The 72,089-nt window shown below is 44.6% G+C and overlaps 1 pseudogene; it reads right to left on the bottom strand.

Annotated features, from left to right (window-relative positions):
• Window positions 1–39,811: 39,811 nt before the first annotated feature.
• LOC127339467 (cytokinin dehydrogenase 2-like) lies at window positions 39,812–58,044 on the bottom strand (annotated as a pseudogene).
• Window positions 58,045–72,089: the final 14,045 nt, after the last annotated feature.

The raw sequence follows: 72,089 nt of genomic DNA on the forward strand, positions 1-72,089 counted from the left end.
CTACATCCTCGGACATAGCATCAATGTTTTATCCCTAGTGGCAACAGCACATCCATAACCTTAGGGGTTCTTGTCACTCCCCTAGATTCACGGAGACATGAACCTATTATCGAGCATAAATACCCCCTCTTGGAGTTACAAGCATCAACTTGGCCAGAGCATCTACTAGTAACGGAGAGCATGCAAGATCATAAACAACACATAGATATAAATTGATAATCAACATAACATGGTATTCTCTATTCATCGGATCCCAACAAACACAACATATAGCATTACAGATAGATGATCTTGATCATGTTCGGCAGCTCACAAGATCCGACAATTAAGCACAATGAGGAGAAGACAACCATCTAGCTACTGCTATGGACCCATAGTCCAGGGGTGAACTACTCACTCATCACTCTGGAGGCGACCATGGCGGTGTAGAGTCCTCCGGGAGATGAATCCCCTCTCCGGCAGGGTGCCGGAGGCGATCTCCTGAATCCCCCGAGATGGGATTGGCGGCGGCGGCGTCTCTGGAAGGTTTTCCATATCGTGGCTCTCGGTACTGGGGGTTTCGCGACGAAGGCTATTTGTAGGCGGAAGGGCAGGTCAAGGGGCGTCGCGAGGGGCCCAGGAGACAGGTCGGCGCGGCCAAGACCTGGGCCGCGCCGCCCTACCACCTGGCCGCCTCGTGGCCCCACTTCGTTGACTCTTCGGTCTTCTGGAAGCGTTGGCCGCGCCGACCTGTCTCCTGGGCCCCTCGCGGCCCCACTTCGTTGACTCTTCGGTCTTCTGGAAGCTTCGTGTGAAAATAGGCCCCTGGGCGTTGATTTCGTCCAATTCCGAGAATATTTCCTTACTAGGATTTCTGAAACCAAAAACAGCAGAAAACAAAGAATCGGCTCTTCGGCATCTTGTTAATAGGTTAGTTCCAGAAAATGCATAAATATGACATAAAGTATGCATAAAACATGTAGATATCATCAATAATGTGGCATGGAACATAAGAAATTATCGATACGTCGGAGACGTATCAGCATCCCCAAGCTTAGTTTCTGCTCGTCCCGAGCAGGTAAACGATAACAAAGATAATTTCTGGAGTGACATGCCATCATAACCTTGATCATACTATTGTAAACATATGTAATGAATGCAGTGATCAAAACAATGTAAATGACATGAGTAAACAAATGAATCATATAGCAAAGACTTTTCATGAATAGTACTTCAAGACAAGCATCAATAAGTCTTGCATAAAAGTTAACTCATAAAGCAATAATTCAAAGTAGAGGTATTGAAGCAACACAAAGGAAGATGAAGTTTCAGCGGTTGCTTTCAACTTATAACATTTATATCTCATGGATATTGTCAACATAGAGTAATATAACAAGTGCAATATGCAAGTATGTAGGAATCAATGCACAGTTCACACAAGTGTTTGCTTCTTGAGGTGGAGAGAGATAGGTGAACTGACTCAACAATAAAAGTAAAAGAATGGTCCTTCAAAGAGGAAAGCATCGATTGCTATATTTGTGCTAGAGCTTTGATTTTGAAAACATATAGAGAGCATAAAAGTAAAATTTTGAGAGGTGTTTGTTGTTGTCAATGAATGGTAGTGGGCACTCTAACCCCCTTGCCAGACAAACCTTCAAAGAGCGGCTCCCATTTTATTTTATTTTTGTGTGGCACTCCTTCCAACCTTTCTTTCACAAACCATGGCTAACCGAATCCTTCGGGTGCCTGCCAACAATCTCATACCATGAAGGAGTGCCTTTTTTATTTTAGTTTTATTATGATGACACTCCTCCCCACCTTTGCTTTCTCAAGCCATGGCTAACCGAATCCTTCGGGTGCCGTCCAACAATCACATACCATGGACGAGTGTCTATTTTTGTTAATTAATTTGGGACTGGGAATCCCATTGCCAGCTCTTTTTGCAAAATTATTGGATAAGCGGATGAAGCCACTAGTCCATTGGTGAAAGTTGCCCAACAAGATTGAAAGATAAACACCACATACTTCCTCATGAGCTATAAAACATTGACACAAATCAGAGGTGATAAATTTTGAATTGTTTAAAGGTAGCACTCAAGCAATTTACTTTGGAATGGCGGAGAAATACCATGTAGTAGGTAGGTATGGTGGACACAAATGGCATAGTGGTTGGCTCAAGTATTTTGGATGCATGAGAAGTATTCCCTCTCGATACAAGGCTTAGGCTAGCAAGGCTATTTGAAACAAACACAAGGATGAAGCGGTGCAGCAAAACTCACATAAAAGACATATTGTAAACATTATAAGACTCTACACCGTCTTCCTTGTTGTTCAAACTCAATACTAGAAATTATCTAGACCTTAGAGAGACCAAATATGCAAACCAAATTTTAGCATGCTCTATGTATTTCTTCATTAATAGGTACAAAGTATATGATGCAAGAGCTTAAACATGAGCACAACAATTGCCAAGTATCACATTATCCAAGACATTATAGCAAATTACTACATGTATCATTTTCCAATTCCAACCATATAACAATTTAACGAAGAAGAAACTTCGCCATGAATATTATGAGTAAAGCCTAAGGACATATTTGTCCATATGCAACAGCGGAGCGTGTCTCTCTCCCACACAAAGAATGCTAGAATCCATTTTATTCAAACAAAACAAAAACAAAAACAAACCGACGCTCCAAGCAAAGCACATAAGATGTGATGGAATAAAAATATAGTTTCAGGGGAGGAACCTGATATTGTTGTCGATGAAGAAGGGGATGCCTTGGGCATCCCCAAGCTTAGACGCTTGAGTATTCTTGATATATGCAGGGGTGAACCACCGGGGCATCCCCAAGCTTAGAGCTTTCACTCTCCTTGATCATGTTGTATCATCTCCCTCTCTTGATCCTTGAAAACTTCCTCCACACCAAACTCAAAACAACTCATTAGAGAGTTAGTGCACAATCAAAATATACATGTTCAGAGGTGACATAATCATTCTTAACACTTCTGGACATTGCACAAAGCTACTGAAAGTCAATGGAATCGAAAAATCCATCAAGCATAGCAAAACAGGCAATGCGAAATAAAAGGCAGAATCTGTCAAAACAGAACAGTTCGTAAAGACGAATTTTATTGAGGCACCAGACTTGCTCAAATGAAAATGCTCAAATTGAATAAAAGTTGCGTACATATCTGAGGATCACTCACGTAAATTGGCATAATTTTCTGAGTTACCTACAGAGAATTTGGCCCAGATTCGTGACAGCAAAGAAATCTGTTTCTGCGCAGTAATCCAAATCTAGTATGAACCTTACTATCAACGACTTTACTTGGCACAACAATGCACAAAACTAAGATAAGGAGAGGTTGCTACAGTAGTAACAACTTCCAAGACTCAAATATAAAATAAAGTTGCTGTAGTAAAATAAACACATGGGTTATCTCCCAAGAAGTTCTTTCTTTATAGCCATTAAGATGGGCTCAGCAATTTTAATGATGCACTTGCAAGAAATAGTATTTGAAGCAAAAGAGAGCATCAAGAAGCAAATTCAAAACACATTTAAGTCTAACATGCTTCCTATGCATAGGAATCTTGTAAATAAACAAGTTCATGAAGAGCAAAGTGACAAGCATAGGAAGATAAAACAAGTGTAGCTTCAAAAATTTCAGCATATAGAGAGGCATTTTAGTAACATGAAAATTTCTACAACCATATTTTCCTCTCTCATAATAACTTTCAGTAGTATCATGAGAAAACTCAACAATATAACTATCACATAAAGCATTCTTATCATGAGTCTCATGCATAAAATTATTACTCTCCACATAAGCATAGTCAATTTTATTAGTTGTAGTGGGAGCAAATTCAACAAAGTGGCTATCATCAAATATAGGAGGCATATTGTAATCATAAAAGAAAATTTTCTCCTCAATGCTTGGGGGACTAAAAAGATCATGCTCATCAAAGCCAGCTTCCCCAAGCTTAGAATTTTCCATAGCATTAGCAACAATGGTGTTCAAAGCATTCATAGTAATAACATTCCCGTTAGCATGCATATAAAGTTCCATGGGTTTTTTAATTCTCTCTTCAAACACATCATGTCCTAATTCAAGATAAAGTTCATAAATATCTCTTATATTTTTGTTGTTTTCCATTATGCTTAACTAGTGAAATAAAAACATGCATGATATTAAGTAAAGTAAAACAAGTAACTAATTTTTTTTGTGTTTTTGATATAGAGTACAAGACAGTAAATAAAGTAAAACTAGCAACTAATTTTTTTGTATTTTGATTTAGTGCAGAAAACAAAGTAGTAAATAAAGTAAAGCAAGACAAAAACAAAGTAAAGAGATTGGGATGTGGAGACTCCCCTTGCAGCGTGTCTTGATCTCCCCGGCAACGGCGCCAGAAATTTACTTGCTGGCGTGTAGTTGACGTGGGAGTTAGAAATCTTTGTGGTGTAAATTTTCTTCAAGTCCCCGGCAACGGCGCCAGAAATTTAGCTTGACACGCGTACAGCACGCGACCGTTGGGAACCCCAAGGTTTATCGAACCAGTAGGAGTCAAGAAGCACGTTGAAGGTTGATGGCGGCGAGATGTAGTGCGGCGCAACACCAGGGATTCCGGCGCCAACGTGGAACCTGCACAACACAACCAAGATACTTTGCCCCAACGAAACAGTGAGGTTGTCAATCTCATCGGCTTGCTGTAACAAAGGATTAGATGTATAGTGTGGATGATGTTTGTTTGCAGAGAACAATAGAACAAGTATTGCAGTAGATTGTATTTCAGATGTAAAGAATTGGACCGGGGTCCACAGTTCACTAGCGGTGTCTCTCCCATAAGATAAATAGCATGTTGGGTGAACAAATTACAGTTGGGCAATTGACAAATAGAGAGGGCATGACCATGCACATACATATTATGATGAGTATAGTGAGATTTAATTGGGCATTACGACAAAGTACATAGACCGCTATCCAGCATGCATCTATGCCTAAAAAGTCCACCTTCAGGTTATCATCCGAACCCCTTCCAGTATTAAGTTGCTAACAACAGACAATTGCATTAAGTATTGCGCGTAATGTAATCAATAACTACATCCTCGGACATAGCATCAATGTTTTATCCCTAGTGGCAACAGCACATCCATAACCTTAGGGGTTCTTGTCACTCCCCCAGATTCACGGAGACATGAACCCACTATCGAGCATAAATACCCCCTCTTGGAGTTACAAGCATCAACTTGGCCAGAGCATCTACTAGTAACGGAGAGCATGCAAGATCATAAACAACACATAGATATAAATTGATAATCAACATAACATGGTATTCTCTATTCATCGGATCCCAACAAACACAACATATAGCATTACAGATAGATGATCTTGATCATGTTCGGCAGCTCACAAGATCCGACAATTAAGCACAATGAGGAGAAGACAACCATCTAGCTACTGCTATGGACCCATAGTCCAGGGGTTAACTACTCACTCATCACTCCGGAGGCGACCATGGCGGTGTAGAGTCCTCCGGGAGATGAATCCCCTCTCCGGCAGGGTGCCGGAGGCGATCTCCTGAATCCCCCGAGATGGGATTGGCGGCGGCGGCGTCTCTGGAAGGTTTTCCGTATCGTGGCTCTCGGTACTGGGGGTTTCGCGACGAAGGCTATTTGTAGGCGGAAGGGCAGGTCAAGGGGCGTCGCGAGGGGCCCAGGAGACAGGTCGGCGCGGCCAAGACCTGGGCCGCGCCGCCCTACCACCTGGCCACCTCGTGGCCCCACTTCGTTGACTCCTTCGGTCTTCTGGAAGCTTCGTGTGAAAATATTCCTGGGCGTTGATTTCGTCCAATTCCGAGAATATTTCCTTACCAGGATTTCTGAAACCAAAAACAGCAGAAAACAGCAACTGGCTCTTCGGCATCTTGTTAATAGGTTAGTTCCAGAAAATGCATAAATATGACATAAAGTATGCATAAAACATGTAGATATCATCAATAATGTGGCATGGAACATAAGAAATTATCGATACGTCGGAGACGTATCAATAGCACCCATGTATAATTGACAACTATAACAAGTAATCATCAACCCTACACTATAGGACTTAAAATTGACAACTATCTTCTACTTATTATACAACTACCATCCTTTAGTATGTATGATTGTTATTATGCATTCTACCACTTGTTTATGATTCTAAGACAACAAAACCTGAATAAGAACCTTGTTTGTGAATCACTCTAAAAGTGCAACACACCCTAAACAAATTATCTCAACTCACTAATCCTAAGTCATCGGGGTTAGGTCACGCTTAGAGCGATTTCATCTCATACTTATGCATTATTGCATCCTTGCCAATCTTTTAAACATCGTCCTTACCGGACGATGATGCTATTTCAGAATTTGGAGTTACTGCGTATCGAAGACCTTGTCTGCATAATCTTGCAGTCAAGAAAGGCAAGTTCATCACTTGCTCATGTCATTTGAGTATCTTTATCAAATTACTTGCAAAGTACTATGATTATCACTATTGCATAAAAACCAAAACCACTATTTTCATAACTATGAATATGACTATGTGGTGGGCAATGGAACCATGGATTGTGTTGATACGGTGGAGGTTCCATTGCAAGGGTTTATATCCATCTAGGATTAAACAACAAATGTCGTCCAGTGATTCTTGTGCCGTAATACCCGTGTTAACCATAAGATCTGGAGTGGGACGGAATAGTCAATTGTATTTCCACCTCTTGTACATCAACGGATGCGCTTTACCGTAGACCCTTGATCCAAGAGAGGACAAGTGGTACCCTTGATCCAAGAGAGGAAAAGTGGTAGGGTGGGGGTCCCGATGAAGTCCCCACGGTTATTGCGGTCTATGATGGGTTGCAGCTGCTGGCGAAGGAGTTCATGGTAGAGACCTGAACTGTTGTCGTGGTCGGGGCCGTCCTTAATTTGTATAAGAGCACCGGCGAGGACCCAGGGTCGGAGTTTGCATCAACGTGTGGGTGTATGAGGTAGCGGAGGAATATGATTGGCTATGACCTTATACCGGGCCTCACACCAAAGGAAGTGTGGACGAGAACTATAGACTCGGTTGGCACCAAGGTTAAGCTCTCTTATGGGTAAAGCAACACACCTCTGCAGAGTGTAATGAATCGTGACCTGTCACTCCCTGTTCCGGGTTTGGAACTGCGAACGCTGCCGGAAAGGAACTCCATGAAGTTCTAGTAAACCGGTGAAGGCTGACGGACATAGTTCTTCTGAATAAAAGCAACCTTTTGAAGAAATAATTATGAAAACCTGCATTGGTATTAGACTTTCTGGTCTAATGCCGTAGCTAGTGCATTAAACACCTCTTTCCTATAATGAACTTGTTGAGTACACTCGTACTCATCCCACTCTTAAATCCCCTGCTTAGATATGGAGGCATCGAGGGAGGATCTACCGTGCAACTCGAAGACCGAGTAGTCTACAAATACTTCAAGGGGACAGGAACCTGCCGAAAGAGTCAAACACCACAACTACCATGGAGAAAACCTAGATTAAGTAGTAGAAGGGAACTAGCTTCCTAAACCTAGCTCCTATTTAGCTAGAACCTAGTCATAGCCTCTTTAGCTAGTCAAATACTCTATAATTAGAGTCCGTGATAAGATTAGATCACGAGTCGTTCTTCTGGAGTTTATTTGCAGTTTTACCTCATTGTAAAGTAGGAGGCTGTGTGGATCTTTTGTAAAGAGTCTGTGTTGTAATTCTATAGACATGCCTTGGACCCGCATATGTTTCTGTTGTACCACTCTGAGCGATATAATACGAGTGGAACGGTGTTTCATTGGTGTTATATCAGACTTGCATACTACACCATGCAGTGGTATGCCGGGTCACCACATGGAGCAAAAAATTTGAGCTGCTCTTACCGCCGGCGCACCAACCACATATTGGTGCGCCGATGTAATTTTTTTGCTAGCCCGAACCTCATCGACCATTACCCCCAGCGCACTAAATTTTTGGTCCGTCAGTGGTATTTTAGCATCACCGGTGCCCCTATATAGTGGTGCGCCGGTGGTAAGTAGCACCGGCGTACCAAAAATTTAGTGCGTCGGCGGTAACCCGTGCGGCTATAAGCATTTTCCTAGTAGTGTATGTATTAAGCTGGTAATTTTATTAGGGTCATTTTCCTTGTATGTCACTCACTGACTCCCTGCTTTGTGAATTGTGACCGGCCATTCAGCCGTCTTATAACACACATTGAATTCTGATTTATCGTCGGTTGACTTGTAATCCGGTATAGATAGGATAAATCATTTGTAATGTTCACTAAAACATGATAAATATTTTGTGTACTTATACATGATAAAGATCAGTTAGCTAGGGATCTTCCCAATAATTAAAATAGTGCCATTATGCTTTATGTACCTTTGTCTGACATTTACCATGTTACTTGAGTTTGACCTGATGAACCTCATCCATTTCATAATATTATGTCTTATCTCTGCAGTCAAGTGATAAAACATTCAGAGATATCCCTAGGTTATTATACTACAGTTGGGCTGCTTGTCTTCTTTTGATTTATGATGTCACAAGGTACTGCAATGGTTTTGCAATATATCTCTTGACTTTCTATGCACAATGGTTCTGACACTTCACTAATCTTCAGGAGAGAGACTTTGACCCATGTAGCTACATGGCTAAAAGAAACAAGAGAGCATGCAAGCGCTCATGTGACGATTGTTCTAATTGGAAACAAATGTGATCTGCCTCATAGACACTGTTCAAAAACTAGGCCGATTCAACGATTACTAGGCCGATTAATCGCTACTAGGGGCTTGACCGTGTCAATTAACATTAATCTCTTGTGTTAATCCTTTAGCCCGATTAATCAGTCCGAAAGTCCGATTAATAGGTATTTTCCCGATTAACTACCACACTTGGTAAAAAAAGTTACAATATTTTCAATCATATCGCTAATATAGGCGCTACCCCTCCCCAATAAAGTAGATTTTGCGAAGCTCCCGCTTGATTGCAGCCTCGAGTAGCTTCATTTCCACTGTTGCCAAATAGTTTCTTGCCCTCCCAGACCAGTTACTCATAGTTTCCCAGACCTCAGATACATGAGCTTGATCACCATGACGAGCTCGTCCAGGAATTGGAGGATTCCTTCAATAGGTTAGGTGGTTGAGGTGTAAGAGGGGTTGTACCCTAGGTAGGTGGTGGGAGAATATAAACTTCAGAGGTGAGAGGAGAAGAAGTGGAAGGAAGGAACGCGGCTTCGGCTAGTGGATCCTGATTCGCTCCTGACCTTAAAGATTAGGTCATGGTTGATACGTCTCCGACGTATCGATAATTTCTTGTGTTCCATGCCACATTATTGATGATATCTACATGTTTTATGCACACTTTATGTCATATTCGTGCATTTTCTGGAACTAACCTATTAACAAGATGCCGAAGTGCCGATTCTTTGTTTTCTGCTGTTTTTGGTTTCAGAAATCCTAGTAACGAAATATTCTCGGAATTGGACGAAATCAACGCCCAGGGTCCTATTTTGCCACGAAGCTTCCAGAAGACCGAAGAGGAGACGAAGTGGGGCCACGAGGTGGCCAGACTACAGGGCGGCGCGGCCCAAGCCCTGGCCGCGCCGGCCTGTAGTGTGGGCCCCTCGTGCCGCCTCCTGACCTGCCCTTCCGCCTACTTAAAGCCTCCGTCACGAAACCCCCAGTACCGAGAGCCACGATACGGAAAACCTTCCAGAGACGCCGCCGCCGCCAATCCCATCTCGGGGGATTCAGGAGATCGCCTCCGGCACCCTGCCGGAGAGGGGAATCATCTCCCGGAGGACTCTACGCCGCCATGGTCGCCTCCGGAGTGATGAGTGAGTAGTCTACCCCTGGACTATGGGTCCATAGCAGTAGCTAGATGGTTGTCTTCTCCCCATTGTGCTTCATTGTTGGATCTTGTGAGCTGCCTAACATGATCAAGATCATCTATCTGTAATTCTATATGTTGCGTTTGTTGGGATCCGATGAATAGAGAATACTTGTTATGTTGATTATCAAAGTTATGTCTATGTGTTGTTTATGATCTTGCATGCTCTCCGTTATTAGTAGATGCTCTGGCCAAGTTGATGCTAGTAACTCCAAGAGGGAGTATTTATGCTCGATAGTGGGTTCATGTCTCCGTGAATCTGGAGGGGTGACAAGAACCTCTAAGGTTATGGATGTGCTGTTGCCACTAGGGATAAAACATTGGTGCTATGTTTGAGGATGTAGTCACTGATTACATTACGCGCAATACTTAATGCAATTGTCTGTTGTTAGCAACTTAATACTAGAGGGGGTTCGGATGATAACCTGAAGGTGGACTTTTTAGGCATAGATGCATGCTGGATAGCGGTCTATGTACTTTGTCGTAATGCCCAATTAAATCTCACAATACTCATCATAATATGTATGTGCATGGTCATGCCCTCTCTATTTGTCAATTGCCCAACTGTAATTTGTTCACCCAACATGCTGTTTATCTTATGGGAGAGACACCTCTAGTGAACTGTGGACCCCGGTCCAATTCTCTATACTGAAATACAATCTACTGCAATACTGTTCTACTGTTTTCTGCAAACAATCATCATCCACACTATACATCTAATCCTTTGTTACAGCAAGCCGGTGAGATTGACAACCTCGCTGTTTTGTTGGGGCAAAGTACTTTGGTTGTGTTGTGCAGGTTCCACGTTGGCGCCGGAATCCCTGGTGTTGCGCCGCACTACATCTCGCCGCCATCAACCTTCAATGTGCTTCTTGGCTCCTACTGGTTCGATAAACCTTGGTTTCATACTGAGGGAAAACTTGCCGCTGTACGCATCACACCTTCCTCTTGGGGTTCCCAACGGACGTGTGCTGTACACGCCATCAAGCAATTTTTCTGGCGCCGTTGCCGGGGAGATCAAGACACGCTGCAAGGGGAGTCTCCACTTCCCAATCTCTTTACTTTTTTTTTGTCTTGCTTAGTTTTATTTACTACTTTGTTTGCTGCACTAAATCAAAATACAAAAAAATTAGTTGCTAGTTTTACTTTATTTGCTATCTTGTTTGCTATATCAAAAACACACAAAAAAAATTAGTTACTCGCATTTACTTTATCTAGTTTGCTTTATTTACTACTGCTAAAATGAGTAATCCTGAAGTTGAAGTTCGTACGTTTAAGCAACGAGGGGGAGAATGTTTAAGAGATGCTTGGTATAGAATTATTGATGCCCATAATAGGTGCACTAAGAAACACTCCACCACTATCCTACTCAGGAATTTTTATGTTGGTATCTCTAGCTGGAATAGGTATGTTCTTGATAGTCTCGCGAAAGGTAACTTCCTAAGTACTCCTGCACTAGAAGCTAGTTGCATTATTGAGAGTCTATTTGGAATACCCCCTGTTGATGAAGTTAAAACTGAAATCTCTCTTGAAGATGTTATGAAAAAATTGGAAACCATAGAGAAATTTTTTCCAAGTATTGAAGCTAAATTGGAAATGTTACTTGATAAAACTGATGAACTTGATAAATCCTTAGGAGGAATTGATGAAAGAATTAGTGTCCTAGGAACTTGTGTTGTCCATGAAGATCAAAGCAAAAGGATTGACGAACTTGAAAAAGCTATGGGAACCTTGGGTTCAACATTTTCTTCTCTTAAATATAAGGAGAAAGCTTATGTGGGTAAGGAGCAAAAGTTTATGTATATCTCTAAAGTGCCTAAACCAAAGAAGTATTATTATAGGCCTAAAATTGACAAAGCCCTTAGTGCCACTACGGATGGGGGAGCTCATAATAACGATGCACCATCTCTTGATAATACTTGATACACACTTTCTGCGCCTAGCTGAAAGGCGTTAAAGAAAAGCGCTTATGGGAGACAACCCATGTTTTTACTACAGTACTTTGTTTTTATTTTGTGTCTTGGAAGTTGTTTACTACTGTAGCAACCTCTCCTTATCTTAGTTTAGTATTTTGTTGTGCCAAGTAAAGTCGTTGATAATAAAGTTCATACTAGATTTGGATTACTGCGCAGAAACAGATTTCTTTTCTGTCACGAATCTGGGCTGTTTTCTCTGTAGGTAACTCAGAAAATTATGCCAATTTACGTGAGTGATCCTCAGATATGTACGCAACTTTCATTCAATTTGAGCATTTTCATTTGAGCAAGTCTGGTGCCTCGATAAAATTCGTCAATACGAACTGTTCTGTTTTGACAGATTCTGCCTTTTATTTCGCATTGCCTCTTTTGCTATGTTGGATGAATTTCTTTGATCCATTAATGTCCAGTAGCTTTATGCAATGTCCAGAAGTGTTAAGGATGATTGTGTCACCTCTGAACATGTTAATTTTTATTGTCCACTAACCCTCTAATGAGTTGTTCTAAGTTTGGTGTGGAGGAAGTTTTCAAGGATCAAGAGAGGGAGATGATACAACATGATCAAGGAGAGTGAAAGCTCTAAGCTTGGGGATGCCCCGGTGGTTCACCCCTGCATATTCTAAGAAGACTCAAGCGTCTAAGCTTGGGGATGCCCAAGGCATCCCCTTCTTCATCGACAACATTATCAGGTTCCTCCCCTGAAACTATATTTTTATTCCATCACATCTTATGTGCTTTGCTTGGAGCGTCGGTTTGTTTTTGTTTTTTGTTTTGTTTGAATAAAATGGATCCTAGCATTCACTTTGTGGGAGAGAGACACGCTCCGCTGTAGCATATGGACAAGTATGTCCTTAGGCTCTACTCATAGTATTCATGGCGAAGTTTCTTCTTCGTTAAATTGTTATATGGTTGGAATTGGAAAATGATACATGTAGTAATTGCTATAAATGTCTTGGGTAATGTGATACTTTGCAATTGTTGTGCTCATGTTTAAGCTCTTGCATCATATACTTTGCACCCATTAATGAAGAAATACATAGAGCATGCTAAAATTTGGTTTGCATATTTGGTCTCTCTAAAGTCTAGATAATTTCTAGTATTGAGTTTGAACAACAAGGAAGACGGTGTAGAGTCTTATAATGTTTCAATATGTCTTTTATGTGAGTTTTGCTGCACCGGTTCATCCTTGTGTTTGTTTCAAATAACCTTGCTAGCCTAAACCTTGTATCGAGAGGGAATACTTCTCATGCATCCAAAATCCTTGAGCCAACCACTATGCCATTTGTGTCCACCATACCAACCTACTACATGGTATTTCTCCGCCATTCCAAATTAAATTTCTTGAGTGCTACCTTTAAAATTCCATCATTCACCTTTGCAATATATAGCTCATGGGACAAATAGCTTAAAAACTATTATGGTATTGAATATGTACTTATGCACTTTATCTCTTATTAAGTTGCTTGTTGTGCGATAACCATGTTCACTGGGGACGCCATCAACTATTCTTTGTTGAATTTCATGTGAGTTGCTATGCATGTCCGTCTTGTCTGAAGTAAGGGAGATCTACCACCTTATGGTTAAGCATGCATATTGTTAGAGAAGAACATTGGGCCGCTAACTAAAGCCATGATCCATGGTGGAAGTTTCAGTTTTGGACAATATCCTCAATCTCATATGAGAAAAATAATTGTTGCTATATGCTTATGCATAAAAGAGGAGTCCATTATCTGTTGTCTATGTTGTCCCGGTATGGATGTCTAAGTTGAGAATAATCAATAGCGAGAAATCCAATGCGAGCTTTCTCCTTAGACCTTTGTACAGGCGGCATAGAGGTACCCGTTTGTGATACTTGGTTAAAACATGTGCATTGCGATGATCCGGTAGTCCAAGCTAATTAGGACAAGGTGCGGGCACTATTAGTATACTATGCATGAGGCTTGCAACTTGTAAGATATAATTTACATGATACATATGCTTTATTACTACCGTTGACAAAATTGTTTCATATTTTCAAAATCAAAGCTCTAGCACAAATATAGCAATCGATGCTTTTCCTCTATGGAGGACCATTCTTTTACTTTCATTGTTGAGTCAGTTCACCTATTTCTCTCCACCTCAAGAAGCAAACACTTGTGTGAACTGTGCATTGATTCCTACATACTTGCATATTGCACTTATTATATTACTCTATGTTGACAATATCCATGAGATATACATGTTACAAGTTGAAAGCAACCGCTGAAACTTAATCTTCCTTTGTGTTGTTTCAATGCTTTTACTTTGATTTATTGCTTTATGAGTTAACTCTTATGCAAGACTTATTGATGCTTGTCTTGAAGTACTATTCATGAAAAGTCTTTGCTATATGATTCACTTGTTTACTCATGTCATATACATTGTTTTGATCGCTGCATTCACTACATATGCTTTACAAATAGTATGATCAAGGTTATGATGGCATGTCACTCCAGAAATTATCTTTGTTATCGTTTTACCTGCTCGGGACGAGCAGAACTAAGCTTGGGGATGCTGATACGTCTCCGACGTATCGATAATTTCTTGTGTTCCATGCCACATTATTGATGATATCTACATGTTTTATGCACACTTTATGTCATATTCGTGCATTTTCTGGAACTAACCTATTAACAAGATGCCGAAGTGCCGATTCTTTGTTTTCGCTGTTTTTGGTTTCAGAAATCCTAGTAACGAAATATTCTCGGAATTGGACGAAATCAACGCCCAGGGTCCTATTTTGCCACGAAGCTTCCAGAAGACCGAAGAGGAGACGAAGTGGGGCCACGAGGTGGCCAGACTACAGGGCGGCGCAGCCCAAGCCCTGGCCGCGCCGGCCTGTAGTGTGGGCCCCTCGTGCCGCCTCCTGACCTGCCCTTCCGCCTACTTAAAGCCTCCGTCGTGAAACCCCCAGTACCGAGAGCCACGATACGGAAAACCTTCCAGAGACGCCGCCGCCGCCAATCCCATCTCGGGGGATTCCGTAGAACGCCTCCGGCACCCTGCCGGAGAGGGGAATCATCTCCCGGAGGAATCTACGCCGCCATGGTCGCCTCCGGAGTGATGAGTGAGTAGTCTACCCCTGGACTATGGGTCCATAGCAGTAGCTAGATGGTTGTCTTCTCCCCATTGTGCTTCATTGTTGGATCTTGTGAGCTGCCTAACATGATCAAGATCATCTATCTGTAATTCTATATGTTGCGTTTGTTGGGATCCGATGAATAGAGAATACTTGTTATGTTGATTATCAAAGTTATGTCTATGTGTTGTTTATGATCTTGCATGCTCTCCGTTATTAGTAGATGCTCTGGCCAAGTTGATGCTAGTAACTCCAAGAGGGAGTATTTATGCTCGATAGTGGGTTCATGTCTCCGTGAATCTGGAGGGGTGACAAGAACCTCTAAGGTTATGGATGTGCTGTTGCCACTAGGGATAAAACATTGGTGCTATGTTTGAGGATGTAGTCACTGATTACATTACGCGCAATACTTAATGCAATTGTCTGTTGTTAGCAACTTAATACTGGAGGGGGTTCGGATGATAACCTGAAGGTGGACTTTTTAGGCATAGATGCATGCTGGATAGCGGTCTATGTACTTTGTCGTAATGCCCAATTAAATCTCACAATACTCATCATAATATGTATGTGCATGGTCATGCCCTCTCTATTTGTCAATTGCCCAACTGTAATTTGTTCACCCAACATGCTGTTTATCTTATGGGAGAGACACCTCTAGTGAACTGTGGACCCCGGTCCAATTCTCTATACTGAAATACAATCTACTGCAATACTGTTCTACTGTTTTCTGCAAACAATCATCATCCACACTATACATCTAATCCTTTGTTACAGCAAGCCGGTGAGATTGACAACCTCGCTGTTTCGTTGGGGCAAAGTACTTTGGTTGTGTTGTGCAGGTTCCACGTTGGCGCCGGAATCCCTGGTGTTGCGCCGCACTACATCTCGCCGCCATCAACCTTCAACGTGCTTCTTGGCTCCTACTGGTTCGATAAACCTTGGTTTCATACTGAGGGAAAACTTGCCGCTGTACGCATCACACCTTCCTCTTGGGGTTCCCAACGGACGTGTGCTGTACACGCGATCAATGGTGGAGAAGCGTACAAGTTTTTCTCGGATTTTAGGCTTTAGAGAAGTAGGGAGAGACATATAGAGGCTCATATACTATTATTTTCTTATATAAATTGTTTTAAGTGATAATTTGTGTAGGTTGCACCGATTAAATCAGTTAATCGTCCGAATTCCGATTAATCTCTACTCCCAAGCCGGTCGAGCAGTTAACGATTATCAATTTCCTTAACATTGCTCATAGACGTGTTGTCACCCATGAGGAAGGTCAACAGTTCTCCATTAAGCATAGGCTGCTATTTATTGAGACATCTGCCAGAACTGCAGAAAATGTTGAGGAGGTGATGGATTGTCATTTGAGTGCAATTACATGTTTTCTCTTCCAAGATTTTCTAACATTGTAATGCGTTCTAGGCTTTCGTTGGGACTTCTACAAAAGTATTAAAAACTGTTGAAGATGGTCTCTTAGAGTTATTATAAGGGCGCGCCTAGATCTCAGGTGACTGAGATTTAATTATATTTCAGTCGTCTGACATCAGCAGCCGATTACCCAGCGCTTTTCTTTGTTTTTTTTGTTCCAGTCAAATTTTGCTTGCGTTCCTGGGTGAACTTGGTCCGTGCATAGGGTTGGGCTATGTCAGGATTGGTTAGCTTCAGCTTCTAGCCATACAACCATACAGCCGGCAGGAGAGGCACTCCCTCAGGATGGATGGATAGACGACATGGCAGGGGATATGACAGAGGAGCTATGAAGGGAATGTCTGACTCTCTGGGAGGCAGTGGAAACTGTGGAGCTGGAAGCCGGGACCACATCTCCTGGAAAGGGGTGGAATCCGGAAGGTATTCGGCGAAAGCTACATATGGTATGCTTTGCCAGGGGAGCGTGAGGTGGAGCATGAGTAAGCCAGTATGGGGATCCTTCTCCCCAATGAAGTGCAAGATGTTCGCATGGCTGGCCCTGAGATATCGGTTGTGGACCTCGGACAGGAGGGCCAGACACGGACTACAGGAGCACCCGGATACTTGCTACACATGCCTGCAGGAGGAGGACAATGTGGATCATATTCTAACCCTTTGTCCGTATGCAAGACAGGTATGGTGTAGGGTCTTACAGAGTGCGAGCTTACAGCTTACGGACCCAGGAGCCACAGGAAACCTGCAGAGATGGTGGACCGAGGCACGCAAGCGAGTCAGGAGGACCGACAGGAAGCGCTTCGACTCCATGGTGATTTGCACGGCTTGGACGCTCTGGAAGCAACGGAACGCGAGGGCTTTTGGGGACACCAGGAGGCAGAGGAGTGTAGATCAAATGTTACAGGAGATTAGAGATGAATTCCATATGTGGGAGAGGGCTAAGAGAGAGAGGAGTTTAGATATCGCGAGAGAGTAGGCCTAGGCGGAGTGGGGGCGTGCGTGTGTTCTCGGGCTGGATGTTTGCATCCGGTTACCGAATCTTGTAAATGTTGTTGCTCTCTTTTATAAAGATAAGGCACGTTTTGCGCGTGCTCTCGAAAAAAGAAAAAAATCATACAGCCGGCCCACAAATAAGTAACTGGCTACGAAAAGAATGACAAGCAAATAGCTTAACGTGTTTTTTTCTAGAAAATCGAGTTGAGGTTATAATATAAAAAAACTGAGTTGCAAACTATGTGCAACTAGAAAAATCTTAGTTGCAATCCATGTGTAATTCGAAAAATCTTAGTTGCAACGTACCTGCAACTTAAAATATTTCGATTGCAACTCATATGAAACTAGAGATAATCCCAGTTGCAAGCTATGTGCAACTCAAATAATCTCAGTTGTGTCACACGTGCAACTCGGTATATATCAGTTGCAATTACACATAACTCAAAAAATCTCATTTCCAATCTATATGCAATAAAAGGTTTTAGTTGAGCTCATGTGCAAGTAGAAGAATCTCAGTTGCAACCAAGCGTAACTCAAAAAAAATCTTAATTTCGACCAACAGGGGACTATACAATCTAAGTTTCAACTCAGGAGAAAAAAATCGGTTGCAATATATGCCCAACTAATGTACGGTTGCATATGGTGTGCAACTCGAATGCAGTTACAACCCGTGTGTTAGTAAGGTACTAGTAAACTGCACGTGCTTTGCACGTCACATACCAAGCAAAACAACGTAAGACAAATGTAGATCCAATTTAACTCAAATATCTATAGTTACGTCAAACAAATTAAGTACATCCAAATTACTATGGTATACATTAACATAGTTGAATGACCGCGCATTGCCACGACCCGAAAATATTTTTATGGTTCCGTTCTGGTATAACAAAAAGATATTCTAAAAATGTTTAAATTTTCACTTTGCATAATTCAACATCATATGCATAGAAAGCTTTTTTTTTCTGGTAAACACCAATAGTATCTTCAAATCTCACTCAATTTTTTAAAATAATCTTTACCAAATTGATACAATACAACACCAATGGAAATAATTTGGTAATTCATACAACTTATTTCTAATTTTACAATATGAATTCAATAGTTAAATATTACAGTATTTCTCTACGTGATTAAATTTGAAAGGCAGCCCGTATTTTTTAGGACGTCACTGTCATGTTTTAACACAAAATGAAGTGCATAGTTAGTATTCAGCTGGTGGTCGCGTACTACCATCAGCTACACAGTGCAGACATCGCAGCCTCACCAAAATGCTTTTTCCAATCTGTTGCTCACGTACACGGACAGCAAGCGGCGGCGAGGGACTTTGGCCGCCTCACGATAGTCCGCCCAACGACCTTCGTCCAGCCGTCGAGAAGCGCCTCCAGGCTCTCCAGCTCTTCCCGCACGCACACCTGCCTGTGGATACACGCGCGGATCAAATTCGATGAGATGCGTTGGTCCAGGTCGAGGCGGCACAGGCAGGCATATGTCGCGGCTGGCATCCGCGCACACGCCGCTGGACCGGATCGCCGCCTTCCTCGCGGAGCAGAGGACAACCGGATCAGAAGGCCGCCTTCCTCGAGGAGAGCCGCGGAGGGTCCATCGGTTGGCAAAGGCCTTCAGGTCCTGCCATGGGGCTACAGATCGCGGGTGACGGGGTGAGCTCGAGGGCAAGGCGCTGTTCCCGTCTCGGGTAAAGGAGGGGCGGATTTTGAGGAGGTCCCGATCTCCAGCAGTGTGGTCGCCTCGTGGCTTCGTGCCGGCGGCCGCGGCATCCCCCGTCGTTCGCCATCGCTCGGAGAAAGAAGTGAGGAGATTGGGCAGCGGCCTCTCCCGTCGGTCACCGCCGCTCAGAGGAGAAAGGAGCGCGTCCCCCGTCGTTCGTCGCTGCTCGGGCCGCGGTCTATCCCGTCGGTCGTCGCTGCTCAGAGGAGATCGGGTAGTTGAGCATCTTTTCCGGAGAAGGAGGACGCGAATAGCCAAGGTGGTTCTAGAATGTCGTGGACCCATCTGCGATGTACTGTTCATGACGAATCCAGTTTTTCTCAGCTGTTGGATTTTGTAGATCAACGGCTCAAATTGATGATTCAGATTCAGTTCAAAACTGCTACATTATATAGGGGTATAGATAATTGGACATACTATGCAACTGGAACGACAACTTATCACTTATGTGTAGGGAATGGTGTTGCACATGGGAGCATATGCTCCCTTTATTTTGAAAATGCATATTACATATATTTTGAAATTTCAAAAAATTGAAACGAAAAATCCGAACATACATCCTCATGTGCTACACGTTCATAAAGTCGTTTCATAAAAATCCGACTTGTCGTGTGACGTGTGTAAAAAAGACAAAATACAATACTGAAAATAAGGCTTTTCAGGAGATAAATCTTCTCTTTTTTACATAGACCACAAAACATATTGGTTCCTCGCGAAACTTGACAAATGTACGTATATTGTGGAGATGTACATGTAGAAATTTTTGTCAAAATTTTTCGATATTTTTCGATATAATTTTTTGATAGAGAGAGCATATGCACCTAGGAGCCGAATTGAATTTCCGCTACACACAGTGTGTAATTAGGAGATAATAACAAAATAATATAAAACAATAAGAAAGGGACGGGCAGAAAAAAATCTATATGAAAGGAAAAAAAACTAACCATATATGTACGTTGCATCGCTTCCAAACTCACGGCCGGCCCGACAGGAAAAAAGAAGAAAAGGCCGATCCACAGTTCTGCATATAGGCCAGGCAGCGAAGCACACAACAGGGGAAAAGGCTAAAAAGAAATCCAGCGCTAATACTTGCGTCACAGATCTACCAGAAAAAATCAACTTATACTTATTAAATATTAGACGTCTGATTTCTAGCAAAACCGTTATAAAGGTTAGTTTTAATTGCTTGCCCTTTCCATTTTGATATATTTTGTTACTTTTTTTTTGTTTCTTAATGGTACACTAGTAGAAAAAGGGGCTTTAGTCCCGGTTCGCAAGGGCCATTAATCCCGGTTGCGCAACTGGGACTAATTATGCATGACTAAAGGCCCCCTCTTTAGTTCCGGTTGCTTACGAACCGGGACTAAAGGCCCCGCCACGTGGGCGGCTGGCATGCGCCGGGGCGAAGGACGAACCGGGACTAAAGGCTATTTCGAGTTAATTTTTTTAATTTGTTTGGGTTTCTAATTATTTTTCACTCCTTTTTTTTTCTATTTTTCAGAATTTCTACTATTTTAATTATTTGCATAGTTTAGTCTCTATCTCTAACTACACTTATCTCTAGTCAAATTACATACTCGTGGTCAAACTTTTCGCTCGGTCACCCATCCTCCCACTACTCTAGCACTAGCACGCTTAACTTTTGAGTTCCATCCCGTTCCGCATCCAAGTGCTTCTTGCGCATGTATGTGATAGTAGTATCATATCAATCCTATTAACATGTTGATCGATGTCACATTTCTTTATTGTTTGAATTTCATATAATTCTTTTAATAAACAAAAGTAATGATGTAATAATAATCTTGAATAAATAAATAAACATTAACTTTTTAATTTGTATTATTTTTAATTTTATTAATTAATTAAATATTTTTTTGCCAAACCTAAAACCTAAAAATTTGAAAATCTAAAAATTAGGTAAAAATGATAGTAATCTTTATGCAGGATGCAATTATTAATTTTAGATTTTAAAAAAATAAAAAAATATATATAATCCGTAATTTATAGCAAAAACTAAAATCTTCCTGCTTTTGTATTTTCATTTGGAATTTTGAGAATCTAAAAATTGGCTAACCGGGTAAACCCGGGTGAATTCGGATGTAACTTTTTCCCACGATCATTTTGATATATTATACGGTTTTTTTCGGCGTCGTATGCAAAAGTTATTGCGGTTTTACCATTTTTCAAAACTTTTTGCAAAAAAAGTGAAAATTCAAATTTGTTAATTTTCCCTAATACTAGGTTGCATAACATACAAGAATCTGAAAACATTTTATTTTTTGAATTTTCTATCATTTTATTTTCTATTTTACAGAGCTAAAAAAGGCGATCCAGGGGGGGTGGAGGTGCGTGGGGAGCCAAAAATCAGGAAAAAACCTTTAATCCCGGTTGGGGACACCAACCGGGACTACCCTTTAGTCCCGGTTGGTGTCCCCAACCGGGATTAAAGGTTCTTGCCCTGGCCGCAGCCCACCGTAGCCCTTTAGTTCCGGTTGCGCCGAGCATTAGTCTCGGTTCACCAGCAGAACCGGGACTAAAGACCCATTAGTCCCGGGTCAAAGTATTTGGGGACTAATGGGTTGGGATGGAAGGCATTTTTTCTACTAGTGGTACTACTATTAGTTGTTGCCTTGTTCATACACTCTCGTAGTTGAATTATTCTTGGTCTGGTTTTAAGTGGCTATGGTGACACACATTTTAAACCTCATGAATGAACAGATCTTTGTGAAAAACATCTAGATGTTGACAACTTGAGAGCATCTCCAGTCGTGCCTAAACGGCGCCGTATTGAGCTTTTAGGGGACGTGTTTTGTTCGTGCCGCGTTTGGGGGATGTCACTCCCCAGTCGCGTCCCCCAAAATAAATTTCGGAAATTTTGAACTTAACCGAGATTCAATTAAATTCATCCAAACTTGGCATATATTACATAGATTCGAACGTGATTCGACTAAATTTAAACTAAATCTAATCTAGAAGTACTTGCGGCGGTCGGATGCATCGTAGTACTGATGGAAGTTGCTCATGTCGTCGGTGATGACCTCCTGCTTGACGCGCTCGTCGGGCTCGTCGACGGGCTCGTCCTTCACCAGGCCGGTTGGCCCTACCCCGCCATCGTCGGTGAGGTCCACGAGCGGCTTGCCGGAGTCACGGATGGACAAGGCGATCGCCGTGGCGTCCTTGTCGTTCAGCGATGCCAAGCACGCCGCTCGCAGCCCTGGGCAGTCCTCGGGGTCGTCGCTGCTGGCGATGAGGCGCTGCTGCCGCTCATACTCCGCTAGCAGTGCCGCCTGCGATGCTTCCTCCGGTTCCTCCTTCACCTCCGGCTTCAGGATGAGGAGGGCGCCACCTCGCCTCTCTTGCTGGCTCCGGCTGCCGCTGCCGCCGCGCCTCAGATTGACGGGCGTCAACGGCTCCTCCTTCACGCGATTGGGGACGGTGTAGGGCGCCGAGCGGTACGACGAGGACGGCGTCGGTCGGGCCGGTCCTGAGGAAGAAGAGTTCGAGGAGGACGAGTACGTGGTCCTCCTCGCCTGCCATTGCGCTGCGGGAGACGCTGGCGGTGAGGACGGTGCCTCCAACCTTCGAGCGCCGTTGCGGATGCCGCAGATGACGGTATCGAGGGTGCGCCCCAGAACAGGGTGCGCCCGTTGATACGCGTACAGCATGCGTCCGTTGGGAACCCCAAGAGGAAGGTGTGATGCGTACAGCGGCAAGTTTTCCCTCAGTAAGAAACCAAGGTTTATCGAACCAGTAGGAGCCAAGAAGCACGTTGAAGGTTGATGGCGGCGAGATGTAGTGCGGCGCAACACCAGGGATTCCGGCGCCAACGTGGAACCTGCACAACACAACCAAAGTACTTTGCCCCAACGAAACAGTGAGGTTGTCAATCTCACCGGCTTGCTGTAACAAAGGATTAGATGTATAGTGTGGATGATGATTGTTTGTAGAAAACAGTAGAACAAGTATTGCAGTAGATTGTATTCGATGTAAAAGAATGGACCGGGGTCCACAGTTCACTAGAGGTGTCTCTCCCATAAGATAAATAGCATGTTGGGTGAACAAATTACAGTCGGACAATTGACAAATAGAGAGGGCATGACCATGCACATACATGATATGATGAGTATTGTGAGATTTAATTGGGCATTACGACAAAGTACATAGACCGCTATCCAGCATGCATCTATGCCTAAAAAGTCCACCTTCGGGTTATCATCCGAACCCCTTCCAGTATTAAGTTGAAAACAACAGACAATTGCATTAAGTATGGTGCGTAATGTAATCAATAACTACATCCTTAGACATAGCATCGATGTTTTATCCCTAGTGGCAACAGCACATCCACAACCTTAGAACTTTCTGTCACTGTCCCAGATTTAATGGAGGCATGAACCCACTATCGAGCATAAATACTCCCTCTTGGAGTTAAGAGTAAAAACTTTGCCAGAGCCTCTACTAATAACGGAGAGCATGCAAGATCATAAACAACACATAGGTAATAGATTGATAATCAACATAACATAGTATTCTCTATCCATCGGATCCCAACAAACACAACATATAGCATTACAGATAGATGATCTTGATCATGTTAGGCAGCTCACAAGACCCGACAATGAAGCATAATTAGGAGAAGACGACCATCTAGCTACTGCTATGGACCCATAGTCCAGGGGTGAACTACTCACTCATCACTCCGGAGGCGACCATGGCGGTGAAGAGTCCTCCGGGAGATGATTCCCCTCTCCGGCAGGGTGCCGGAGGCGATCTCCTGAATCCCCCGAGATGGGATTGGCGGCGGCGGCGTCTCTGGAAGGTTTTCCGTATCGTGGCTCTCGGTACTGGGGGTTTCGCAACGAAGACTATTTGTAGGCGGAAGGGCAGGTCAGGAGGCGTCACGGGGGCCCCACACGCTAGGGCCGCGCGGGCCCCCCTTGGGCCGCGCCGCCCTAGTGTGGCGGCGCCCCGTGGCCCCACTTCGTCTTCCCTTCGGTCTTCTGGAAGCTTCGTGTGAAAATAGGCCCCTGGGCATTGATTTCGTCCAATTCCGAGAATATTTCCTTACTAGGATTTCTGAAACCAAAAACAGCAGAAAACAAAGAATCGGCTCTTCGGCATCTCGTTAATAGGTTAGTGCCGGAAAATGCATAAATATGACATAAAGTATGCATAAAACATGTAGATATCATCAATAATGTGGCATGGAACATAAGAAATTATCGATACGTCGGAGACGTATCACCCGTCCCTGTTCCAGTTGTTCGTCCTGCCGATGAGGCGGTGGTGCTGCGCATCTCCACGTCGTACTTGGCCTTGAAGTACGTGGCCCACCAGTCGTCGTTGTTCTTGGCCGCTCAGGTCGGATCCGCCCACTCCTCGGCGTCGAGTTCAACCCGCCGGGCCCTGATGGCGTCCTTCCAGCGCTCCGTGCCCGGCGTCGGCGGGACGCCAATTCCGTTCATGGCCATCTTCCAGCCGCAGCTGCTTGGCAGTCACATGTCCGACGGGACAGGATATCCCGCGTGGTACAGCGCCCACGCCTCCTTCACGGTTAGGCTGCCGCGGTTGAAGCCGTTCGCCACGGCGATCTTGCGGGAGGACGAGGACGACATTGCTTGGAACGGCGAGGAGAAGATCTGGGGGCGACGAGGAGAAGGTTTGGGAGCGTTGAGAGATTGAGACGAACCGTAGGGCCTCTTAATGTACAGCGGCGGCAGCGGGTGGTTGCACGCAATAACGCCGGCGCGGACGGCCACACGGCCATGCACGACGAGACGCGTCCCTGCGTCGTCTGGGAAAACAGGGAGAAAACAGGGACACCATTAACATCGCTTGACCAAAGGTAGGCGATGGGTTTTAGGCTTCCGAGCCGCTGACGGGTCGGGCCCGCGTCGCATCGCCTCACTTTTTGTTGTGTACGGTGTGCCCGGAGCGTCTTCTGTGGGGCGGGGACGGAATCGGGGCGTCGGACACCGTATCGGGTCTGCGCCGGACAAAAAACGGCTTTGGGGGATGCGGCTGGGAACGTTTTTTTTGTCCGATGCGCCCCAAATCGCTTTGGGGGACGCTTTGGGGGACACAACTGGAGATGCTCTGACATCGCTGTCTCAATTTTTCCCTTGGGCAAACAGACCACTAGGTCCGAACAACATCCCAGGCTTTTAATATTCATTTCAGGGATTAAGGGCGCGTTTGGTAGGCTGCATGCCCCTTGGCTCGCATCGGCCCAGCTTTTTTCGGCCCGTTTGGTTTCCTGGTCGACGCCGCGTTCTTGCAGGAACCGGTTCTCAAAGCACCCTCGGGCCAGGCCCTGGAGGAACGCCCGGTTCGGCCATTTCTAGCGAGCCACCCCCGTTTCCGCATAAGTGGAGAACGCCACGTCCTCGCAGAGCCACCGCGGGAGATGGCGGGAGCTCACGCGGGACGGCGAAATCTCGGCGCCATGAATTCGGTCACCGCGCTTGAATTTTCACCACCGTATATAGGGGCGACTCTCTCACCGGTAAATCCAAATCCCCCATTTCCCCCCATTTCGAGCTCATCCAGCATCCTCGATCTAGCGACATGGCCGGCTCTACCTCAGCCGCACGGTCGGCGAGGCTTGCGGCAGCGACAACGGCTGTGGCAGCGGCCAATGGCCGCGGAGGATGGTCGTCTTCTTCATGTGCGTCGATGACTTCGGTTGTGGTAAGCTTCTGTAAACCCTAACCTTAGATCTGGATCTTATGGGTACACAACCGGGGTCTGAACGAATCCATTGTAGGACATTCCTTCGTCGCCGGTGGAGGTTGTGGAGGTTTTCCAGGTTCCATCTGACTCTACGATAGGGACGGTGGTGCTACCTGCATCTTCCACTGGGACGGTGGTGCTGGCTGCATCTCCGCCAGGGTCCCCTGCTTCCCCTACCTCGATGTTGTGTGTGGCTCCTTTGACTGTAAGGCCAATCTTAGCTACCTCGCTATTCTTTCATGTGGTACTGGTAGTTCATAGCTCCGATAGTGCTTAAGGATTTCCATTTGGTAGTTCATTGATCTGCTAGTGTTTGTCATGTAGGCGATCATACCTTTGGGCTCCCCTGATCTGTCCGCGGCAAGTGTGAATGCTCAGGCATCTCTGATAGCAAGCAAACCAGCCATGGTTTGGAAACCTGAGCTATCAGAGTTTGTGCTGAACCGGTTGGTTCAGCTCGTCCGTAGCGGCGTCTGCTTCAACATGGGATTCAAGGAGGAGCAGATGAAGAAGGTAGCCACGGATGTTCTTGCATTCGCCGGCGTACATGTCTCCACTCTTCAGCTGTACAACCACATCAGAAAACTGGAAGACGAAGTGGAGCGTCATCACGAAGATGAAATCCGATCGCATTCTGGACTGGAGCGAAGCTGGTTGCTGCTTCTACGACGGTGATGAAGGGGCGGCGGACGAGTACATCTTGGTACGAATCCTTATTGAGCTCCTGCATAGATCTGCATAGATCTGAAAGTATATACATGTCAATGTCATCCGCACTAACAGGTGTTCCTTGTCGATTGCAGCGGTACCCGAAGCACCGTCAGTACGTCGGCACCCCGATCACCAACTATGCTTAGATGAAGACGATCTTCACTCCCCAGTTCGTCTGCAAGGCGCAGCTGTTCCAGCCTAACTTGCTGGTCAGGGCTATCGACTTCATTGTAGACAATGAAGCCGAGTATGCCGCGTACCGTAAGCTGCAGCCACCGTAGAGGAGGAGCTGGCTTAGGACCTGGCTCCGCAACCAGTTTCCTGCTTAGTGCTTCTGCTTCCTTCTCATGATCCGCTGATTTTGGGAGGTGATCTTGTATCCCTCCATTAGCTAGGACTTGCTACAGCTTGATCCCTGGTTTGTAATGATGAACTTGTTCGAGGTGGTATATACTAACCCCTCGTGACGAACCTGTGATGCATCACGAAGTAGTTGCTTCGTTCGTGATGCATCGCCCACTAAGTACTAGTTGTTGTGTATTACCAGCATCTTTTCTGATAAACTGAATCTCATGTGTGCTGTTATTTAGTACTGGGTAACCTCACCACTCAAAGTGAAGGGGTAACCACAACACTGAGCTATCTGTAACCAAACAGGCTGTGGGCTGCACGACATGAGAAGAATGGGTTGGAAACGGGCAACCAAACGATAGGGCCTGGGTTCCTTCTCTGGCGCGCAAAAGGCCGCACAGGTTACCATACGACCCGCCAACAGTGGCCCATGGCCCGTTCGTAACGCGCAATACCCCCATCTCGCTGGCGTAGGCATGCATGTTTTCGGCCAGACAACCAAACGCTTCCTAAGAGTTTTTCACAACTGGACCGCATCACAACTAGACGGCATCTCAACATTTAGCCATCGGGATTTTTTTTCTGCAAATTAACACTGTACGTGTTTTAATATTAATAAACTTACATGTCCATGTTCATCCTGCTTACAATCTCTAGTGGTGGAACATCCAACCACGTTCACACCACTTATAAAAGCAGCCTTCCTTCACTAATAGATGTGCCGTCTCGTTAGCCGTACGCTGAAATCATCAAAGCTTCACAGGATTGACTTGATTTCTTGAACCAAGTGACCGTGTAGAGATGGATTCTGACCATCCTTCTTCAGCTTCACAGCAGTACCTACACTATCACCTGCATCTTCATCACAAATAGTAGGGCCCAGCGACACGCTAGCAGTTCAGCTCCTTCGGCATTCGCAACGTTTGGGAAAAAGGGCATGCTCTGGCGATGAAGCTCCCATGGTGATCTTTGATGACCACACCAACCTCCTCAAGATTAGCCGAAGGAAAGGCACCATCAGCATTGACCTAACACCTGCCTGGATCTGGAGGTTAGCCAGCCCTTTGCGGGTCTTGCTGATACTGGCACAACTGGCTTCTTTAAATTTAGCCATTCCTCCACTCCTGCTACAGTTTACAGTTTTACGTGCAGTTGCCACCATCACCAGTTTAGGATGGCGTGGGGGTCACGGATGAAGACGTGATGCAGAGAGCTATGCGGCGCAAGGCGGAGTTGAACCTCGACACGGCAGGTACTAAACAAACAGCCAAGTCGTTTACCTCTTTTTCGGATACTCGGATTTCTTCTAATTTATGTAGAGTAGGGGTCTCGTTGGGTAGTTGGTCTGATGAGATTTTAGCACCGGCTAATGTGTTGAGACAAACAGAGCTTGACCGTTTAACGGTTGCTTCAAATGGATCCACTGAGCCTGCCACTTCTATTGTAGACGATGATGAAGATGATGACATCTTAGATGGTCAGCTTCTCTCGGCTATAGTTGGGAGTGTTACAGAGGTCGATTTAGAACACTCAGAGCTTAGTTCAGTTTATGATTAAATGCTTCTGCACGTGGTTCTCGATCGTCCGCTGGTAAGAAGTCTCGTAGATATGGCAAAAATACTAAATCTAAAATAGTTTCTCGATGAATGGCATGTTTCGGAATAGCAGAGGTCTTGGTGACTTGGCTAAACATTCTCACATTGCCGATGGTTGTAGAGATTATGATTTAGATTTTATTGCTATATCTGAGACGGGTAGGCGAAAATTCTCACAGAGTTTCCTCGACCGTTTATCAGGTGGGATTAACTTTCAGTGGTTTTCTCGCCCGCCTCGTGGCAGATCTGGGGGTATTTTACTTGGCGTCCGCATAGACACCATGACTGTTTTAGCAAGTTCTGATGGCGAGTATCACAATAAACTCGATATTCAGAACAAAGCAGATGGTTTCATCTGGAGTCTGGTCGCTGTGTATGGTGCTGCCCAAGACGCTTTTAAGGCTGACTTTTTACGTGAGTTGGTAAATCTTGCAAAAGATAATCCGCACCCGATTTTAATCGGAGGGGATTTCAATTTGCTGAGATTTCCTCATGAAAAAAGCAAAGGAATTTTCGATGGACATTGGCCTTTCTTGTTTAATGCTGTCATTGATAGCTTAGACTTAAGGGAGGTTTTCATGTCCGGTCGACAGTTTACTTGGGCCAACAGCTTGCCTGAACCCACATACGAGAAACTAGATCGCGTGTTGATGGATACCGAATGGGAACATAAATATCCTATGGTGTCCGTCCGTGCACTAGAACATATTGAAAAACTGTCTGACCATGCTCATATCCTTCTAACTACTGGGAATCCTTGACCTGTTTGTAAGCGACCGTTCAAATTTGAACTTGGTTGGTTACATCGTGATGGATTTCATGAGATGGTTAAGACGGTTTGGGAAAGACCAGTCGGGGGTAGTTCACCAATATTGAGATGGAATAATAAGATGCGTGCTATGCGCAAACATCTCTCTGGTTGGGCTGCTCATATGGCTGGTATTCTTAAAAAAGAGAAGGCTCGCTTATCAAAAGTGATCGATGATCTTGATGCCGTAGCGGAAGTGAGACCGCTGTCCACGCAAGAGATTGATCTTAAGAATCAATCCAATGCACAGATGGCGAGTCTTCTTCGCGAAGAGAAACTCAAATGGTATCAAAGATCCAAAGCCCAATTCATTTTGGAAGGTGATTCGAATACGCGATATTTTCATGGTTTAGCTAATGGCAGACATCGGAAAAAGCGTATTCATTCTCTTATCCAAGATGAAGGGGTGATTGAAGGCCACGAGCAACTCAAATCATACATTACTAATTATTATAAAGACCAGTTCGGTCCTCCGGAGGAAAGTTATTTTTCTCTTAACGAGGACTTAACGGATGACATACCCCAAGTTTCTATGGAAGAAAATGGCCTACTAACCGCACCTTATTCTGAGGATGAGGTTCAGAAGGCAATTTTCCAAATGGAATGCAATAAAGCACCGGGTCCAGATGGTTTTCCAGTGGAGTTTTATCAAACTTTTTGGGATACTATTAAATCGGACCTTCTAGATTTGTTCAGTGATCTCCACACAGGATAACTAGAATTATTTCGTCTAAATTTTGGTGAAGTAATTTTGTTACCGAAGGTTAATGAGGCAGAAAGGATTCAACAATATAGCCCTATTTGCCTATTAAACGTCAGTTTCAAGATTTTCACGAAAGTGGCCACCATTAGACTTAATACGGTTGCGGATCATGTCGTTCAACCATCACAGACCGCTTTTATGCAAGGAAGGAATATCCTTGATGGAGTGACAGTGTTGCACGAGACGGTACATGAGATGCATTCTAAGAAATTAAATGGGGTCATTTTAAAATTAGATTTCGAGAAGGCGTATGATAAGGTCAAGTGGTCTTTTCTGCAGCAGACACGTAGGATGAAAGGTTTTTCTCCAGAGTGGCGCGCTCTAATTTATGATTTTGTTTATGGAGGTAGTGTGGCAATCCGGGTTAATGATGACACCGGCCACTATTTCCAAACACGATAAGGGTTACGCCAAGGGGATCCGTTATCACCGATGTTGTTTAACATTGTAGCGGATATGTTGGCGATACTCATAGAGCGGGCCAAGTCTGATGGCCAGATTGAAGGTGTGATCCCACATTTGGTTGATGGGGGTTTATCTATCCTTCAATATGCCGACGATACAATTCTTTTTATGGATCATGATCTCGAAAAAGCTCGCAATCTGAAATTAATTTTGGCGGCTTTTGAGCAGTTGTCGGGATTGAAAATCAATTTCCATAAAAGTGAATTATTCTGTTTCGGAGATGCCCAAAACGATATGACTCTATATACAGAGTTGTTTGGTTATGGGCAAGGCCAATTTCCTATTCGCTATTTGGGTATTCCGATTCATTATCGGAGACTTACAATTGCTGAATGGAAAATTGTGGAAGAAAGATTACAAAAATGCCTTAGTAGTTGGAAGGGTAAATTGTTGTCCCTCGGAGGAAGATTGGTTCTCATTAATTCAGTACTGACTAATATGGTACTGTATATGTTATCATTCTTCCTGTTGCCAAAAGGAATTCTGCATAAACTCGATTATTATCGATCCAGATTCTTTTGGCAAGGGGACAGCGAGAAAAAGAAATATCGACTGGTTAAATGGAGTGTAGTTTGTAGTCCCAAAGATCAAAGTGATTTGTGAGTTCATGACCTGGAGGTCAAGAACTCAGCTCTGCTGGGTAAATGGCTTTTTAAGCTTCTTACTGAGGATGGGATTTGGCAAACTATTCTTCGTAGAAAGTATATTGGCTCGAAGGCGCTATCCCAGGTGGTTTGGAAACCTGGGGATTCTCACTTCTGGGCTGGTCTCATGGCGACAAAAGTTGTATTCTTTCGCCATGGTACTTTCTCTATTAAGAATGGAGAACAGATACGGTTCTGGGAAGATGTTTGGTTAGACAATGCTTCCTTAAGTGAACAGTATCCTGCCTTGTATAGTATTGTTCGTCGCAAAGGTGATACCATTGCCACAGTAATGGCTACCTCACCCCCGAATGTGATGTTCAGACGGGTTTTACTTGGACAAAGGCTATTGGCATGGAATGCTTTAATTCAACGGCTGGGAGATATTCACCTATCACCTGAACCGGATGAATTTAGATGGAATCTTCATGTAGATGGCACTTTCTCAGTCAAATCTTTATACAATGCGATTCTTCATTCTGATATACCAGTTGATAATAATAAGAAAATCTGGAAGATGAAAATACCATTAAAAATTAAATTTTTTGGATGGTATCTTCGTCGCGGAGTTATTCTTACCAAAGATAATCTTGTCAAGCGAAATTGGCATGGAAGTTCTAGGTGTGTTTTTTGTCACCAAGATGAAACTATTAAACACCTTTTTTTACAGTGCCATTTTGCGAGATCTATTTGGTCAGTCATCCAAATCGCATCTACCCTGTATCCCCCGACTAGTGTAGCCAATGTCTTTGGCAACTGGCTTCACGGTATCGATTCAAGGTTTAAGTTGCTTCTTAGGGTGGGGGCGCTAGCAGTTATCTGGGCACTCTGGCTAAGTAGAAATGACAAGATTTTTAATGATAAAATTGTTCTTTGTTGCAGGTCATCTACAGATGTACAGGTATTCTCCGTTTGTGGTTACATCTTCAGCGGATGGAGAATCGAGACCTATTTACGGAGGTCTGTACACGGTTGGAGGCTACGGCGAGGGATACATTTTCCCTACATGGGTGGCAGCATAGTCTACGGATTGCAGCACCACCCACACCATAGGTGTTATATGATTCATCGTTCCGATATGTATTCCGCCCAGTTTTATATATTTTGAATCCAATCATTTGAATGGCTGTGTGCATCCTGGTTATGCAGAGACTGGATGTAATTGTTTTCTCAAAAGTAATAAAGCATCCTTTATCGAAAAAAATCACCAGATCCTCATCTATGTTCTTGGATTCATTTCGAGCTTGCCACAAATTGTACATGTCATCATAAACCATGACATATGGTCCACGTCACTCCTCCCGAGCCAATCAAGCAACCACCCTTTTAGTTTAATACTAGTTAATGCCCGTGTGTTCCTTAACTTTCATTTCTCCTGCATATATGTAAATATATTGTATGTAAATATTCGAACAACATCATTTAGGCAAGGAAAGAGCAATCTACTTTCTCATCTTAATTATATATTTGCAAACATGTAGTTTCCGATCACAAAATATCAACATCTCTCTTTTACATTCTCCAACCTGGTAATCATGGCATACACCTCTTCAAGACCTCTATTGTTCACACCATCATGTGAAGAGACGCCCTAGATAGATGCTGCGAACATAACACCATGTCTAGATGAAAAAAGAATTGGGTTTAATTAAAATCAACTTCTTTCAAGATTGGCAATTTACATTCCACGCACTAACGATGCAACGTTGACAGGACTTCATTAACTCAGGAAGTACGCATGCATTGTAGATACACATTCTGGGATGATATAAAGGATAAAGCGGTGGCAGTCCTCCAGGTACAAAAGATGACCATAGGCCACCCAAGTGTATATTATTATATTCATACGCGAAGAGGACTCACTGAAAAATGTTCTTAGTGGTGCCTTTGCTTCTTTGAAGATCATGCCATGTATGAAAAGTTTATATTACAGCACATGTTGGCTACTAGAAGGAATGCTGCGTCCATTTAATTTAATCCCATTCTAGAAATAATAAACATCTGGGCTGCAGGTTAAGCGGTTTTCATTTACACTTGATAAAACATGTGCCCAGAAAAAATATTTTCTCATTTGGCATCCATAGACAAGCAATAATTCTAAATTAAAACAAATCAAATACATACATCTTGGTATTTATTACCTTCGTATGTATTTATCCAGTACCGTAATCTGAAAGTTTATTTTGGGGGTATCAAATACCTTCACATGTTCTCACGTATAGACTGCATGGAAATCAAACTAAGGATTACAGCTTATACATCTGAAAGACTTTTTAGAGACAGCTCCATTAAGAATCTAATCTGTTCGCATGCATCTCATGACCAAAGCAAGTTCATCTGTAGTTTCTTTCTGAGGAGAGAATCAGCAAAGGATGAAAAAGAGAGCATCTAGCAAAGTAAAAAAATCTAATCCCTCCGATTCATATTAGTTGACTCAAGTTTATTTAGATTCGTATGAATCTATTTAAGTTTTTAGTCTACATGCATGCGTATCTAGATAAATTGGAGTTAATTAATTTGAATCGGAGAGAGTAGCATGTCTTGTAAGCGCAGGGCAACTAGGGCGCCGACGCTGGTGAGGAGGTGGGCATAGCATTGAAATCTATCGGGGAGTGGAAAGCATACGAAAAAAAACATAGATGAAAAGGAAATACCATAGCTGCTAATTGGGTCCCTTCGATGTTTCAGATGATGCTCCTGTGAAGTTATAACAAGCTGGTATTTTACCGTAAGGTGTACTCTGCTTGATAACTGCTTCTGTCAGTTGTCTGTCACATAGTCCAATTGAAATTCTTCCGTCTGTTTTTAGCTTTCAGTGATTTCTATGTTAACATTCCAATCTACACTCTCTGCTACCCACGTGTTTTATACATCAGGTTCAGAATTATTAACATGACGGCACCACCGGTATGATGATCCAAGACACATACCTCTCATGTATTCATTGATTCTGGAATCTTACAATACCGGCACTTGTTGTCCTCCCACTGCGCCAACTCCGCCGCATTTAGAATCTCGTAATAGTGGAGGTTTGTGACAAACTCAATATTTGGACAGAATCTCTAAATGATAATTACATGGGCTTACCTGCAATAGTAGCTGCTGATAACCACACCATAGAGTGCTCCTAGCCCAGAAACCCGTCCCGCACACCCACCCAGAAACCCTAGTCCCTCCCGCCGCCGCCGGCGGCGCCGCCAGGCAAAGGCCGCGGGGCGTGGCGGTGGCGGCGGGCTTCCCTCATGGCGCGGCGGGGACGGCGGCTGGGTCCTCCCCTCGATGCAGTGGCGGCGGCTTCCTGCCTCCCGTGATGGTGGGGCGGCGGCGGTGGACTTCCGGCCTCCCGTGTGATGGCGGGGCGGCGGCGGTTGGAGGATGGAGGGGCGACGGTGGCCTCTGTGCTGCGGCCTCCCCTGCCTCCCGGCGGCGGCACACCGGTGGTGGCTGGTGGTGGGATGGAGCGCCATCCCCTCCGCTTCTCGCCGGTGCGAGGGGGTGACCTTGGGATTCTCCCGCGGTACGAGGACGCCCGGGGCAGCAGCCTCGGGTTCGAAGGTGGCGGCGGCCTTCTTCTTCGCCGGAGGAGGTCGGCTGGTTGCTGGGGTGGCGGATCACGAGATCCCTCTACCCCGGTGATGAAGATCTAGTCGACGACGAGTTAGCGGCGAAGGGGCCACCGGTGAACACCGAGCCTTGACTTCGTTCTTGGTGTCATTCCCTTGCGAAGGCATCATCTTTGTTGGCCTCTCCATTCGCTCTCGCCGAGTAGGGGACTTGCGGCTGTCGGTGAAAACCGTGCCATGATTGGCGGGTGATGGTGGCGTTAAGCGTCGCTTCCTTCTTGAAGGCATTGTCGTCGCAGTCCGCGGGTACTCACTCGTGCTGCTCCGGGGGGAACCCTAGATCCAGCCAGGATCGGACGATGACGGCGCACCCTGCGTCATGTTACCTCCCGAGGCATCGTTTTTGGAGTAGTGGCTAGATGGAGGTGGTTTTTGGTGGAGTGGTGTTCATCTACCATGTTGTCGTCGATGTTTCTCAGCGGCGTGGAGCTGCGGGGTATTGAAGACGGGCGAGGATTGTTGGACGCGTGCAGGATGGTGGAGCTGTTTGGTGTTATGGTGACATCTACGGCGGGCCTGGCATGATCAATGCGTTTATCTCGCTTGGAGATGGGTTCGAGATAGATGGCGGTGGCGAACTCTGTGTAGTGGGCAATGGCGCACCCTCAGGGTTTTGCTTCTTGGATGATGTGTGTTGGTGTACCGTCAGGGAGTATGGCCTTGTTCATGGTCCCCCCTTCATCGTAGGTATAGCGAGTTGTCGCTACGAAGGTGGCTTCGAGTTGATCTTTGTATTCCCCTTGAAAGGCATTGCGAATAATTTAATAATGAAGAAAGCTGTGTGCATCCTTTGGATGCAGAGGCTGGGGCTATGCTCCTTAATCGAAAAAAATAGTAGCTGCTGATAGAAGTGAATGTATTATCCATCTTATTGAGAACATTTTGGCAAGAATAAATGGGTGGAAGGAGAAGTTACTTTCCTTGGGAGGCAAAGAAGTGCTACTCAAAGTGGCCACACAAGCAATACCGGTGTTCGCGATGACAATATTTAGAATTCCGAGAAATATTTGTATATTTTGCAGCTATGGTAGGGTGATGATGATGACCATAAAAAGATGCACTAGCTAGCATGGTGGAAAATGCGTATTCCAAAGTCAAGAGGTGGTATGGGATTCGTTGACCTCCACACCTTCAATATGGAGATGTTGGCAAAGCAATGTTGGAGATTGATGGAGAATCTGAATTCTCTATGTGCTCGTGTATTGAGAGCAACATATTATCCATAAGGAAATCTGCTAAAGGCTAAACTGAAAAGTGGTAGCTCATTTACATGGCATACTATTATAGCAGGCCTTGAAAATTTCAAGCGGGGTTGTATTTGGCGAGTGGGAGATGGATCACAAATAAATATTATGGATGATGCTTGGATCTCTACAAGCCCAACCAAGAAAATGATGACACCGCGAGGAGCTATTATTGTTAGAATGGTGGATGATCTGATAAATCCAATGCCGGATTTGTCGGATGAGGAACTAATTCGTTCATTGCTCTGGTCGGTGGATACTAATCGCATTTTAGAAATGGGAATACTCCAGGCATCGACGGATATGGATGATTTTTTGTTGCATGTCACCATACAAAAGTGGTATATTTAGTGTCAAATCATCTTATATCATGCTTAATGGGACTATCAATTTGGAAGAAGGGAGAGAAGAGTGCTGAGAATAGAGAGATCAGAAATTAGTCCGGTGTGAAAGAAGCTTTGGAAACTGAAAAATATTCGGATGGATATCCTTACATGGTCTTATTCCTTGTCTAGGGATTCTGGTAAATAGACGTATTGCAACAACTAGTGGGCGCCCAGTCTCCTCAAGTGGTTGTGAAGATATAATACACACATTATTTACGTGCATGAGGGCAAAACAAGTTTAGAGAAACTAGGAACCACTAAGGAGACTGATGCAGCAGTTGCGCTGGATCGAGCTGGAGATGTGACGCTAGAACATATCATTTGCACAAAAGGTGGATGGGAACCTCTTGGTGGTATTGGTCTACCGGAGATTGTCCTAACATGTGCGTGGTACATTTTGTGGGAAGTGGGAACGCCGTCAGCGTATCCACGGAGAAGTTGTGCAAACACCCTAGCTATCACTCAGCCATGGCTATTGGAGCTCTAGTCTCTAACTACCAGAGATCTAGAAAAATTCCTATAAAACGGTCAGAAGAGTCATGGAGCTGTCCGGCCTCCCGATGGTTTAATGAAGATAAATGTCGATGCTGCATACATCGAAGAGGAAGGAAGAAGTTGTGGCATGATTATCAGAAACTCGCTTGGAAAATTTGTTTCAGCTGCATGCAAGGAATTACCTTTTATCGTAGGTTCGATGATGCCAGAGGCTTATGCCCTTCGTGTGGGCCTATGGCTAGCGCAACAGATTGGATGCAATAGGTTTATCACTCGGTCCGATAACACCTAGGTAATAGAGATAATGCAAATCACTAGGAATAGTTTTCTCAATTCTATTTCTTGTAACTGGGATGATGATCCACTTGTTTTATTTTGCCGCTTTTAATAAACGATATAAGTATGTTTGATCTTGAATAAAGCTAGACGAATGATATTTCCTTAAAAAAAGAAATCAATCACTTGATCAGAGCCTAGCTTAGCGATATCTTCCGCTGCTGGGCGGGGGCCGCGGTGTGTGGATTGAGTTCGATCGGCCTTGCATGTGTTACTTTCGCTGCCGGGCCAGCCATATCGTGTCATATCCAGATAACTATTGAACGGTGAGACAGCTGCACTGTACATGCCGTACGTGCGATCGAGTTGGAGACGGGGCAGCGATCTTTCGTGGAAAATATGCTCGGCGGGCGGCAGGTCCCGCCGGTGCAACTGTAGCTAGGAGAGGAGGCGCGTCCAACGTAAGTACGGAAAAAGGATCCCGGGGACTGCATGCATCAACATCTCACCTAGCTAGTTAGCTAGCCGGCCGTCCGGCTACCGTCTGAATGCGTCGACTCTAGAGCTTGACTGGGAAACTGTCACGTTGCTTTCAGTGGCAGCACACTCTCGAGATCTTTGCTCGGATCTAGCTGATCAGCGATGACTGTAGAGCATGTACTACTGTGTGTACGTGTCGCATCGTATGAACAGTTCCTAGCTTTGTTTTGAGCGCGTCACCGCACGTACGTACGTACCATGTCATCTTACTGCGTGGTCAGGGCTCAGAAACCTTCCATGCACTGGATTAAAATGGTGCACGAGATGGAGCGTATTACTTTCATGAGTGCAGCTTGTGTTGGATTAGTATGGGCTGGCGGAGGTGGCGTTTTGGCTCATAGGAGCAAATGCTCCCATTATACAAAATAATTAAAAAACAATTTTAAAAATGTCAAAAAATTCTGACATAATTTTTTTGTTGTACATCGTGACATTCTATGTTAGTGCACAAGTTTTCATGGAGAAACAACATTTTATGTGGCGTGTACAAAAAAGATAAAAAAAATGTACTGTACGTAGTCGTGTTATAGCATCAAAATTTGTCTTTTTTACTGGAGCCACAAATTTTTATAATTTTTTTTGAAAACTTGTGTACGAACATAAAATGTGTAGATGTACATGAAATTTTTTATTTTAGAATTTCTTGACACTTCGAAATGTAGATTCACACAATGGGAGCAAATGCTCCTATGAGCCAAAGTGAATATCCCATGGCTGGCAGCCTATTTAACCTACAAATCATATAATCTCAAGACCATCTACTATAGTGGCAGCTTGATAACAACTTTGGGTAATAAGTTTTGTCTCAATTGTTAGTTGAGAGAGAGAGTTAGATTGGTTTATAAGGTGGGCTCTTCCACTGCCATTAATGAGTGAGAAGACAAAAGAGAAAGAGTTCATGCACACTCCTCTTCCTTCTCTCCTCCGTCACCCGCCTTGCGTCGCCCACCCGTTGCATTTCGTTTGAGTTCGAAACTGGTTTTGTATAAGACTATTCTTTTTTGCTCGGTGCACCAGCTAGGCATATGCGTGTCAATGCTCGTATGCATGCTTGATGCGTATCCATCTTCCAAAGTTTTTTTCCTCCGACGCGTGTTGGTTCAGTCAGCCAAGTACCTCCCCATGCTACACCGAGAGACGGAACAAATCAACACGACCGCCCACTCTTCTCTGTCTCTCTCGCCCATAGTTCCTTTTCTAGCGCCGCCCTCAAGTCTTCCTCATCCCGGTAACCGTGTGCACGGCCATGCGGTAGAGAAGGCCTCCCAAAACTTTGCCCATTGAGATCCTGCACCGGGAGATGGGTGATAAGATTTTTGGGGAGCGTCTCAGCGCGACTCCTCGCCTCCATTCAAGATCTTCCTTGCCTACTTACATTCTCGTCGGCATCGAACATCAACAATGGAGATGCCACGGTGATGGCCTTCTTAGGCCTTACCTATGTGTTTTCTCTCTCTTTCCTTGCACTGCTACTTGCTCCATCTGTTAGATGTGTTTAGTCTAATACATCTGGTTAAGTTGGCTACTGTTTATTTCATGTTGATCTCAGTAATTGAACTTACTCAAAAATTTCTTAATATCCTAACATATATCAATTATCTCCGTTTCGTAATCATCGTGGTATTAGTTCAAATTTTAACTGAAATAACGACAATAAACATGGAACAGAAGAAGTAGCTACTGCTCGTTTACGCAAAGCCCTTATAGTGGATATATATACTTTATTAATCATTCAAACCAAATACATTTACACATTTATGTACTACCATCACATACCCAATCCATGATTGCATGACCAAATAATTACATAACATGCAATAGCTGCACCATAACTAAACATTTTACTAATAATCTACTACGTCGCACCGCACGTGTGGCGCAAATTGAATGTGAATCGTTTCCCTTGCATCGTTTCCTGCACATTTATATATGCATGTGTACGATATGCATGTATCTATCGATTCTCCGGTCGGGACCATGCACGCCGTTCATATCATGACGAACATCCATGTGAATCCCTTGCATGCATGGTGACTAGCTATATATGTTGTCCGCATCGATCAAGCCAGTGGCAGTGGGGATGTGAAAATTCTCTGGCCACGGGACATGATCGCCTTGGGATTCATATATACTTCGCTTCCTCTCGACAAATCTGGCCCATTTGTTTGGACCGGAGGTCTTCTTCTCACAGGTCACAGCCAGACTGATCGGGGTAGTACGACCACGCTATCTCGGTCTCCTGGCAGATTCGCATGATCTCGTCGTTCTGTTCGTCCAGCCGCTTCAACAGCTGCCCACCTCCTGACGACGCTGGCACCGACGACCGCTTAGATCACCTCCTCGTCCTCCGGGGACACCGCTGTCCCACCTGTTCAGGTTCATATTCGCAAAAAAAAAAAAAGTTCAGGTTCATGGGGTAGATGAGATCAGGGTTGGAGGCACCCGTGATACCTTAGCGGAGGATGTCGTGGAAGACGCCGCCGGCGAAGTCAGGGACGCGAGAGCGTGGAAGGAAGAGGTTGAGCCAGCGGTGCGGCACTTCCCATAAGCTGGCGGCGCGGAGCTTCTGCTCACTGTCACCTACCTGGTCCAAAAACCCTATTTTCGACACGACCTGCACGAACCGAAGCCCAGCGCCGCGCGTACTGGAGCTCCTACAGAAACAACTCCAGTCTCTGAGCGCAATTAGTATAATTTACTAAGCAAAGATACATGCATCAGTCATGCCAAAAAAAATTAATGAGGTGGCAAAAGGTTTGCCACCGTTCATTAATTAAGGAAAAGAGTCATAACAATAGTTTAAACAAGAACTAAAAAAGACCTATGCGGATTACTCTCCTGTCATCTACAAAACTCAACTGGTTGGTCCCCGCGGCGATCCAAACCTCAGCCTCACTTTTAATGATCTTGAGAACAATAGTTGGTGGCACGGCTTCGTTGTTGAAGATCCTTCCGTTTCGCTCTTTTCAAATAGTTCAACTCACAAGCATAGTAAAGGAAGCCATAGCCTTTCGGTTTGGATTCGGCTTGCATGACATCATAGTCCACCAATGTCTAATAGAGAAGTCTGTCGCTCAATCTTGAGTTCGAATAGGAGAGACACCGAGCCACTCCTTCACCATTCCCAGTCCTTTGAAGAAATGAGAATGAGAGAATATGTGTGCCGTCGTCTCCTGAGTTTGTTTACAAAGTGTACAAAGACTATAATTATTTCTTCCTCTTTTCCCAAGACGATCCGCTGTCCATAGCCTATTTTAGATGGCCAACCATGCGAAGAATTTGATCTTTGGGGGCACCCAAGACTTCCAAACTAACTTGCTCATCCTTGTGAGGGTGGCGCCAAAAAATTACGCACTGTAATAAGTCGTGGTGTATTCACCATTTTCCGAGAGGTTCCACGAGGTGTAGTCACACCAAATTTTGTACACATGGACGCAAGAAATCGCTCGTAGTGTTAAGTTGACACATATATAAGCATATAATATACAAATGTATGCATATTTTGTACATTTCCGTTACTAGCTGAAAATTATGTACAGCTACACGAATACCTTTTGCAGCTATATCTTCTTATAAGATACTCCGTATGACAAAAGAATGGTAGGACCAGAGACGTCAGTGCAAATTACCAAAAGGTGATCGAGCGAGTTACTTCTTGGACAAGCGACGGAACAGTATGACGTGTGTGCATGGAACTAGTACACCATGTGATAAGGGCTGAGCCCTAGGGGAGGCTGATCTTCACGGATTTGGAGACGGTGCGAAAAACACGAAGAACACGATTGGGGAGCGGAGGGGATCGGAGATACAAACGCAACACACACACGCACAATCGGTTGTTTTTCGTTGGCCCGATACACCAACCCAATGGAATTGCAAGGTACAGACTCACAAGGAGTAGAATCCCTCACAAAAGATTGGCAAGCAATTGGAAGAGTTCCAAAGAGGCACAGCACCGAGCCGGCAAAATTCGGGACCCTGAGCGAAACTCTAAAATGGGGCCCTATAGCACTACAAAATTTGAATTTTTAACAAATATAACATGCATCCCTGAGTATCTTACATGGAAATTAGATATATCAAAAAAGATACCTACTAAACTCCTGGTTGAATTAAATTTATTTGAACATCATTTTTTGAGGATTCTTCGAAATGAAATCTTCAATAATATCCTCATAATCAATCTTCTCCAACAATTCCCTCTCAATTGCTATTGTGACCAAATCGTTGAGCTTTTGTTCGATCATTGTAGTAGGTATATAGAACTTCAATAGCTTCAATTTAGAAAGGCTTCATTCTGCCGATGGAACCGAACCATCACAGAAATGGTCAACAATACTCTATATGCAATACAATTTAATAAATTTGGGAAATGAGATTGAAGAACATTCGCAGAGCCCCGCGTAGGGCTAAAGGGCACCTAATAGAGAAAAATCGGGCAAAAAATAGCAGAACAGAGACATGTCCGAGAAAGGATCGCTGCACCTGTGGATGATCAATGGGATCGATCTAAATCGTGCCAAAGACTCGGCAACAGCGCCGCGGAAAGAGGCGGCGAGCCGGCAGACGAACTGACGCAGTGACGCGTCGGGGCGTGTGGCATCGCTTGGTCGCTGCGTCAAATCAATGATCGAATCATTACTTTCTCAGTCCCGTGAGGCCGTGACAGGAGCCAAGAAGTCCGGCCGTTTTGGGCCATTTACGTTCCAAACTTCCAAGGTTAGACCAATCATCCAAGTCAGTTTTGATTTTTCTATAGCTCAATATACATAGGCCTATACAAAATTTGGGGCCCTGCAAAAAATTGGGCCCTGTGCGGCTGCACAATTGGCACTCCCCCGCTCGGGCCTGAGAGGCAAAGAGTGCAAATAGATAGAATTGTAAAAGCAAAAGATCCACAAATACTAGAATCCCTAGAATGGAAGAGACCAATCACTCAGAAGATCCTTGATACACTTCATAGATTCATCTCTAGAAGGTTTTCCCATGGGGGAGGAGCAAAGCTCATATCATCTCAAAACAAGTCTAACCCTAGAGAGGAGCTGGTGGGGAGGTACTTATAGTCTCAGAGTCGAGCAGGGGTAGTTTGGTAATCTGGTACAAATAAACAGGGCCACAGATGGACAGATGGGCGGTCCAGATTCAATGTTGGCTTGGGGCGGCGGTAGTGCCGGTCTTCACAAGCGGCTGTGCTGGCCTGGCGTCGACCTGGGCATGCGGGCAGTAGTGCCGGCCCCTGGGGCGGCAGTGCCGCTGCGTCTGGCGGCAGTACCGCTGCTCCTGGCGGTGGTTTCTCCTCCTGGTGGTAGTGCCGTGGCATCCGGCGGCAGTGCCGTTGAGTGGCGCGGTAGTGCCGCTGCTCCTGGCGGTAGTGCCGGGGCATCAGGCGGCAGTGCTGCTGCTCCAGGCGGTAGTGTTGTCCCTTCGGCGCCCTTGATCATCAACGGGTGATGATGTTGTCCTTCTTCCCTCTCGTGGTCCTTTCCTGAGCGCCCCTCCATGCCTTCTTCTCGAGGTTCGTACCTGGTCACACAAAGGGTCTCGGAATGAAGTAGCATGCCATTCAAAGGTGTGTTGAAAGTTTACATAGAGAGGAGCGAATTGACCTCTCGATGTAGTGCTTTGGGCCGAGCTCGTGTCATTGGGCCACGAGGAGGGCTTGTCGGTCTTGAGGAGGAGGTGTCCAAAAGCCACCCCGTATCATGTCCCCCCCTTGCGAAAGATTCTTCCTCGACTCTATGTTCTCCTCATCTTCATGATAGGGTGAGAGGTCCGACACATTGAATGTGTTGCTCACCAAGTACTTGGACGTTGGTATGTTGATGACGTAGACGTTGTTGTTGATGCGCTTGGGGACCTTGAATGGACCATCGCCTTGATACTTCCAAAACGTATCTACTTTCCCGAACACGTTTGCTATTGTTTTGCCTCTAACTTGTGTATTTTGGATATAACTAACACGGACTAACGCTGTTTTCAGCAAAATTGCTCTGGTGTCTCGTTTTTGTGCAGAAATTCAACTTTCAGGAAAATCCCCGGAATTTATGTCGAAGGGCCTATTTTTCCAGAAGAATCACGGAGCCAGAAGGGCAGGCCTGGGGAAGGCCCAGGGCCCCCAGACACTAGGCCGGCGTGACCTGGAGGGGGGGCGCGCCGCCCTAGCGTGTGGCCCCCTCGGCTGGCCTCTGACGCCCTCCTCTGGACTACTTAAGGGTTTCGATCTAAAAACGCGAGACGAGAAGTCGAAGTCGCCAGAAACCATCCAGTACGCCGCCACCGTCGCGAAACTCCGTCTCGGGACCAGAAACTCCGTTCTGGCACTCCGCCGGGACAGGGAATTGGAGGAGATCATCGCCATCATCATCACCGACGCCTCTCCATCGACCAGCAATGTTTCCCCCATCCATGTGTGAGTAATTCCCCCGCTGTAGGCTGAAGGGGATGGTAGGGATTGGATGAGATTGGTCATGTAATAGCATAAGATTGTTAGGGCATAGTGCCTAATGTCCGTAATTGGTACTTTGATGATATTGTTGCAACTTGTTATGCTTAATGCTTGTCACTAGGGCCCGAGTGCCATGATCTCAGATCTGAACATGTTATTGTTTCATGATGATATGCATTGTTTTATGATCTTACCTGCAAGTTGTATACACATGTCGCTGTCCGAAACCCGAGGCCCCAAAGTGACAGAAATTGGGACAACCGGAGGGGAAGGCAGTGATGTGAGGATCACATGTGTTCACGGAGTGTTAATGCTTTTCTCCAGTGCTCTATTAAAAGGAGTACCTTAATTTCCAGTAGGACAAAAGATGTTGTGCAAGTTTCTCATTGCGAGCACGTACGACTATATACGGAACACATGCCTATGGATTGCTTAGTACTTGGACACCGTTTTATTATTATCTGCAAATGCCCTGCTTTGATTGTTACATGATTTTCTCTCATCCATGCAACGCCCGTCATCCATCCCTGTGCCTACAGTATTTTAATCCTGCTGTTTACTATATACACTACTGCTGTCTTTATTCCACTGCTATTGTTATTTCACTACTGCTACTGCTATAAAACTGTTACTACTGATAAACTCTTGCGAGCAAGTCTGTTTCCAGGTGTAGCTGAATTGACAACTCCGCTGTTAAGGCTTTCAAGTATTCTTTGTCTCCCCTTGTGTCGAATCAATAAATTGGGTTTTACTTCCCGCGAAGACTGTTGCGATCCCCTATACTTGTGGGTTATCAAGACTATTTTCTGGCGCCGTTGCCGGGGAGCATAGCTTTATTTGAAAGTTCACTTGGATTGATATTGTTCGGTGCAAATTCTCCATCATGGTTAAATCTCGTGATCCTAAAGTCGCCATATTACCATCCACTACAAGAAAAGGTACAACTCTGAGTACCTCTGCTGCTCTTGATTCACCTTCTGTGATAAGTCAACTTGTTTCACCACCGCAAGCTTCACTTGCTGGTACTTCTGATGAATCTGAAAATTCTTATAATATTGATGATGTTTCTGATGTGCTTGATGATAGTGGTTCGTTGGGATCTTTTCTAGATGCTACAATTGCTAGGTCTAGAAAAATTGAAAATACTGAAACTCCTAATGAAAATGCTGCTACCCTTGTTAATTCACCTGAGTCTGTTGAATATTCTAGTGATGATCCTGATGAGGATTATGTGGAACTTGATGATGATTTTATTGATAAATGCAATGCTACTACTGATGCAAGAAAAATTAAAAAGTTGCTTGCACAACATACTGTTAGATATAAACTGTCTCCTGATCCTAAATTTGCCACATCTCCTATAAACATTAAGGATAAAGATTATGATTTTTCTCTTGATCTATCTCATATAACTATTGTTGAGAAAACACCCTTTTGTGGTACTGAAAAAGAAAGTGCTGTAGAACACATGAATGAACTTTCAACTTTGAGTAGCTTGTTTTCTGATGATGTTAAGATGCGTACTTATTTTGTTGCTAAAATTTTCCCTTTCTCATTAAAGGATGATGCTAAAACTTGGTATAATAGTTTGCCTCCTGGTTCTATTAATAGTCCTGGTGATTTGCTTGATGTTTTCTTTCGGAAATACTTTCCTGCTAGTGCTCAACATGCTGCTTTGCAGAAAATTTATAGCTTTGACCAGGAAGATGGAGAGAAATTGCCTGAAGCTTGGGCAAGATTTTGCTCTCTTATCAGAGCTCGACCTGGACATGATTTGGAAAAGCATGATTTACTTGATATATTTTATAGTGGACTAACCGTTGAGTCTAGAGCATATTTGGATAGTTGTGCTGGTTGTGTTTTCAGGAAAAGAACTCCAGACGAAGCTAAAAAATTATTGGCTAAAATAGGCCGGAATCATGATGATTGGACTACACCGGAACCAACTCCGACGCCAGTATTGAAGAAGAGGGGTTTAATTAAATTAAATGATGAAGATATGAGGGAAGCCAAGAAATCTCTTAAGGAGAAAGGTATTAAATCTGAAGATGTGAAGAACTTACCTCCCATAGAAGATTTATGCAAGATAATTCCCCCTTCATCCATGATTGAGGTAAACTCTCTTCAACGCTTTACTAAGGAAGATATTCCGTATTCAAATCCTCCTGCTCAATGCTTAGATGAGTTTGATAATTATATTGTTAAGCAAGAAAAGTTAATATGAGAGTAGAGAATCATTTAATGGAAAATTCTCAAGCTATTAGTAATTTGCATGATATTGTGGAGAGAACCTCCAATGATGTTAAGATGCTTGTTAAACATTTTCATATGGTTCAAACTCAAATTGATCAACTCACTAAAGTGCAAAATGACTTGTTAAAAAATAGTTCTAAAGAGAAACAAGCTTATGAAGTAACAACTAGAGGCGGTGTTTCCACTCAGGATCCTCTATATCCTGAGGGGCATCCCAAAAGAGTTGAACAAGATTCTCAACGAATTGAACCTAGTGCTCCTTCTAAGAAAAAGAAGAAGAAACATAAGAATGTTGTAGAATCCTCTGAACCTGTTAATAATCCTAATAGTATTTCTATTTCTGATGCTGAAACTAAAAGTGGTAATGAACATGATAATGATAATGATAAGAATGATGCTTCTGATAAAGAAGAAGTTGAAGATGAACCTGAAAAGCATGCTAAAAATAAAAAGTATCCTAAAGAAGATTTTACTGCTAAGAAACATGGTAATGAAAGAGAACCTTGGGTTCAAAAACAAATGCCTTTTCCTGCTAAGAAACTAAAATCAAAGGAAGAAGAACATTTTAATAAATTTTGCGATTGGATGAAACCTTTATTCTTGCAAATCCATTTGACTGATGCTATTAAATTGCCTCCTTATTCAAAGTATATGAAATATATTGTCTCTAACAAAAGGAAAATTCCTAATGAGGAGATTTCCAGTATGCTTGCTAATTACTCTTTCAATGGCAAAGTTCCAAAAAAGTTGGGCGACCCAGGTATACCAACCATTCCTTGTTCTATCAAGAACAATTATGTTAGAACTGCTCTATGTGATTTGGGAGCGGGTGTTAGTGTTATGCATTTTTCTCTTTACAAGAGACTTTATTTAGATAAGTGGATACCGACTGATATATCTTTGCAAATGGCTGATAAATCTACTGCTATTCCTGTTGGTATATGTGAGGATGTTCCTGTTCAAGTTACTAATAACTGCTTGATATTAACTGATTTTGTTGTGTTGGAAATGCCTGAAGATGATAATATGTCTATTATTCTTGGGAGACCTTTTCTTAACACCGCAGGGGCTGTTATTGATTGCAATAAAGGAAAAGTTACTTTCAATGTCGATGACAAGGAACATACCGTTTATTTCCCCAAGAGGATTGATAAAGTATGTGGAGTTAATACCATTTCTAATGTGAGAACTATCAAAGTTGGAACTATTAATTGTCCTATATATGAGCCTAAAGAAGGATATCAAAATATTATGATTGGATCCATATCAATACAATTCAAGGTAACATGATTGATTGGAGGTTTATTTCTTCTTATGCTATGTAAAATTTATTTGGTGGCAAGACTTGATGAACCTTGTTAACAAATACTTTTTATATGCATAGAGGAGCTAAACAACATCTCTTTCTTCCTCCACTTGTTTTACTCGCTGTAGCAATACCTTTGTATCCTTACTTTATTGCATTATTGTGCCAAGTAAAGTCTCTAATAGAAATTTGATGCTAGATTTGGATTTCTGCGCAGAACAGATTTTTAGCTGTCACGAATTTGAGTTTTTCTCTCTGTAGAAGAATCTAAAAAATCTGTAAAAATTCACGTGTGATCCTCCGATATGTACGCAACTTTCATTAGTTTTGAGTTTTCTGATTTGAGCAACGGAAGTACCTCGAAAAAATTCGTCTTTACTGGCTGTTCTGTTTTGGCAGATTCTGTCTCTGTTTTTGCATTGTCTCTTGTGGACTTTAAGTAAGGCTTTCTAGACGTGGAGAGCTGTAGCTAATGTTTTATTGAGTTCTTGCAATGTGTCATTACAGGACTAAAGTGGATTAAAGTTTTTGAGTACTAACCCCTCTAATGAAGTTTATGAGAAGCTTGGTGTGGCAGAAGTTTTCAAGGGTCGAGAGAGAAGGGTGATATAATGTGATCAAGAAGAGCCAAAAGCCTAAGCTTGGGGGGAGGTATACCGGCATCACTCATTCTTTGCATATTATGATTGCTGGATACTTGTATATACTTTTTTAGCTTCTTGGAGTGGTTTTCTAATAAGAGGGAGATGATATTTGGGGAAGTGCTGCCTGAAAACAGATTCTGGATTGATACCAAAAAAAATTCTCAAAACAGCCAGAACGTTATTTTGCGAAGCCAATTTTTGTGCATGTTCCCCAGGTTGTTATCTAACTTTCATTAGTTGAACACTTTTCGATTTGGGCAGCGTAAGAATTTCTTAAAAATCGATTACTGTACTGCTGTCAAGTTTGACGAATTCCTGCTGCTTTGTGTTTATGTGACTCTTTTAGTTTTCATTTTCTTGTTTTTGCTTTGTTTCTTTCCTAAAACACAAAAAGACCAAAAATATTTCTGTTGTTTCTCTTCACCATTTGTTTATTTTGGTTTCTTGCTTTTATTTTGCTTTGTTTGCTATCGTTGGTTTGCTATAAGAAAATCCAAAAAGATTTTGCTTTGTTTGCTTGTTTCCTTTTGTTCTTGTTTGCAATTCGAAAACACCAAAAATATTTTCTGTTCTTCTTTGGATTTGTAAAGTTCATTTTGGAGTTCAATGGTCTTCGGTGGCTGGAGCGTGGTTTTCATTCCATATTATTCAAGCTACACAAGTGAAAGGCAATAATGACGATCTACGACAATTCGACTGTGGTGAGAGGCTGGTATGAACTCTATTTGTTTTCATTTTTGTACATATACTCATCCATGTGAGCATGCTTAGTTGGTTCATGTGAGGTATATGTCATTTAAGAAAGTCTAGTAGTTCATGATCTCTCATGTTTAGCTCCAGTTTATTAATATGAGTAGCATGTCATGGATGTTTGCTTGCATTGTTTTATTCATAAATAGGTATGACATTGTGGTATCCTCCTCTAAATAATTCATTCGAATCGACTTGGCATATGCTCACGCATGCATATGACTGAACAAAAGTCAATTAAGCCTTGATGATTTACTTTGCCTCAGAGTTCTTGTATCACTTTTATGCCTCCGTTAATTTATTTTGCCGCAAGCATGATTATGACGGTTACTGCTCTCTTGATTGTCGCTCCCCAGTCTATTGCTAGCCTTCACTTGTACTGAGCGGGAATGCTGCTCGTGCTTCCAGACCCCTGAAAACCAAGTTGTTCCAAAGTGTCCACCATAAATAGCTATGCATGGCATTTCAAACCATTCCAAGTAAATTCTCATGCGCTACCTTTAAACCTTCAAAATGCTTCTCAATTTGTGTTAATGTTTTATAGCTCATGAGGAAGTATGTGGTGTTTATCTTTCGACCTTGTCATTTACTTTTGACAGACTTGCATAATAAGAGCTGGCAACGGGGTGCCCAGCCCCAACTAATAACTTCATTAATAATTCTCTTCACACGTTTTGCTCTGATTCATCAGTAAGCAACTTAATTTTGCAAATAGACACTCCTCCATGGTATGAGATTGATGGAAGGCACCCGAGGATTCGGTTCGCCATGGCTTGTGTAAGCAAAGGTTGGGGGGAGTGTCACCCGTAATAAAACTAAAGTACGTGTGTAAACAAAAGAGAAGAGGGATGATCTACCTTGCTGGTAGAAATAACGTCCTTCGTGGGAGCCGCTCTTGAAAGTCTGGTTGGCGAGGTAGTTGGTGTACCCATTACCATTCGTTGACAACAACAAACACCTCTCAAAATAATTTTACTCCTGTTTTAAAAATGAAAAGCTCTAGCGCATGTTAATCCCTGCTTCCCTCTGCGAAGGGTCAATCTTTTACTTTCATGTTGTGTCACCATCCTTTCTTTGAGCACTTTCTTGAGAGCACAACTGTCATTCTTAGTATAATATGCTTGTCCCAAAATGTGATTGACTGTGGTATAACTTTGATGCTTTTATCTTTGACAATCTCTATTTCTAGTCTTTTCATGAACTTCAGAGGTGCCTGGGCATTTATGTTTTGCTGTTCAAATACGGGCAGGCGAGATACCACTTTATCATATCTTTTTATGAACATTGCAATCCTGCTGATAGACATGATTCATGATGCTTATTGTTAATATGTTGGTACCTTTCCATGATTGACATAGCTATTAGATGATCTTATTTGCATGTATCTTATTATGAATTGCCTAAGTACTTGTCCATATCATGAGAATATTTACATCATATGAACAAATGTGTTCGTGAAAGTTCTTTTATCGCACTCAGTTGTTAACTGAATTGCTTGAGGACAAGCAATAAGCTAAGCTTGGGGGGAGTTGATACGTCTAAAACGTATCTACTTTCCCGAACACTTTTGATATTGTTTTGCCTCTAACTTGTGTATTTTGGATACAACTAACACGGACTAACGCTGTTTTCAGCAGACTTGCTCTGGTGTCTCGGTTTTGTGCAGAAATTCAACTTTCAGGAAAATCCCCGGAATTTATGTCGAAGGGCCTATTTTTCCAGAAGAATCACGGAGCCAGAAGGGCAGGCCTGGGGAAGGCCCAGGCCCCCCAGACACTAGGCCGGTGCGGCCTGGAGGGGGGGGGGGGGCGCCGCCCTAGCGTGTGGCCCCCTCGGCTGGCCTCTGACGCCCTCCTCTGGACTACTTAAGGGTTTCGATCTAAAAACGCGAGACGAGAAGTCGAAGTCGCTAGAAACCATCCAGTACGCCGCCACCGTCGCGAAACTCCGTCTCGGGACCAGAAACTCCGTTCTGGCACTCCGCCGGGACGAGGAATTGGAGGAGATCATCGCCATCATCATCACCGACGCCTCTCCATCGACCAGCAATGTTTCCCCCATCCATGTGTGAGTAATTCCCCCGCTGTAGGCTGAAGGGGATGGTAGGGATTGGATGAGATTGTTAATGTAATAGCATAAGATTGTTAGGGCATAGTGCCTAGTGTCCGTAATTGGTACTTTGATGATATTGTTGCAACTTGTTATGCTTAATGCTTGTCACTAGGGCCCGAGTGCCATGATCTCAGATCTGAACATGTTATTGTTTCATGATGATATGCATTGTTTTATGATCTTACCTACAAGTTGTATACACATGTCGCTGTCCGGAACCCGAGGCCCCAAAGTTACAGAAATTGGGACAACCGGAGGGGAAGGCAGTGATGTGAGGATCACATGTGTTCACGGAGTGTTAATGCTTTGCTCCGGTGCTATATTAAAAGGAGTACCTTAATTTCCAGTAGATTCCCTATAGGCCCGGCTGCCACCGGCTGGTAGGACAAAAAATGTTGTGCAAGTTTCTCATTGCGAGCACGTAAGACTATATACGGAACACATGCCTATGGATTGCTTAGTACTTGGACACCGTTTTATTATTATCTGCAAATGCCATGCTTTAATTGTTACATGAGTTTCTCTCATCCATGCAACGCCCGTCATCCATCCCTGTGCCTACAATATTTTAATCATGCTGTTTACTATAATCACTACTTCTGTCTTTATTCCACTGCTGTTGTTATTTCACTACTGCTACTGCTATAAAACTGTTACTACTGATAAACCCTTGCGAGCAAGTCTGTTTCCGGGTGCAGCTGAATTGACAACCCCGCTGTTAAGACTTTCAAGTATTCTTTGTCTCCCCTTGTGCCGAATCAATAAATTGGGTTTTACTTCCCGCGAAGACTGTTGCGATCCCCTATACTTGTGGGTTATCACGCCTCGGGGCTTGAGCTTGGAGTTGCGTTCTTGAGGGAACCGGTCTTTGCGAAGGTGTATCCACACTAGGTATCCTTCCTTGAAGATCCTCTCCTTATTCTTCATGTTGACTTTGGTGCTTGACGAAACACTTGTTGCTCTATTGTTGCTCTTGTATCTTCATGGAGTTTCTTCATGTATTGGGCTCGCTTGTCGATGTTCATGTTTACTTGCTCATGTAGTGGAAGAGGAAGTAGGTCGATCGTCGTTGGTGGTTCGAACCCATATACAACCATGAAGGGACTTCTCCTTGTTGTCGAGTGCTTGGCGCGGTTGTAGGGGAACTCGCATGCGGGATGCAATCTTCCCATGCTTTCAAATTCTTCTTGACAAGGACTTGTAGTAGAGTGGAGAGGCTTCGGTTCACCAAACTAGTGGAAAACGGGGCTATAGGCCCGGTCCATTTGGGCCTTCAGTCCCGGTTTCCAAACCGGGACCAATTAGGCGGAACTAAAGGGTCCCCCCTTTAGTCCCGGTTCAAAATTGCACCGGGCCTGAAGGCGGCGCCACGTGGTGCGGCCAGGGAGCTCGCGGTGGATGGCCTTTGGTCCCGGTTCGTGGTACGAACCGGGCCTGGAGGTTCTCTGCCGCGACAGAGAATTGCTATTTCTCTGCCGCGGCATAGGTTTAGGCTGGAGCAGCGTTTCTCTGCCGCGGCAGAGAAACAGAGCGTTTCTCTGCCGCGGTAGAGTTTCAGCAATGCATATATATCATTCAAGAAACCACAAAAAATCGTCGTGAATATATAGACATCGTCAACAGTACACGTAATGCATGCATATTTACAATACAAAGCTAGTCGGATCTCTTTACTAAATCTATTAGCTTCTACGAAGTTGCTCCATATCTATGACCTTCGCATAGTGCTCTCCACCTGGGGCAATGACCTCGGTAAGAAAGAATCCCGTGATTTCCTCTTGAATTGCTCGTATTTGATCCTCCGTTATGAGAGTGTCCCGCAGGCGTATCATCTATATTTAAAAAAGGAGATCAATATATATATATATATATATATATATATATATATATATATATATATGAATGGAACTCAATACAATAGATGGTACTAATTAAGATTAATTGTGAAAATTTGTTATCGTACACGAGTGTGGTGTATACGGGCATCCCCACCCTTGGGACAGGACATGTCACGAATGAAGGTGCATACGTAGTATCCACATGAGTTATTCCCGGGTTCCTGCCTCATACACTTTACGAAAAAATAGTTCGATCAAACTAATAATCAAGCATCGTATTGAAAGTAAATATCATATATAGAGTTTCACAGACATAACTATATGTATAGTATTACTTACAGGGTAATCTTGAAATGTAAGCTCCGGTTTCCATTTACCCGGAACAGTATTGATGAATCGTTTCCAAGCCCTGCCCGGCAAAAAATAATGAATAAATGAGTTATTGATTAGTTGATGATATCGTCGAATTAGAACAAGTGAAGATGCCAATACGAAATTGATTGAAATTACCTCTGGAGGATGTCAGCCATGTCCGCCCATTCCGCATGTTCTTTACGTTTCGAGTCCATGACATTTACGACTCCTTTGTGAAGATCAATGATTAGGAGAATAAAGTGGAATCTGCACAAGTATAGCTCAATGATTACGAGAATAAAGTGGAAACTGCACAAGCATAATATATGTTATATATAACACTCACTTGAAGTTGTAGGGAAAGAATATATCCTCTTTGTTTGCTTGCTTCACTAAAAACATTACCATGTTGTCCTCTGTGTCCTTGGGGTACTGTTGAACTGTAACTTCATGAACTATGTCTGGGTCAATGAACCCCAGCTCGAGGAGCTTGCCTCTTTTGCATTCGAGCTTCTTCATTCTGCATAATTAAATGTATAGCGTACACAAAGAATATAGTGAGGATGATTGTTAGTGCAAATGAATGAGCTGAGCTACAGACTTAATTACATAAATAAATCACTTACAAGCAGTAGCAACTGATGACAGCTTTGTCGAGGGCGTCTTGATTGAATAACTGAAACAGTTCTTCTAACTCAAGGTTTATCTCCTCGTCCCCCCCGGAAGTAATGCTCATCTCTAAGATACACCGTGAGGTAGCGATCACCTCTTCGACAGGCTTTCAGGTACAATTCATGCAACCTTCGCATCTGAGTCCCTACACGCGCGAGCTCGCCAGGTTTGACGAGATCAGATCCGTATCTATACTTGTTTACCACTTGAGCTGTTGGATAGTAATCTTCATACTCAACTGATGCTCCCTGAGCTCTAGCCTCCCGTTCGATCATCGATGCCATCTCTGGATCATCATAGTGCTGCACGACGAAGTGGGGTATGGCCTGAATGTCCTGCTGTCCAAGCTGGGCGACTTTTTTTGCTTTGCTCGCTCTAGAGGACTGGCCAAGAGAGCGGTCATAATCAGCTCTCAGCTCAGGTCTCTTCATTCTCGTCTCGGCAAAGTGCTTCACTGTATGCGGTGGAATAAACATCTTCTTCGGTGCAAGAAACGCCTTTTTCTCTTCAGTCTGCTCATGTGGTAACAACTCTGGAGTCTGTGCCCTCATCGGAGTTGATGATCTCTTCGGAGCTGTAGGAGGTGTCGCGGTTAGCTTCCTCTTTTGCTTAGGTGGAGGCAGCGGAGTCTCCTGACGACGACGAGGAGGCGGCGGAGTATTTTCACGCGGAGGAGACTGCTCATGCACAGGGGAATCATCATCACACAGAGGAGAATCATCACGCGGAGGAGACTGCGCAGGTGGCGGAGGAGGCGGACGAGGTGGCCTGCTTGGTGGCTTCTCACCTGGAAACACAATGTTCTCCTTCCGCCATTGCACGATGGTTCTACGGGCTTCTCCCAGTTCTTTGATTTCCCCATCTTCACCTGCAGGGTGCTCAAGCACCAACCCCTCATAATCTCTCAACACTTCATCCACCATCACAACAGCAAAGTCGTCTTGGACCGGACGGCAATGGTAAGACCTTGTAGGTAAGAGGATGCCGACCGCCGCCTTGAAGGATAGGTTGAAAACTTTAACATGCAGCTCACAAGGACGGCTCTCAGTGAGATCATCCACGGGGGGGGGGGGTAGCGAGGAGGCTCGACCACCTAGTAATCATCATCATTATCCACCTGCTGAGTGGAAGCTACGCTGCTTTTCCGGTGTTGTTGAGATTGCAGGGGGACGATAGCATTGAGCAATGCAGGATCTACAGCCTGCCCCTGAGCCATCTGGGATGTAAGTACTTGGGTTACCATGGTTAATTGGGCATTCATGGTGCTAAAACCCTCCTCTAAGGACGCTATGCGGTCTGTTTCCCTTGCCTTTCTCCTCTCATGGCTTTTATCAGGAAATCTCTTCCTTTCCGCAGGAAAGCCATACTTCCACGGAACGGAGCCTTCTGTGCCTCGTGTTCGTCCGCCGTGTTCTTTGTTCCCAAGGGCGCGTGTCAGCTCATCTTTCTCTCTTTTGGGCTGGAACCTCCCCTCCTCCACATCCCTATGTGCTTGTTCCAGGGCTTCAATGGGAAACTTCAGATGAGCTTTCTTATAGATGCACTTCCCTGTTTCTGGATGCAACGTTCCCCCAATCCCGTAGAACCACTCCTTCGACCGTTCGATCCAACCGTGTGTCCCTAATCTGATCCCTTTCCTGGTCAGTTCCGCCTCAGCTGCCTGCCACTTAGGACGGTTAGCCCTGTATCCACCTGGACCCAGAATTTGGTGATATAGCTTCAACGCAGTATTTGCCTTATTTGTTTCCGACCTTTTCTTAAATTCTTCTGACTCCGTGCTGTACTCCACGAATTCGTCCCAGTGATTTTTTACCTTCTCACTGTTTGGAGTCTTGTCTTTCTTGATAAAGCCGCGCAATCTTTTCTTATGGTTCTTGAATAGTTCGGCCATCTTCTTCTTGGCAAAGTCGTGGAGGGCCTGCTCCATCTTTGCCTTTTCAGCGGCATCCCCCTCTGGAGGTACTATGTTGAAATGTGACATGAGCTTGGTCAGAATGCTGTCTTTGGCTACATCATCGATATAAAGACCTTGAGCTTCTTCCTCTGCAGACAGCACTAGTCCCTTCGGCTTGTTCCATTCTCGAACGGTGATCGGGACGTGGTCCCTAACAAGCACTCCGCATTGAGCTATAAATGACTTTGCATTTTTCTCTGGAGCAATCGGTTTACCATCCTTAGAGATATGGGTGATGTCGTGCCTAACACTGTCGTCCAACTTTTTGGCCGGGCCTCGCTTCTTCGACTTTACAGAAGAAGTGCTCGATCCGGAGGGCTAAAAAAGAAATAATTCATAGTCAGTACAATTTAATTAGTTAATGCATCTAGTCGATCAACAGTGGCTTAATTAATTTATATACCTGGGTGATAACTACGGTTCCGGAGCCATTATGATGATCTTCTTCCTCACCGGCACCATTAGGATCTTCTTCCTCAATATTCTCCGCTCCCTCACCGGAGTCATTCAAAAAAGTTGCGGTGACATCGTCACCGCCATCATCTGGAGTAACGTCGTCATCGCGATCATCCAGAGTACCGTTGGCTATGAGGTCAGCCATGAAATTTTCTTGAGTTTCATCTCTCTGTCCCACCATGCTTTCTACAACGACTTGCAAGCTATATATAGGAACCATCATATGATCAAATTAAGGATAATGCAGAAAACTGAAAATGGAGTTCTTAACTAAGGATCGATAAAATAGTGCTGAAAGCAGATAGTGCAGTTACATGCATACATAGATCGGGTTCATGTTTATTTAACCCTAATACATCAATCAATACTACAACCTCTCAACCGCGCCGACCGGGTCCTATAACGCGCCGACCGGGTCCTGAGCCGCGCCGGTGAACCCCCAAAGCCACGGAACAGTCACGGGAGCATAGCTAACATGAGATCCCTGCATAACGCTCCATCCGGTCCTATACATGGTGTCTAACGCATACATGTAACGGCGGACGTGCTCGTCCTCCGCTGCAATGCGCTGAGCTACCTGCTCCGGCGGGGCCGGCTCCCTCTGAAACGATCGTGGCCCATAAGACCTCCACCAAAGAATATCCGGGTCGACAACGGGACCCGGATTCCGAACCAAGGTGCGCGACCCGGAAGCTAAGACCTGCCAGTGCCACCCCGGCGGAGCCCAGTCCCGGACCTCCCCCACCTGCTGCATCTCCTCTAGAATAGTCAGACCACGGCGCGGCGGCTGTCGCGGCATCGTAGCTACGAAAACAAATCATATATATATGTACCAACGTTAACATAAATAAAAAATAATTTCACTACTTTTGTGTTAGTCGGCGCCGGCACTACCGTTTGGGGGGCACCGGCACTACATACTCTATTTTGGGGGCGCCGGCAGGGGCGTCGGCACTACCGTATTTTGGGGGCGCCATCGCGAGCGTAGTGGTTACCGGCGCGGTGGCCCTCATAACGGCGCGGCGGCCCTCATAACTTTTTTTACAAAAACACTAACTATTTTTCTAACACTAACACTAACTAACTAATTTTTCACTAACACTAACTAACTAATTATTCACGAAATTTCTAACTATTTTTCACTAACACTAACTAACTATTTTACTAACTAATTTTCTAACTATTGTTTTAAATAATTTTTCTAACTATTTATCTAACTTTTTTATCTAACTATTTACGTAATTTTTCACTAACATTATCTAACTATTTACGTAATTTTTCACTAACATTATCTAACTATTTACGTAACTTTTTTTCTAACTATTATTGTTTCTATATAATTAACCTAACAAATTAACTAATCTAACAATTGAATAAAAAAAAGAGGAGAAGGGGGTGGGCGCGGCGCCGGCGCTTACCGGCGGGGGTGGCGGCCGGGGGCGCGACGGATGGCGAGGAGGCGGCCGCGGGGCGGCAGGTGGCGGGGCGGGCGGTGGCGGGCGCGGCCATGGCTCGGGCAACGGCGGGCGCGGTGGCGGAGACGGAGGCGGTGGGCGGGCGCGGGCGCGGCTCGGGCGACGGCGACGGCGGGCGCGGTGGCGGAGACGGGGGCGGTGGCGACGGCGACGGCGGAGGCGCACGGCGATGGCGGAGGCGATGGCGACGGCGGAGGCGCACGGCAATTGGGCAGCCTGGCGGCGTTGTGCGCTTCATATCCGCGGGATTGATCTCCGCGGAGACGAAGTGTTCAGTTATATACTGCCCCCCTTTGGTCCCGGTTCGTATTACAAACTGGGACCAAAGGCCCCTTTGGTCCCGGTTTGTAATACAAACCGGGACTAAAGGCCTATTTTGCGGAATCGCAGCAAAATAGGCCTTTAGTCCCGGTTTGTAATATAAACCGGGACCAAATACCAATTTTTTTTTAAAATTTCATTCCCACCTTATTTCAAATAAAAAAAACCACGTACTGGCCACCGTCGTGCCACACGTGTCCACCGCTGCCGCCGCCATGTACTGGCCACCGCCGCCACCGCCGTGTACTGGCCACCGCCACCGCCATGTACTGGCCACCGCCGCCACCGCCACCGCCATGTACTGGCCACCGCCGCCACCGCCACCGCCATGTACAGGCCACCGTCGCCACCGTCGTGTACTGGCCACCACCGTCACCACCATGAACTGGCCACCGCCGCCACCACCACCGCCGTGTACTAGCCACCACCGCCACCGCCACCGCCATGTACTGGCCACCGCCGCCAACACCGTGTACTGGCCACCACCGCCACCGCCATGTACTGGCCACCGCCGCCGCCGTGCCACACGTGTCCCTTCCCCGTGCCACGTGTCCCTTCCCCGTGCCACGTGTCGCCGCCGCTTCCACGTGCCTCGCCCCACCGCCACCGCCGTGCGACGTGTAGATGCCTCTTCCACGTGCCACGCCCCGCCGTTTCCCCGCGCCACCTGTCGCCGCCACTTCCACGTGCCTTGCCCCGCCGCCGGCGTGCGACGTGTAGATGCCGCTTCCACGTGCCACGCCCCGCCGCTTCCCCGCGCCACCTGTCGCCAAACTTGCCGCGTCGCTTCATGTGCTATAAAGCGCCGCGTGCGCGCGTAACCACACGTCGCCGTCACCTCCGTTCATTCGTCGTTGGGATGCCGCCGCGCCGTCGTGGCTCGTCCGGCTTCCGTGGCGTCCGAGCGCATCCGAACGGTACGTTCTACGCCGAGATGCGCGTCGGTGGCTTCCGGCTCACCCTCGGCACGTACAACACCCCGGAGCTGGCGGCGCACGCTTACGACGCGGCCGCATGGCGATTTCGGCGGCCACGGCGCGACATGAACTTCCCAGACGTCGAATCGCTAGAGGAGGCGGAGTTCCTCGCGCCGACGCCGTGCCTCGTCAACGATGAGGACCGTCGCCGCCACCGCCAGGTGCAGCGACGGATCACCATCGGCGAGCACGACGAGGAGTTGATGCGCCAATGGAGGGCGCAGTTCCCCAACGACGTCGACAACACCGACACATTCTTCGCTGACCTCCGGGGACATCGCAGGTCCAACAGGCGCCACCGTTGGGCCGTCGCCGTGTTCGAGCTCGACAACCCGAATACAACTTGGGCCGACAACGACCCTCAGTGGGACAACATTTGGACCGAGACAACCTCCGACGATGAGTAGATCGACTAGACTAGTTGTTTATCTATTTTAATTGTATTTTCAATAAAGTCGTTGTGGCAGATGCTGATGATGAGAAAAGTTTCCCGCCAGATACATGGAATTAAAGTACAGAGCTCAACTGAAAATTAATTAAGACACATGGCCAGATTCGACTATTCGAGTCATTCAGTCATACTCGTGCCTAGCCCTATAGTACTCGCCACTGTAGTCGTCGTAGTCGCTGTCATCATCGTCGCTGGCATCGGGGTCGCGGTAGTCGAACCTCGGCGGGAGAGCACGCGTCGGCTGGGACTGAGGGTAGCGCAGGCGGGGGCCACGGTAGGCCATGACGCCCTGGAGAGTCCGGCCGCGCCACCACAGCCGACGGCCGGCCTCGTTGAAGTTTGAAGGAGGCGGGCCGCCCTCCTAGTGCCTGGCAAGCGCCCTCTCACGCCGATTGATGAAGAAGCTTTCCCAAGTTGGGCTGTAGTCGGGATGCCACTGGGGATTCCTCCGCTGCTCTGGCGTGAGCTCGAAGTAGTAGTGGTTCATGATGGCCATCTCGCGCGCCACACCTAGAGGGATAGGAGGGACCGGTACGCCTCCGACGCTCAGCAACCAGCCGGTCGGGACGCGGTAGCCCGACGGGCAGGGGTAGTTCGACGCGCAAAGCGCCTCCGCCTCCCGGAGGGTTGGAGATACGATGGAAGCCATGGGACAGAGTGATGAGGTTTGCAGATATGAGTCTAGATGTGATATGTAAATGGAGGCCAAGCCTACATATATATAGTGAAAAAATGGCGGGAGGACGGAGGCAGGAAGCAGTGGAAAGCGCGGGAAGAAAAATAGGCGGGAACGCAGTGGCGCCGAAAACATTAGTCCCGGCTGGTGGGTACAACCGGGACTAAAGATCCTTTTTTTTTGTCATCTAACAAAACTGTCGGTGGGATAAGGACGTGTGGGTAACCTTTAGTCCCGGCTGGTGGGTACAACCGGGATGAAAGATCCTTTTTTTTTGTCATCTAACAAAACTGTCGGTGGGATAAGGACGTGTGGGTAACCTTTAGTCCCGGCTGGTGGGTACATCCGGGACTAAAGATGTCGGCATGATAAGACCACATGGGTGGACACACTGCTCGATGAGATAAAGCATGTAGCGCACGACGCCCTGTCGAAGGAACAAGACAAAGTAGAAGAGGTGCCGTGCCTATAAAAGGAGCATCGATACGCCTTGCCAAGCAGATCAACAAGCCAAGCAGAGTTTCATTCCCATGGATGAAGGGAAGGGTTGGGAAATCTCCCGTGGCGCAGCTTCTCGAAGATGTCGTTGGTGCACACGCCCTACGGCATCTTCGGAAGCTGCTCCTCGGAATTTTTCCCTGCAAGCCCCTAAACGACTACATCTCATCTAACAGTGTTGGGGAAAGGGTTGGGAAATCTCCCGTGGCGCAGTTTCTCGAAGATGTCGTTGGTGCACACGCCCTACGGCATCTTCAGAAACCGCGCCTTGGAATTTTTTCCTGCAAGCCCCCTGAACGACTACATCTCCTCTAACAGTGTTGGGGAAAAGGTTGGGAAATCTCCCGTGGCGCAGTTTCTCGAAGATGTCGTTGGTGCACACACCCTACAGCATCTTCAGAAACTGCTCCTTGGAATTTTTTCCTGCAAGCCCCTGAACGACTACATCTCCTCTAACAGTGTTGGGGAAAGGGTTGGGAAATCTCCCGTGGCGCAGTTTCTCGAAGATGTCGTTGGTGCACACGCCCAACGACATCTTCAGAAACTGCGCCTTGGAATTTTTCCCTGCAAGCCCCTGAACGACTACATCTCCTCTAATAGTGTTGGGGAAAGGGTTGGGAAATCTCCCGTGGTGCATCTCCACTTTTAATATCTTACATACGGTTAAATGATTACACAAAAATAAATGGGAAATTGATTGCCATGTTGAGATACTCATTTGTGTCATGAACATTCTTCAATTAACTTGATGATGGAGCATCTTCATCATTTAATCTTCTTCGGCCGTAACCATGGAGCATCTTCATCATTTAACTTGATGCTTGGATCAATGTTCACTCTGAAGGGTTGAATTTCATCAAACTAATTATAATCTTCTGACATGTCAGTCTTGTCCTCCACTCCCACGATGTTTCTTTTTCCAGAAAGAACTATGTGGCGCCTTGGCTCATCGTTTGATGTATTTGTTTCCTTATGTTTCCTTTTTCTTGGTTTGGTAGACATATCCTTCACATAGAAAACCTGGGCCACATCCTTGGCTAGGACGAATGGTTCGTCTCTATACCCAAGATTGTTGAGATCCACTGTTGTCATTCCATACAACTTGTCTACCTGAACCCCGCCTCCTGTTTTGTTGACCCATTTGCACCTAAACAAAGGGACCTTAAAAGAAGGTCCATAGTCAAGTTCCCATATATCCTCTATGTAACCATAATATGTGTCATTTGGGCCTTCATTCATTATTGCATCAAATCGGACACCACTGTTTTGGTTGGTGCTCTTTTTATCTTGGGTGATCGTGTAAAATGTATTCCCATTTATCTCGTTCCCTTGGAAAGTCACTACAGTCGAAGATGGTGTCTGGGCCAGCAAGTACAACTGATCTTCAATATCTTTGTTATTCAGGAGATGTTTTTGCAACCAACCGCCGAAAGTCGACATGTGTTCACGTCTAATCCAATCGTTCGACTGCCCCGGTTTCTGGGAGCGTAGAAAGTTCTTGTGGTCAACGATATACGGAGCCACCAAGGTGGAACTTTGCAGAACTGCGTAGTGTGCTTGAGTCAAAGAAATCCCGTCCCTACATATCATTGATTTCCTTCCTAGCGTGCCTTTTCCACTTAGTCTCCCTTCATGCCGCGATTCAGGAACACCAATCGGCTTAAGGTCAGGAATAAAGTCAACACTGAATTCAATGACCTCCTTTGTTCCATATCCCTTGGAGATGCTTCCTTCTGGCCTAGCACGGTTATGAACATATTTCTTTAAGACTCCCATGAACCTCTCGAAGGGGAACATATTGTGTAGAAACACAGGACCGAGAATGGAAATTTCATCGACCAGGTGAACGAGGAGATGTGTCATAATATTGAAGAAGGATGGTGGGAACACCAGCTCAAAACTAACGAGACATTGGACCACATCATTCTGCAATCTCGGTAGAATTTCTGGATTTATTACCTTCTGAGAAATTGCATTGAGGAATGCACATAGCTTCACAATGGGCAGTCGAACATTTTCCGGTAGAAGCCCCCTCAATGCAATCGGAAGCAACTGTGTCATTATCACGTGACAGTCATGAGACTTCAGGTTCTGGAATGTTTTCTTCTCGATATTTATTATTCCCTTTTATATTGGAGGAGAAGACAGACGGGACCTTGATACTGCTCAGACATTCAAAAAATATTTCCTTCTCTGCTTTTGTAAGAGCGTAGCTGGAGTAATGACGTCCTTTAACTCTCTCATGCAGTTTTTTGGGGTCTTTCCTACGTTGCTGGTCCTCCTGTGCTTCTGGTGTATCTTTTGTCTTCCTGTACACGCCCAGAAAGCCTAGCAGGTTCACGCAAAGATTCTTCATCACGTGCATCACATCGATTGAAGAGCGGACCTCTAAGACTTCCCAATAGGGTAGATCCCAAAATATAGATTTCTTCTTCCACATGGGCGCGTGTCCGGCAGCGTCATTCGGAACAGACCGTCCGCCAGGACCCTTTCCAAATATTACATCTAGATCCTTGACCATACCAAATATATCAACACCATCACGATGGGGAGGCTTCCTTCGGTGATCAGCCTCACCGTTGTAATGCTTGCGTTTCTTTCTTACGGGATGGGTAGTCCTAAGAAATCGACGATGCCCCAGGTACACGACCTTCTTACATTTTTCCAAATAATCACCTTCGAGCTCATGTAAACAGTGCGTGCATGCATTGTATCCCTTGTTTGACTGTCCTGAAATGTTACCAAGAGAAGGCCAGTCATTGATGGTTACGAAAAGCAGCGCTCTTAGGTCAAATTCCTCCTGCTTGTGCTCGTCCCACACACGTACACCTGCTAGGGACCACAGCTGTAGAAGTTCTTCGACTAATGGCTTCAGGTACACATCAATGTCGTTCCCGGGTTGCTTCTGGCCTTGTATGAGCACTGGCATCATAATGAACTTCCGCTTCATGCACAACCAAGGAGGAAGGTTATATATACAAAGAGTCACAGGCCAGGTGCTATGGCTGCAGCTCTGCTCTCCAAAAGGATTCATGCCATCTGTACTTAGACCAAACCTTAAGTTCCTTGCATCCTGTGCAAAGTTTGGGAACTCTCTATCGATTTTTCTCCATTGGGAGCCATCAGCAGGGTGCCTCAACATCACGTCTTTCTTACGGTCTTCTTTGTGCCATCGCAACAACCTAGCATGCTCTTTATTTCTGAACAAGCGTTTCAGCCGTGGTATTATAGGAGCATACCACATAACCTTGGCAGGAACCCTCTTCCTGGGGCGCTCGCCCTCAACATCACCAGGGTCATCTCGTCTGATCTTATACCGCAATGCAGTGCACACCGGACATGCATCCAAATTCTCATACTCACCGCGGTAGAGGATGCAGTCATTAATGCATGCATGTATCTTTTGCACATCTAATCCTAGAGGGCAGACAATCTTCTTCGCTTCGTACGTACTGGCGGGCAATTCGTTACCCCTTGGAAGCTTCCTCTTAATTATTGTCAGCAACTTTCCAAATTCTGAGTCAGTGACACCGTTCTCTGCCTTCCACTGTAACAATTCCAGTGTGCTGCTGATGTCTACTTTCCCCCTCCTTTCCTGTAGACAGTGTTGGGCCTCCAAGAGCAGAGGTTTGTAGAACAGCAGCAAGTTTTCCCTTAAGTGGATCACCCAAGGTTTATCGAACTCAGGGAGGAAGAGGTCAAAGATATCCCTCTCATGCAACCCTGCAACCACAAAGCAAGAAGTCTCTTGTGTCCCCAACACACCAAATAGGTGCACTAGTTCGGCGAAGAGATAGTGAAATACAGGTGGTATGAATAAGTATGAGCAGTAGCAACGGTGCCAGAAAATAGCTTGCTGGCGTGTAGTTGATGGTGGTAGTATTGCAGCAGTAGTAACGCAGTAAAACAGTAAACAAGCAGTAGTAACGCAGCAGTAGTAAACAAGTAGCGATAGCAGTATTTAGGAGCAAGGCCTAGGGATTACACTTTCACTAGTGGACACTCTCAACATTGATCACATAACAGAACAGATAAATGCATACTCTACACTTTTGTTGGATGATGAACACATTGCGTAGGATTACACGAACCCTCAATGCCGGAGTTAACAAGCTCCACAATAATGTTCATGTTTTAGTAACCTTATAGTGTAAGATAGATCAACAGACTAAACCAAGTACTAACATAGCATGCACACTTTCACCTTCATGCATATGTAGGAGGAATAGATCACATCAATACTATCATAGCAATAGTTAACTTCGCAATCTACAAGAGATCATGATCATAGCATAAACCAAGTACTAACACGGTGCACACACTGTCGCCCTTACACACGTGCAGGAGGAATAGAACTACTTTAATAACATCACTAGAGTAGCACATAGATGATAGTGATACAAAACTCATATGAATCTCAATCATGTAAAGCAGCTCATGAGATCATTGTATTGAAGTACATGGAGAGAGATTAACCACATAGCTACCGGTACAGCCCCGAGCCTCGATGGAGAACTACTCCCTCCTCATGGGAGCAGCAGCGGTGATGAAGATGGCGGTGGAGATGGCAGCAGTGTCGATGGAGAAGCCTTCCGGGGGCACTTCCCCGTTCCGGCAGCGTGCCGGAACAGAGACTCCTGTCCCCCAGATCTTGGCCTCGCGATGGCGGCGGCTCTGGAAGGTTTCTGTGGTTTTCGTCGAACGCATCAGGGTTTTCGATCCAGGGGCTTTATATAGGCGAAGAGGCGGCGCAGGAGGGCTTCTGGGGGGCCCACACCATAGGGCGGCGCGGCCCCCCCTCTGGCCGCGCCAGGGTGTGGTGTGGGGCCCCCAGGGCTCCCCTCTGGCGGCTCTCGGGTGTTCTGGATGGTTCCGGGAAAAATAGGAACCTGGGCGTTGATTTCGTCCGATTCCGAGAATATTTCGTTACTAGGATTTCTGAAACCAAAAACAACAGAAAACAGGAACTGGCACTTCGGCATCTTGTTAATAGGTTAGTTCCAGAAAATGCACGAATATGACATAAAGTGTGCATAAAACATGTAGATAACATCAATAATGTGGCATGGAACATAAGAAATTATCGATACGTTGGAGACGTATCAGCATCCCCAAGCTTAGTTCTGCTCGTCCCGAGCAGGTAAAACGATAACACAGATAATTTCTGGAGTGACATGCCATCATAACCTTGATCATACTATTTGTAAAGCATATGTAGTGAATGCAGCGATCAAAACAATCGTAATGACATGAGTAAACAACTGAATCATATAGCAAAGACTTTTCATGAATAGTACTTTCGAGACAAGCATCAATAAGTCTTGCATAAGAGTTACTCATAAAGCAATAAATTCATAGTAGAGACATTGAAGCAACACAATGGAAGATTAAGTTTCAGCGGTTGCTTTCAACTTGTAACATGTATATCTCATGGATAGTTGTCAATGCAGAGCAATATAACAAATGCAATAAGCAAGTATGTAAGAATCAATGCATAGTTCACACAAGTGTTTGCTTCTTGAGGTGGAGAGAAATAGGTGAACTGACTCAACATTGAAAGTAAAAGAATGGTCCTCCATAGAGGAAAAGCATCGATTGCTATATTTGTGCTAGAGCTTTGATTTTGAAAACATGAAACAATTTTGTCAACGGTAGTAATAAAGCATATGTATCATGTAAATTATATCTTACAAGTTGCAAGCCTCATGCATAGTATACTAATAGTGCCCGCACCTTGTCCTAATTAGCTTGGACTACCGGATCATCACAATGCACATGTTTTAACCAAGTGTCACAAAGGGGTACCTCTATGCCGCCTGTACAAAGGTCTAAGGAGAAAGCTCGCATTGGATTTCTCGCTATTGATTATTCTCAACTTAGACATCCATACCGGGACAACATAGACAACAGATAATGGACTCCTCTTTTATGCATAAGCATGTAACAACAATTAATAATTTTCTCATTTGAGATTGAGGATATATGTCCAAAACTGAAACTTCCACCATGGATCATAGCTTTAGTTAGCGGCCCAATGTTCTTCTCTAACAATATGCATGCTTAACCATAAGGTGGTAGATCTCTCTTACTTCAGACAAGACGGACATGCATAGCAACTCACATGAAATTCAACAATGAAAAGTTGATGGCGTCCCCAGTGAACATGGTTATCGCACAACAAGCAACTTAATAAGAGATAAAGTGCATAATTACATATTCAATACCACAATAGTTTTTAAGCTATTTGTCCCATGAGCTATGTATTGCAAAGCTGAATGATGGAATTTTAAAGGTAGCACTCAAGCAATTTACTTTGGAATGGCGGAAAATACCATGTAGTAGGTAGGTATGGTGGACACAAATGGCATAGTGTTGTTTGGCTCAAGGATTTGGATGCATGAGAAGTATTCCCTCTCGATACAAGGTTTAGGCTAGCAAGGTTGTTTGAAGCAAACACAAGCACGAACTAGTACAGCAAAACTCACATAAAAGACATATTACAAGCATTATAAAACTATACATCGTCTTCCTTGTTGTTCAAACATCTTACTAGAAAATATCTAGACTCTAGAGAAACCACTCATGCAAACCAAATTTTAGCATGCTCTATGTATTTCTTCATTAATGGGTGCAAAGCATATGATGCAAGAGCTTAAACATGAGCACAACAATTGCCAAGTATCACATTACCCAAGACATTAATAGCAATTACTACATGTATCATTTTCCAATTCCAACCATATAACAATTTAACGAAGAAGAAACTTCGCCATGAATACTATGAGCTAAGAACACATGTGTTCATACGAACCAACGGAGTGTGTCTCTCTCCCACACAAGCATGATGTAATCAAATTTATTCAAACACAAACAAAAACAAAAGCATACAGACGCTCCAAGTAAAGCACATAAGATGTGACCGAATAAAAATATAGTTTCAAGAGAAGGAACCTGATAATTTTGTCGATGAAGAAGGGGATGCCTTGGGCATCCCCAAGCTTAGACGCTTGAGTCTTCTTGATATATGCAGGGGTGAACCACCGGGGCATCCCCAAGCTTAGAGCTTTCACTCTCCTTGATCATGTTGCATCATACTCCTCTCTTGATCCTTGAAAACTTCCTCCACACCAAACTCGAAACAACTCATTAGAGGGTTAGTGCACAATATAAATTGACATATTCAGAGGTGACACAATCATTCTTAACACTTCTGGACATTGCATAATGCTACTGGACATTAATGGATCAAAGAAATTCATCCAACATAGCGAAAGAGGCAATGCGAAATAAAAGGCAGAATCTGTCAAAACAGAACAGTTCGTATTGACGAATTTTACAATGGCACCAGACTTGCTCAAATGAAAATGCTCAAATTGAATGAAAGTTGCGTACATATCTGAGGATCATGCACGTAAATTGGCTTAATTTTCTGAGTTACCTACAGGGAGGTGGACCCAGATTCGTGACAGCAAAGAAATCTGGAACTGTGCAGTAATCCAAATCTAGTACTTACTTTTCTATCAACGGCTTAACTTGGCACAACAAAACACAAAACTAAGATAAGGAGAGGTTGCTACAGTAGTAAACAACTTCCAAGACACAAATATAAAACAAAGTACTGTAGCAAAATAACACATGGGTTATCTCCCAAGAAGTTCTTTTCTTTATAGCCATTAAGATGGGCTCAGCAGTTTTAATGATGCACTCATAAGAAATAGTAGTTGAAGCAAAAGAGAGCATCAAGAGGCAAATTAGAAACACATTTAAGTCTAACATGCTTCCTATGCAAAGGAATCTTGTACACAAACAAGTTCATGAAGAGCAAAGTAACAAGCATAGGAAGATAAAACAAGTGTAGCTTCAAAAATTTCAGCACATAGAGAGGTGTTTTAGTAACATGAAAATTTTTGCAACCATATTTTCCTCTCTCATAATAACTTTCAGTAGCATCATGAGCAAACTCAACAATATAACTATCACATAAAGCATTCTTATCATGAGTCTCATGCATAAAATTATTACTCTCCACATAAGCATAATCAATTTTATTAGTTGTAGTGGGAGCAAATTCAACAAAGTAGCTATCATTATTATTCTCATCATCAAATATAGGAGGCATATTGTAATCATAATCAAATTCACTCTCCATAGTAGGTGGCACCAAAAGACCACTATTATTATAATCATCATAAATAGGAGGTAAAGAATCATCAAAGTAAATTTCCTCCTCAATTCTTGGGGGACTAAAAATATCATGCTCATCAAAGCCAGCTTCCCCAAGCTTAGAATTTTCCATATCATTAGCAACAATGGTATTCAAAGTGTTCATACTAACATGTTTCATGGGTTTTTTAATTTTCGCATTAAACCATTCATGTCTTGACTCAGGAAATAGAATAAAAAGCTCACAGATGTTTTCCATTATGCCTTACTAGTGTAAACAAGAAACAAAAAGATGCAATTGCAGGATCTAAAGGAAATAGCTTCGAGCACAAACACAATGGCGCCAGAAAAGTACTTTACCTGGAACCGAAGTATGAGTGCCTTTTACCTTTCCTCCCCGGCAACGGCGCCAGAAAAGTGCTTGATGTCTACTTTCCCCCTCCTTTCACGTAGACAGGTGTTGGGCCTCCAAGAGCAGAGGTTTGTAGAACAGCAGCAAGTTTTCCCTTAAGTGGATCACCCAAGGTTTATCGAACTCAGGGAGGAAGAGGTCAAAGATATCCCTCTCATGCAACCCTGCAACCACAAAGCAAGAAGTCTCTTGTGTCCCCAACACACCAAATAGGTGTACTAGTTCGGCGAAGAGATAGTGAAATACAGGTGGTATGAATAAGTATGAGCAGTAGCAACGGTGCCAGAAAATAGCTTGCTGGCGTGTAGTTGATGGTGGTAGTATTGCAGCAGTAGTAACGCAGTAAAACAGTAAACAAGCAGTAGTAACGCAGCAGTAGTAAACAAGTAGCGATAGCAGTATTTAGGAGCAAGGCCTAGGGATTACACTTTCACTAGTGGACACTCTCAACATTGATCACATAATGTAAGCAGATAAATGCATACTCTACACTTTTGTTGGATGATGAACACATTGCGTAGGATTACACAAACCCTCAATGCCGGAGTTAACAAGCTCCACAATAATGTTCATGTTTTAGTAACCTTATAGTGTAAGATAGATCAACAGACTAAACCAAGTACTAACATAGCATGCACACTTTCACCTTCATGCATATGTAGGAGGAATAGATCACATCAATACTATCATAGCAATAGTTAACTTCGCAATCTACAAGAGATCATGATCATAGCATAAACCAAGTACTAACACGGTGCACACACTGTCGCCCTTACACACGTGCAGGAGGAATAGAACTACTTTAATAACATCACTAGAGTAGCACATAGATGATAGTGATACAAAACTCATATGAATCTCAATCATGTAAAGCAGCTCATGAGATCATTGTATTGAAGTACATGGAGAGAGATTAACCACATAGCTACCGGTACAGCCCCGAGCCTCGATGGAGAACTACTCCCTCCTCATGGGAGCAGCAGCGGTGATGAAGATGGCGGTGGAGATGGCAGCGGTGTCGATGGAGAAGCCTTCCGGGGGCACTTCCCCGTTCCGGCAGCGTGCCGGAACAGAGACTCCTGTCCCCCAGATCTTGGCCTCGTGATGGCGGCGGCTCTGGAAGGTTTCTGTGGTTTTCGTCGAACGCATCAGGGTTTTCGATCCAGGGGCTTTATATAGGCGAAGAGGCGGCGCAGGAGGGCTTCTGGGGGGCCCACACCATAGGGCGGCGCGGCCCCCCCTCTGGCCGCGCCAGGGTGTGGTGTGGGGCCCCCAGGGCTCCCCTCTGGCGGCTCTCGGGTGTTCTGGATGGTTCCGGGAAAAATAGGAACCTGGGCGTTGATTTCGTCCGATTCCGAGAATATTTCGTTACTAGGATTTCTGAAACCAAAAATAGCAGAAAACGAGGCGGCACTTCGGCATCTTGTTAATAGGTTAGTTCCAGAAAATGCACGAATATGACATAAAGTGTGCATAAAACATGTAGATAACATCAATAATGTGGCATGGAACATAAGAAATTATCGATACGTTGGAGACGTATCAGCTGCCTAGCTTTTTATGGCCATCTTCGCAAGTTGGGTATAACAATTTGTTGTGATCTTCTATCATCTTGTCGAAGGCCAACCTTTCCTTTTCAGTTTCACATTCTCTCCTTGCATCAACAATGGCCCGACCAAGATCATCATCAGCAGGCTCATCTGGTGCCTCTTGATCTTCTACTTCATTGTCTTCATTGCCTTCTACAGTATCATCGTATTCAGGGAAATTGGGATAACCGTCATCATCCTCTTCCTCTTCTTCATTGTCTTCCATCATAACCCCTCTTTCTCCGTGCTTGGTCCAACAATAGTAACTGGACATGAAACCGGATCGCAGAAGGTGGCCGTGAATGAGACTCGAGTGAGCGTAATTTACGGTATTCTTGCAGTCAACACATGGACAATACATGAAGCCACCATGTTTGTTTGCCTCCGCCACGGCCATAAAATTATCCAGGCCCGAAGTGAACTCGTCAAAGCGTCAATCAATGTAAATCCATTGCCGATTCATCTGCATGATATAATTAAGCTGATCAAAACCATTACAGAACATCACGATGTATATATACACATGCATTTTATCAATTACAGATGAAAAGGATAAAGTTGTTAACCTCGATGAAGAAGAAAAAAGCAAGTTAAGTGTGGCTTGATTTTTGTAAACTCAAGTGGCAAATCCTCTTAAGCATTTCATCGAACACCTCTTGTGCATGTGAAGAAGAGAGGAGAGCAATACACCCCTCTTGTGAAGAAAGTGAAAAAATGGCCAAGTGTGGCTCACACTTGGGCAGGGGCAAGGTTATATAGCCAGATTGGGGACTTTGTCCCGGTTTGTAATAAAACCGGGTCCAGAGGGTGGGCCTTTGGACCCGGTTTGTATTACAAAACGGGACTAAAGGGTTCCCACGCCTGACACGGCCTGCCGCGCCCTGCCGCCGACCCTTTAGTCCCGGTTTTTGGTACAAACCGGGACCAAAGGCCACTAAAGGACAGGCTCCAGCGAGTGGGGTCGCCCTGGGCCAAACGAACCGGGACCAGTG

The sequence above is a fragment of the Lolium perenne genome, chromosome 3, assembly GCF_019359855.2.
Source record: "Lolium perenne isolate Kyuss_39 chromosome 3, Kyuss_2.0, whole genome shotgun sequence".
NCBI lineage: Eukaryota > Viridiplantae > Streptophyta > Magnoliopsida > Poales > Poaceae > Lolium > Lolium perenne.